Genomic DNA, 69,345 nt, shown 5'->3' with positions numbered 1-69,345 from the left:
GCTGTTGGTTACCCGGATAGCAAACCTCCGAACCCGGGCGATCTGTGAGCTGGGGCAGCCGCTGCTGCAGGCGGTGAGTGAGGGGGCTGGGGCTGGGGCTGGGGCTGGGGCTGGGCTGTTTTCTGGCGGGTGATGGTTCGGGCCAGGCATCGCCTCGAGGTAGCAATGCCGCTGGCCTCATTTGGCTGAATGTTTTGTTTGTGTTTGCTTTTTTTTATGGACTGTGTATGAAAAATCAATATAAAGGTGCTAATCATATTTGGTCCTGAATGTGAATCTGCCGCAAGTATAAACCAAGTAGCAAGCGGAGGGGAAGATGTTACTGAAAAACAGGTTTTCTCCTCAGCCAGGGGGCTATAACTAAAGCTCGGGCCTGAAAACCTCAACAGGCTTCCCGGTCCGAAGGCTGACCGGAGGGACGGGGCCGGGCGGGTGCCCGCAGCAGGCGCAGAAGCCCAGCCAGCGCCCCCGGGGCTGCGTGCCAGGGCTGCGTGCCAGGGCTGCGTGCCAGGGCTGCGTGCCGGGGTGCAGCTCCTCGGCGGGTGCCCGAGCGCAGGGGCACGCTGCTGCGGCTTCCAGCGCGATTTGCGTGCTGGCCTCCTGGTCCCCTCTGTCCTCGTCCTGTGGTTGACCTCCTGCTTGCAGCTTTACATAAAAACACAGTGTTTGCACAGGGGAGGTGAGAAACCTCGGCTCCCTGCCCCCCGTCCCCCAGGCCCTTCCGCGCAGGTATCCATCTTCTCCTTTGTTTGGTTGCCTTAATTGAGCTTGCTATTTATAGCTGATTATTGGAACCAGGTCGAACTCATCTCGGTGCGATTTCCATAAGGAGACAGGCAGTGAGTCACCGCGAGTCCCTCCCGCCCGTCCCTGGCGTTGTCCCCGCGCTCGGTGGCAGCGTGCAGGGCTGCGCGCGCCGGGGGGACGCGCGCGTGCCGGGCCCCGCCGTTTCTCTGTTTAGCACTCTTACTGCCTCTCATCCACCCAACAAGAATGCCTCTTAAACCTGAGGTTAGCCTTTGATTTACAGGTTTGTTCTGCAGAAAATATACATTAGCCTTTTGATCCCCAAAGCGGGCTTTTGAGAAGGATTGCAGTAAAGTCTTCAGGATGTGAATACTGAGCTGCGTAATTACGCTCCTGGTAACATAATGAATGGCTGCAGCCAGCAGTTCTTGCTGGGTCTCCGTGTACTTCAGCCGCCGTTTAACACAATCATTTTCTTTTGCTGGCTATAAATATGTTTGAATTCTCTGACCTCGTGAGCCAGCATTATTCTTGGAGGCAGAATTATTTCTTACTCTGTGGCTTGTAGGTTAGCTTTGGCCTTGAAGCTCCCCGGCCCCTGACAAGTGCGTGAAGCCCCATTTACAAAGCAAACGAGACCCCGGCAGCGGACCTTGGAGGGAGGCAGGGCAGCGGAGCAGCGCGCCCTTCTGACGCCAGCCCCCGCCGGCACCGTGGTTTGTGGGTGACAACTCGCACGCGATCGTGCCCACGGACATCGCTGCCGCGGCTGCGGTGCACCTGCGGGTGATCACGGTCCCAAGAGCCAGGAGGAGCCCGCGGTCCCACGCGCGGGACCCCTGATGCTACGTGGATGTTTGCAATCGCATTGCTGCGCCGCTGCTCGCACCTTCCTGCGCTCCCCGTGGCAGCGTGCGGCCTCTGTCTGTCTGTCTGGCAGCCACAGAGCAGCCTGAGAGTTGCTTCCCACAGACACACCTCGCCTGGGGCAGAGAACGACCCTGCCTCGCCTGCGCTGCCTGCTCCTGCCTACAGCCAGTACTGTGCTCTCCCTTCGTTCGCAGCAATTTGCTTGCATAAATAATTAAGACTATAGTCTCCTATGACTTGCTCCTCGTATTCACTGCTAATCCCAGCGTTTTGCCAAAAACCTGTTTCTTATTAATCGCTTCTGTTTTACAGTAGCTCTTAGCTGTACAGTCACTCGTTAGCAAACCCGTTCCGATGTTCTGCTGACGGTGACCTTGTCCCTACACCCCTCTCTGCCGCTTTTCCCTATGAAATCACCGCGCCGTAACAGTGCTAGAGTGGAAAGAATTTACTGCTTACATAATTTATCTAGATTCAGTACAGAAAGTCTTTTGAGGAGATTCATCAGCTAATAAAGAAAATTGATTCTGGAAGCCAAAGTCAATACGGGGTTAGAGAAATGCCACCGCCCGCTGCGGGCTCCCTTCCAGAAGCCTCTGCTGCCACATCTGGCTCGCGCTGCCACGCGCCTCCCGAGCACCGCCGCCTTTCCCAAACCGGATCGTATCTGGCTCCCCACCTGCCAACCCTTGGGCACCTCTTTTTTATTTGGTGTTTTTTTGGTTTGTTTGGTTTTTTTTTTTTTAAGCCCCGTGTTTCTGGTGAGAGCTGTAGCTCGACAAGGCACCGCTCAGCCTGCCATGGAAACGGAGAGCACGAGGGTGATGCTCATGGCAAAACGCGATGCCACGGGGCGATAAAACCTGAGCACAAAGGTGACGCAGCCCCGTCTCTGCCCGCTGTGCTCCTCGGGGTAGCTGCTCCGTCTCCAGTTTTGGAAGACGGCCCAGCACAAGCAGGGCCCTTCTGAGCTCAGTGACGAGGCCCCGCTCGCACAAAGCTGCCTCCTGGTACCGATTTTGCCTTTGGCAGGCGGGTGGGCTCCCGTCGCCCTTGCTCTGTTCTTGCCTGCGGAGGCTCGAGGCGAGCGCAATGTACAGGGCCGAGCAGGCGGTGGGAGCGACGCTGTAAATGCGGAGCGAGCGGCAGGGCAGGGCTGCGCCTTCCCCAGCCGGCTGCCTGGGCACCCTCTGCCCCGCAGGACAAGCCCTCTGCCCTACCCAACCGCCCTGCTCTGATTTTTACGAGATATTTTTCTTCTGTGCAATCTAGGAGACAAATACAACAAAATTTAAGAAATGGAAGCATCCAGAAAATTGCTCCAACTGGCCCTCAGAAAGGGAGGTGGGACATGATGCCATGGCTGCGGGCATGGAGGAGACTGGGCACCTTTTGTGGCAGCCGATGGAAGACGAAAAATAGCCAAAGGAAAGAAGGGAAAGAAAATTTGGCAAAACATTTGGCCATATGGCTGATTTGTACTTCATGTGTGTTTTTCCATATGTTGCATGTAGATGTGTTTGTTTACCCCCTCTGCACTTTGCATGCCAGTGATTCTTTCAAACCCATCAAAATTACCTTGTAAAAGACTGAGGAGCTTTAGGCACGCTTTCCTTCCCTCGCCTAGTCCTCAAAGCCATTTATCCAAGCCACCTTGATCACCTTGAAAAATTAAAGCCGTCTTTGCCCTGCCGTGGCTTTTGCGCTCCCCGAGCTCTCCCAGCAAGCCATGAAGCATGAGGTGTGCAGAGCTGCGAGCACTCGGTGGGCTTAGCCAGTTAATTTACTGCGAGCCAGATGACATTTGCTGGGCAGGGAACCACTCTCACTGTCTTCATTGCCTCTGCTGGAACCCGTGTACCTATCAATAATTCAGGTGCCCTTACAGCTACCACCAGCAGATCACTCCCTGCCTGCTTAATGGGAAACCACGTTTCAGTGCCCGGCTCAGGCAGCGATCCGCGGGCAAGGAGCCGGCTGGAACCCAAGGAGCTTCCCGGTGCCCCTCCTGCGGCACTGCCGGCCCGCGGCGCTCTGCCCCTCCGGCCGGGCAGGCAGCCGCTGCGCTGCGAGCGGGGAGCTCGGGCTCTGCTGCCCTCCGAAGCCAGGGACGTCAGACCTGAAGGCGAAGATGAGTGTAAAACTGGGAGCAGAGGGAAAAAATCCCAAGTTGTTGCGCTTATTGCAACTGAATTAATATCTCCGCGTGCCAAGCCTGCTCTCCGAGTGTGATTTAAGCTGAAAATTCAGAACCATTTCCTGGTACAAATCATTCGAGCGGGATGAAACAATCAATGGGAGATATAATCTGCGACTCGTCTCTGCAGCCAAAAACATCTCATCTGTGAACACAAACTCATTAGGAGGGTGATTAATGGGGTCTGAAGGCAGGCGTCGGGGGTAGCGAAGCTATCGGAGAGCTCTGCCCTCTGCTTAACCCGCGCAAGCAGTGCCGTGCCGAGCGGCAGCAGCCCTGCTCTCCCAAAGCCAAGGCCTCCAAGCTCGCTCGTGGAGCCAGCGGAGGGATGAGGAGCTCTGCACCGCGTTAGCTGCCTCGAAAGTGATGCAATGCTTTAGCTTTCCAACAGCTTTTTCTTTCCTTGCTGGAGGGAAGAAATTTTGCACTCGCTGGAGCTGAGGAGAACAGCCAGACCGCTCTGTTGGCAGGAAAAGAGACTCTGGGCTGGTAAAGGTAGAAACAACAACCAAAAACGGTCTCTGCAGAGCAGGACCCATTGTGGAAAGACACAAAAAGAGGAGAAATGTGATTGCAATTAAGAGATGACGGATGCAGGGGGCTCTGCCCAAGGCCAGTGCCCTCGCAGCGCCGGAGCAAGGAGCCAGAAGTTTCCCTGTACCTGGAGCGCAGCTGGTTTTCAGTGTGGGAGAAATTTGTATTCAGGAGGGACCTGATTTGGTTTCTCTTCTAAATTGCCTGCTTGATTAGATGTATCAAAAGTGCACTTTGAGGAACAAAGCTCCTCTTGCCGCTGTGACCTGACACCGGTGTAAGAAATGACCCAAAGCCTCTCGGTTTCCTCATCCAGCGCTGGTCCTTGCTCAGCAGCAGCCTGGGCTGCCTGCGGGCTGCCTCCCAGCAGCGCCTTCCGCTCCCCTCGGCCGCTGCGGAGCCTCACCCGGCGACGCCAGCACGCCTGCTTTCCCCCTGCTCCCGCCGGCGTGCGCTCCTGTTCCCTTCCCGCCTGCCCTAGGGGATCCCTGGTACAAACCCTCCCGGGATGCAGGAGGGGAAGGCGCTGCCCTGCTGCCTGCCCTGCTGCCTGCCCTGCTGCCTGCCCTGCTGCCTGCCCTGCTGCCTGCCCTGCTGCCTGCCCTGCTGCCTGCCCTGCCTGCAGAACCCTGGCTCCATCCTCTACCCGCTGCCCAGGGGCTTGGTGGGACACGGCAGCGCTGAGCTGCGGGAGCAGTCAGGAGTGCGAGGATGGGCAAGGTCAAGCAGGCTTAGAGAAGCAAGAAGGGGGGAAGATTTTAGGAATATGGCTCAAATAGTGAGGGAATTAATTCTGGAGATGCCACAGAAATGATGGCCCATAAAGTTAATGAGATATTGCTAAAGAAAGGGTAAACAATTAGGACTATTAGCTGCAAAGATAAACCAAGACCTATTGCCCTCAGAAACACTGAAACTAATTAAATTGAAAATTACAACATGGGAGTACAAAAACAAAAGCAAATAAATTGAGAGAAAGAATTAACTGGCTTAATATCATGATGATAATATTATCAGCAATGGGAAGCGGGGATTGTATGCTTAAAGCTGTTTATTCTCGCGCTTTTTCACTGGAAGCAGGTGGCGAGGGACTCGGGGCGGGCAGGAGGGGACCCGGGGCTGCGGGGGGTCTGCCAGGGTCCCGGCCCCAGCGCCGCGGCCCCTCGCGGAGGCGGCTGTGTCGGCCTGGTGCCCTCCCCGCTGCCGGCGCTGGTGCCGTCCCGCCGCGCCGGGCTGGAGGTCGGGCTCATCGGCCTGCAAACCTTCCAGTGCCCTCGCCAGCCGCGGCCTGGGAGAGACCTCCAGAAGAGTCATTAGCGCTCCAATAGTTGGTTCCATTTAAAGGGATTAGAGCCAAATTAACTTTGTGGTTTGCCACCCAGAAATAATCCTATTTTAAGTGGGCAGATTCTTCTGTAGCATCCAAGGAGACTGCGAATGGGCGATGTACTGCTCGAGTGAATTCTCAAGAGCGAAGGGGGCTCCTTGTCCTTCCTGGCGGGGACCTCTGGCAGGAACAAAGCTCCTCTGATCAGCGTTGATGAGGTTCGCAGCAGCTCCAGCCGGCATCCCAGCGTGGGTGACGAATCAAGGAAGAAAACCCGGGCGGAGAACAGTAAAAGGACGCTTTGGGCAGGAATTTGTGCACCATGGAGGGAAAGGAGACAAAATCAATCTGGCCGTTTGCAGAGCGCTTGCTCCCAAAGCCAGCCGCCCTGCCCCGCCGTGCCCCCGGCGCGCGCAGGCACGAGCTGTTTCTCCCAGCTGCCGGCCAGGAGTGCCAGCCGCGCTGACCGTCCCCTTCCCCGGTAATTGTGAGGGGATTAACTCACTCGACAGAAGATTGCAGAGCAGATTTCCACGTGTCTGAGATGCTCTTTGAGGACATCAATACAGTGGATGCAAAGGCAGCAATGGCCGCGGTTCGGCTTTGCATCGCTCGCAGCTCCCAACAGGGAGGAGGCTCTGCCATGGGCCCTGGGCTAAAACCTGGGGATTGCTCGGATCAGTGCAAGGCTCCAGCTGATAAAACAGGCATTTTACTCTTGTGGGTTTTGCTCCTTCTGGTGAAGTTATCTTTCCTGCTGCATTGCAAACCCTGCGTTCAGATACGCGCGGCTTCTCTAGGAAATAATGTTTCCTCCCTTTTCAGGTTTGAGAGATTTAACTCTGGGTTTAAAGCCGTATGTGGTGTTCCTAAGACCCTTACGTGCTTTTCAAGAGCAGAAATAGAGCCAAGCAAAAGGCATCCGATACACTGGGAATTAAGTGAAAGCCGAGAAGTTTGGGAAGGCAGGAGTCGTCTGCAAATTGGGGTCGAGTTTATCGCTTGGTTCCATCCAAACGCTGCTGTGGCTGGAGGTCGGCAAGCTGGGACAGCCCAGGCGCGGCAGCCTGCGGCGCTGTCAGCGGCAGAGCGGCGGGAGGGGAGGCAGCACGGCAGAGCCGCTGCCGCCGTGCAGCCGCGGACGAGCCGCTCCTGCCCCGTTGGGCTTGGTGCCCTCGCCTGCGAAGTCTGCGGTATTTGTGATCTGGTGATGGAGAGCAAAGTCTCTTTTTATGGTCGTTTCATTATGATGCTTAATTTCTTCTGCAGAAGCAATTACATTCTATGGGCGGAAAGCAATATCGGAGACGTATGATTGTTATTGCTATCCCACCAGCTCCTCGGCTGGCGGCTGCCTGCGCTCCCGCTGCCGCAGGAATAGCAATCAGGGCGCGGGAGCCAGCGGCTCGGCCTGCGCCAGGACAGATAAGAGGCTGCGAATGGGCAGATAACCCCATCCGCTGGACAAATATTTACCTGAGAGGGGGTGCGTATCAATCGGTGGATGGCTCTCCAAGGGCTGATCCAACACTTGGTGACCTCTGGGAACAAACAGAATTGATAACGCGCCCCAGGCTGGGCTCCTTTGTAGTCTGTTTTCGTCACCAAGTTCTCTAGTTATTCGGGAAACCATCAGCGACGTGTGTGGTTTGAGCTTTGGTTTTTATTTCTTACACTGTCTTCACCTAACAAAAGGAATTGACACCGATACATTTAACTTTCTATTCTACTAGAATAGAAACTATTCTAACAGGCTGAAACTATTCTAACAGGCTGAAAAAAGTCACTTCTTCACTGGTTAAAAAAATCTGGCAGAAAATATAAGTTTTTTTCTAGCCAGTGTGCCAATCTGTATAGGTATTGAGGGGGTCTAATCACAAAGCATCTGAACTAATTAGGTTCATTAGTTTGTTGTGAAAATCAGTCTACTTAACGATATTTCCCCTGCAATTAAAAGCAGTGTATCAAGGGTTGCAGTGTACCAAGGGTTACAGTGCATCGTGTGCTGGAAAAGCAACTGTGAAGGCAAAGAAAAGATTTGCCTGAGGATCTGCCAGGGCTCTGTGTCAGGATACCACCACAGGCGTATGGTGAGGGAGTGGGAAGGGTGCTGAGCACGTCCAGGACCACGCAGCATCCACGGGCGGGCACACGCCGCAGCGTGGCCCCAGTGAGGGCTGTTGGTCCCGGCCGCAGCTCCAGCACGAGAGGCCTTGGCAGGAGGCGGCTGAGAAAGCGGTGACCGCTGTCTGGATGGCACCGTCAGGGATCGTCCTGGCTTTGGTTTTCAAGGGTTGAAGGAAATGAACTGCGGCAATGGCAGGAGCCGGGTGGGACGGTGACGGCACCGCCGGGCGCCGCGCGGTGCGTGGGCTCGGCAGGACGGGGATGCTCGCGCCGGCCAGCGCCGCCCGGACGGGCAGCGGGGCAGCCTCAGAGCCGACGCATCGCAGCAGCTCGTTAGAGTGTAATGACATTTGTGGAGCCAAACGCCGATAGGAGCCGCGGACAAGGATCTCCAAGTACGTACGGCGTGATATATGCTGCCCATCAAGAGGCAGCCGGGGCTGAGGTGCACGCAGGGCTCTGCTTGCCATCCGGTTGTCTGCTTTTAATGGATATAAATGGTTACCTTTAGTGCTGAAAAAGCTGAATAGATACAAATATTACCAATACCTTAAGGGTGCGCTGGGCCTCATTATCCTCGGGTAATCGAGGTTATGTGGAGCTCTTCTCCTTTATCTGTCACTGTCTCTCTCAGCAATGTGCTGAAGCAGAAAATCTTGGAGGACGAATTGCCCGGGAAGCTGGAGAAGGGCTGGGACCCCGAAACCTCACCCGGCGGAGGGAGCGCCCGCGTCCTGCCTTGCTGCAGGGGCAGCCGAGGGACGGAGGGAGCCCTCCTGCACGCCCCATGCACAACTGCTTTCAATGAAAGCTCTGCAAGCAGTCCAGAGGGCAGTACTTAGTACGTTTTGTTTCTCTCGGACATTGCAAATGGCCAGCAAAAAGCAAGCGCCGTTCTTAAACAGATCCACAGTTCTTTCTGACTTTCTCGCCGAAACGCCGCAGTTTGCACCGCGTGCCCTGAGTCAGGATCGCACAGGGCAGCTGCTTTTCCTTCCCTGGGTAAACGTCTACCTACGTGCTACCCGTCGCTGCGTGCAAACGCTATTCTGGTGAGGTACAGAAATATCCCTTCGGTAAACAAAGCCAATACTACCGAGACTACCCCCGGCAGTGCATTTCTGGGGGTTTATCGGGCTGGCGAAGCCGGCTGTGCTGGGGAATCCCACAAGCCACATGCGGCTCTTCCCGCTTCTCGGTGGGAGTTATCTCGCAGCACCAGTTGTGTATTCTACAACTGAATCTATAATGCAACACTTGCAAGCACCAAATGCACGAGCATTCAAGCTGAGAATTTGCTTTCTGCAAGTATTCTTAGTAATGAAACTGAAGCCGTAAAATATTCCTGGAAAGTGCTTACAAAAGGCTTTCAGATATGTCAAATGATGTTTTTTGTGTTATCTCAAATTTGCTTTCCGTTTCGAAGGAATGCTCAGACTTTCAACTCCTCCCCTCCTTTTCCCCCTCCGCTTGCAGTGTGCGAGTTGGGTTTGTACGGAGGAGTAAGGCGGCGTGCTGTATGCATAATCACACAGCAGCGCATCCATGGATCTTCTTGCCAGAATCTCTCTGAAAATATTGAGCTGCAATTTTGCACTGAAACATTCAAGCGGATTTCTAAAGCTCCAACTCTATTTCAAAATAATATTTCGAATAGTTCCCCTTCCGTTGCTTCCCTGGCAGAGCCGGTGACCCGCCCACAGAGGCCAAACGCCGGTCCCCCAGCAGCGTGCGCCTGCGGGCCGGAGCCAGGACGCGGCTCCCCGGGCCCCCGCAGAGCCCCGTGCGCCCAGGGTGGAGGCTGCCTCTTCCCCCATCGCTTCCAGTTTGTTGCAGCGTTCATCGAAACCCGCTTCCCCGCAGAAAAGTGATGCCCTTGCGGAGTCAGCCCAAGCCCGGCTCCTCACCTCACTCTTTTACTATAGGTAGGAAAACCATTAATATGATGAAAATAACCTCAAATTGCTATTGCTGGATTATTTAATCTGGCCGGGCTCCCTTCCACTCTCAGCCACCATAAAAGAAGACAAATTGCCTGTCTGGTGTTTAAAGGTTTTGGACTATAGGAGAGCATTGATTTTGTGCATCTGAAAAGGTGACGCTCCCTGGGCTTGCCAGCGAGCGGGGGGTTTTGATGACGAAGCGTCCTTCGGTGCTGATCCTCCCCGCCGGTACCGCGCGTCTCTCTCCCGCTCGGCAGCGGGCGGCTGGCAGGCGTCGTGGATAACGGGGAGAGGTGGGACGAGGTGACGGGGAGGAAAGCAGCGGCTCCCTGGGCTCTCTGCTGTCGCCCACCCTCGCTGCCCACCCTGCCCAGCTCTGACCTGGGCTTGGCTCCGCGGGGCCCCTCCGTGCCCGCTGCTCCTGCCGGCAGCCCGTGAGTTGCCCCTCCATCTCCTCCCCGACCAGCCGAGCAGATGGAGCGCTTTGCCTCTCCCTGGGAAGCATTATTTCCAGTCCTTGACTCAAAGTGCTCCCAATTTCAGGCATTTATTGAGCCCGCAGGGCAGCCTGGTCCCCACGGTGCCACCTCCTGCTCTCCCAGCATCGCGGCCTTTCTCACACCAGTCCCACCACCACCAAAAACGGTGGGGACGTCTCCATCACCCCCCCGGCGAGCTGCTGGGGCCGCCAGCCCAGAGGAGAGCCGCAGTTCCCCTCAGGGACTTCTCCCGGCGCCAGGAGCCCCGGGCAGGGGGATGCGGGGCTGCGCACCCCGGCCGCCCCCGCTCGCCCGGCGGCGTGCCACAGGGTTAATGGTTTTCGGCTGCTGAGCCGAGCTCTGTGCCTAAACCAGGACAATTACACCCCCGGTCTAGTTTACACGCAGAATGAAACTAATTCCTTGTTCATGTTCCCTCCACAAATTCCCAGGAATAGCCCACGAAGGGGAAGCTACAAAGGAAAAAGTGATTAATTCTCGGTGGCACATTTAAACACCGTTTTTATTACAATTCATCCTTTTCACGCACTTTGCCCTTTTCTGATTCATTCTTGCTCTTTTGAGGTGGAACAAGGCTGATGTTTTGCAGCTCCTGTTGAGGAGTTTTTAACCCTTGATTTGCTGCCGTAGCTGCCTTGGTGAACGAGAGCCTTTCCCACTGCACCCGCAGAAGCGGGGATGCTCCGGGGATGCTCCCCGGGAGCGGCAGTGTGCTCTGCTCTCCCAGCACGGGACTTTGCTGCCCTGCAGGACCCAGCCCAGGCACGATGGGTGCAGTGGGGTGCCATGGGGTGCAGCCGGGCCAGGGCCATCCCTGGCCAAGCCACCAGCCCCTCGGCTCTGTGGCGCAGCGCCTGTGCTGCGGTCTTTTACACAGCGCAACAAAACCTGAAATGTACTGGAAATAATTCTACTATCAAATGCATTCAGTTCTGTTTGTTTGCTTTTAAATTAACATTGGGGATGAAATAATTCACTGAACTACAAAGAGATGCTTCGACTTGACAAGAATTGCAGGCAGGATTTCTTCCACTTTCAGTTATCACAGGGAAAAACATTTCAACATCTTGTCTGCTCAGCACAAGAAAAATAGTTTTGTACTCTACGCCTGGGAAACAAGTGGCTTATCAAAAAAATCTCAGGCATCAGAGGGCCGAGATGGCAGAGGCACCTTTTCTCTCCGCCGTGCGTAACTGGGAGCTGCTGTGGGGAAGGACAGGTCCCCGAAGCAGCGCAGGGCCACTCTTGTTAACCGCTGGCGTCCGTGATTAACGGGTCGGGTCCTGCGAGAGCCGGAGCAGAGGGAGCGGCCGCACTAACAGGGTGCTCAGAGCCAGCACCGCAGCCAGAGAAACGGGGGAAAAGGGAACATTTCTCAGCAAGTTTCCTGCAGAGAGAAGGGAGAAAATTGGCCCGGAGATGCAGGGAGCGGAGCAGGCAGCGGGCTCCGTGCCCCCGTCACCCCGTGCTCTGCGTGCGGGTCCCTCGGAGGTCGCTCACCCCTCCTCACCGCGCAGCGTCCTCAGCCCAAGCCAGAAAAGCTTCTCCCCTCCCTGCCTCCCGCCCGGATTAAACCCCTGCCAGCAGCCTGCCGCCGGGCTGTTGCAGGCACCCCCTGTATCCGGACGCGAGGCGCGCGTGTAGGGACGACGGCAGGGATTAGGAGCTGCCTTAGGTAATGATTAGGAGCCGCGGCGAAGCAAGCGCAGGTGGATAAGCCGGACTAGTCAAAGAGCACATAAGCCTAGAGTCATAATTAGGCATGGGGAGAGGAGCCATGACCTTGAAAGTATTAGAGAAGAGGACTTCTAATTAGCAGGTAAAAGGGCCATGCGCTGTTTAACCTGCTTCTAAAAGTCATTAACCTGCCCCGGGTGACTTTATTGCCAGGAGGATCTGGAGGACGGGCTGACAAGCTTTACCAAAGCTGACCGAGCGAGGAGAGAGGCCGGGCTGGAAAGGAGGGCACGCTCCTCCAACCGCCGGCCCCGGCCCCAAGTCCTCGGGGCTGCCCCTGCCGCCGGCCGGGACTGGGCACGAGGTTAACGGCGGATCAGAAACAGCTCCCGAGCATTCACTGGCAGCCTGCCGAGAGCGGGAGAGTCCGACAGCTCCATTTGCTGGTGCCCGCAGGACAGGCTCCTGCGCAGTAAATATTTCCAGGTGGATTAGGGCTGGAGAAGGCGTTTAACTCAGGGAAGAGACTGGTGAGCTTTTGCTTCTGGGAAAACCAGAGACAGAAAGATGGATGTCAAGGAAAGGCTCCTGGAGAACATCAGGCCACACGTCATAAATTTCCAAACCATTTTAGTGCACAAATCCCTTTAATTTTGGCACCTTGGGAGCAAACACGAAACAAAGCTTGGAGAGTTAAAAAAAAGCCAGAGAGGAGCCAAAAATTTCTCTTGGTTTCTTGCCCTTCAGGTCGGAAGCTCCCGCGGCTGGTTCTCCAGCCGTGCCGAGGGCTTCCAGGAGCGCCCCGGCTTGCAAAGGCGTTTCTCGCACGGTGCTGGCACGTCCTCTGCGGGTGGGCTCCGGGTGGGAAGCTGGCGCTTGGAGACTCATCAACACGGGTGAGAAGCCCAGGGATGTGGAAGTTCAAGCTTTAGGTTGGTTTTTATTTCTTTTTAATTGAGCTGGTTTGCTAATTCCAGTTTGAAAGCTTCTGACTTTTCTGGAGTCAACAAGGTTACCCGACGATCAAGCTCTCCGCTTCCACCAGGTCTCTTCCACACACTTAATGAAAACAAATGCCACCCAGGACAAAGGCCATCCTTCTTATTTGTCTTCTCGGGCCCCAAGAAGGGGCTTGCTTTAGACTTCTTTTTATATGTTATTTTAGCAAATGAAACAAATTATATCCTGACTGCTCCCAGATACATCTAATTCCCAGAGCGTAATGGAGCTGTTGCTGGTCTCTGGTCATTAATCGTGTTAGTGTCAGCCTGTGCGCCTGGTCCCGGGCGTGTGAAATACCAGCTACTCTACGGGGGCACAAAGTAAAAGCTCTTGCAAGCAGCTTCCCGCAGCAGGGCTCCGAAGGGCAGGCGCGGGGCTCGGCGGCCAGGTAACGGCAGCCGCTTTCCCCTGGCCTGCCCGTTGCCCGAACGCGTGCCCTCCGACGGAGGGAGTGGAGCTGCCGGCACGGCGGCGGCGGAGCTGCTGGAGGGGGGCGGGAGGGGAGGGTTTGTCCCTTTTATGAAGTTTGTGATCCTGGCTTTGTAATAAAACCCAGCGTTTCGGCCAGTGAAATGCAATCACCTTTTAAAAGCAGAGAATTAAAGCTTCCCAGACGGCTTACGGCAGACCCTGAGCAGGAGAAAAGCAGGGAGAAGCCAGACAGCGGGAGGGGATATTTGTGCAATAAGCCAGTCCTAAGACCGTGCAGGCAAGCAAATAAGAGTTGATGAGAATCAATTGGTTTGCAGCAGGACCTCGACTGCAGCAGCTCATATTTCCAGCGGCATCAAACTTCATTCACTCCTAAGGACCTCCAAACTTTAAGACCATTTTTTTCCTCTCAGTATTCAAGTGCTGGCACAGTCTCTGGCTTGCCAGCCCCACAGGTACCAGGGGGATGAATGAGTGCAGCATGAAACAAATTGGAAATAACAGCTTACTTTCATTGTGAGATAAAAGAAAGAAGGCAAGGGGAGAGTGCAGAAGTGCTTAAATAAAACTGCAGCTCAGGCTGGAAGTAACAGAAAGAGGCAGAGACATCTGAAGCAGGTAACTGCGGGGATGGGCGTCTCGGCTCCCCTCCGTGGCTGGCGCACGAATCCTGCGGCCGCTCGCCCGCCTGCAGCCTCATGCGCTCGGTCCACGCGCGAGCCCTCGTGCAAGGCGCGCACGTGCGCTCCACGGCGTATGAATTCGTCCCGTCCCGCAGAAGCGACTCTCGCAGTAACTCCCAAAGCCAACCCTCCGTCCCTGGGGCCCGGCCGCCCGTGCGCCGAGCAGGGCGCTGCCAGACCGCGGCCACGGCGCGGCTGCCGGCGCCTTCCCAGCTCCCAGCGAGCTTCCCAGCGAGCTTCCCAGCTCCCAGCTCATGCGCAAGCGGGCGGGCAGCCCTTCGAAGGCAGCGGTGGGGGAGCCCCGAGCCCCCAGCCCTGCCCCGGCTCTGCCGCTCTCCAGCCGCTCCCCTAGAAAACAACAGCAGGTGCGGCAGAAAAAAAATATTTAGTGCTTTGGTTGGGGCAGAGACCAAATATTTAGGTGTTTCTCCCAAATTTGTTACATTTGATGTGCTTCTAAGTGTGTTTACTTCCTCCCTGTGCTGAAAACAGTGACATATATCAAGCAGCAGGAGTAGAGAGAGGAGAAGGACGTCGGACGAGGCTAGCATGAGAACATGATGGTTTTTCTGCCTGTTTTGGAGACAGCGAGCAGGAGCTCACGGCTCCAAGGGGGCCTGCGGAGGGTGGGACACCGGCCGTCGCCTCCCTGTCCGCAGCACCCAGCCGGGTGCTGGTGGGCACGGGGGAAGGGGCCGGGAGCCTCGCAGGGGGAGGCCTCCGCACCGCTGGGCTCGGCACCGAGCGGGCGGCGGCTGGGGACGGAGCCAGGTCCCTTTGCCGGCGGCGGGCGCGGCGGTGTGCCGGGGGGGTTGCCCCCGCCGTGGGAGCGGGGCAGGGGCAGCCCGGCGGGCGCTGCCTTCGCCGGCACAGCGAGTTGCTCGGCAGGCTGCTGGCGAGAGGGTTTTACCCTTGAGCACTTGTTTTGCTTTTGCTCTCTGGAGCAAGACACCTGCTTTTCCCACAAACAAAGCCATAAATTGTCGGGCAAGCAGGTTTCAAGGGGAAGAAAAAGCGGAGCTGGGAAGACAGCGACAGGGAGTTGTGCGAGGAGGTGAATTACTTGAAATATGGCTGAAAACTTCCACGCCATAAATATATTTCTGATCACAGCTAATAAATCATCATAATTATTCTATAAATAAGGAAAGGCTGGCTGTATGGTACCTGACTTTTTTCTACGGGCCTCTGGAGCAAATTTGTTAGCATCTTAAAATAAACTATTTGCCTCGGATAGTTTGTTTGTACTCTCCAGGCTGAATTGTCTTCTCATCCATTTTTCATCACCTTTGGTTTGGTCGTTGGGAATCTTTCTGTGCTTTTTTCCCTGTCTGGCTCTGACAAAGAGATACTGGGGGGAGCGCATTGGAAAAACCACCAGAAAGCGCTTGCTTTTCTTCTGTGCCATGAGGGGCCTTGGCAGCAGAGATCCAAGGTTCCTTCCACCTCCCCCCGGGCTGGCTGAGGTCCGTGTTTGCCTCTCGGACGGGGAAGGGACAAGCTGGAGAAGGGAAAGTGCTGGATCCTGGTTCTCCTGCGGCGCATCCCAGCCTGCCTGCGCCCAAACCGGAGCCCTGCCTGTCCGCGCTCCCTTCGTGGTGATGAGGAGCACGGGATATCGGCCACAGCCGCAGAAGGGGTGAAGCACACAGGGTAATTCTGCTTTCGTCCTGGCCGCTGCGGGAAATCGCGTCTCGCTGCTGGGGGAGAGGGGACTCGGCGGGGTGCGAAACCTGCGCGGAGGCTCTTCCCTCGCCCTGTAAATGACAGATTTCACGACCGGTTTGCCTCGCTCCCTGCTCCCCAGCCAGTCGCTGCTTCTGCTGGAAGGAGCCCCTCCGGGAAGGAGGGAGTGCCGAGCGCCCCGTGATGCTGGTGCCAAGCAAGGAGCGGGTCCTGAGCCACGTGTCAAACACACAGAAAAACGCGGCAGGAACGAGGTTCCCATTCCCCGTTTGCTCCATCCATTACTGGGGGAGAGCAGAGCTCCTGACTGGTGCGAGCCACGGCAGGCGCACCCGTGCCGTGATGGAGAACAGCAGGGGAGCATCGCTGCCTCAGATGTCAAATCCTATTTGCTTCATTTCGGGTTTCTTCAGTGGGAAAATTATCAATCAACTCCACTTATATTTAAAGTGGCTGTTATGGAGAAGGCTTGTACACATGCAGAAACTCATTCCCGGAGCCCCCCGGCTGCAGGGCAGGAGCCGCAGGGTTTATGAGCTTAATTTGAGGACAGGAGTCCAGCAGCCTCACGTCACCCAGTGCGTGCCCGCAAACCTCTTTGTGTAAGAGAGTTTTATAGGCGATAAAGGCGGTATTGGTCTGCGATGAGACAAACCATCTTGCATCAGCTTTTATCCCGAGCAGGGGTGAAGGATGCCGAACGCCCTTGCAGCCGGGGGTGAGCCCCGTTCCCTGCAGAGCCGCGTTCAGGCCGGTCTCCAGCCCGGAGCTGAGCCCCCCGGTCTCCCCGGAGCTCCGTGCTGAGGAGGCCTCTCTTTAATGTCTTTTCCACAGGGCTATAAACTCGCAACACACCATTTTTTCCCTTTTATAGATCAGCGTTACTAATTTATTGGAAGTTTACTATTTGGAAATGTTCTCATATAAATTAATGGGAAGGTAATATTAAACCTCAGTCCCTGGGGGAGGAGAAAGCCAAACAAAAGGCACATTCCCTGTGCTGAAGGAAAGGCAGCCGTTAAATCATCCCCTGCGCTCCGCAGAGGCCGTCGCTCCGAGGGCAGCAGCAGCAGCAGCAGCGCGGAGGAGCCCCGGCGCTTCGGCTCCGGCTCTGCCAGGGCTCCTGCGGGCCCCGTACCGAGGAGCCAGCCCGGCTCTGATGCCCGGGCACGCAGCTCCGCATGCGTTGGTCCTACAGGACTTGCTCCTCTCCCGCTCCCGGGTCTGCACGATCTTCCTTCGTAACTTCGGTGGGGAAATACACCCTGACTGTACTTTCTGTAGCGCTTGTCAGGCGTGCAGACGTCTCAAGACACTTCACCGAGCATTAATTACACGCCAGAGGAAGAAGCGCCCTACTCAGACGGCTTCAGCTGCCGCTGCGCACCGGCAGCGTCCTGCAGGCCACGGCGCGCAGCACAAGTACATGCATTTGCGTCAATTAAGCGGCATAATAGATCTGCCTATTCCTTTGCTAAACACGGACAAGTCTGTATTGAGAAGAGGGGATAAGGAGCTGTTAGTGTGCGCGGAGGAGGAGGAGTGGTTTTTTCAGAGGCACGAGCCATTGTTTAAGGCTGCTCCTTCATCTCATGCGCGTCAGGAGCAAAAATTGAAGTTATCTGCCTCAAAACAAGCACCTCCCAGCATCTCCCACTTGGCGAGAGGTTTCCTGGCCCCGGGGCCGCAGCCCCCGTGTGCGAGCTCGGGCCGGGAGGAGGGAGAACTGCGGCGGCTGCGGGGCAGGGCTCCCTCGGCATCCCCGCAGCCGGGGAGGGCTTGAAGCGACGGAGCCGACGGGGAACGTTGTGTTAATTTACACGCGTCTCCTTTCATTTTATAAAACTATGGCCATTTATGAGAAAAGCTTATTGAGTTAAATCACTTCTCCCGCAGTAATATAAAAACGCCGCGGCTCAGGAATACTGACATGCATGAGAGTCGGGCGCACTTTTCTTGCTGAGCAGACGAGGAACGGGAATGATTATTTTGCATCACTTTACGAAGGAGACCTTACTGTAATGTACCTGCTGTGCACTGATAAATAGCACCAGCAGATAATAAGGGCCTTAGGCAAGGAGCAGGGAAGAAAAAAGGCTTTCCAGAATGTGAACACAAATGCTTCAAATGTGAACTAAATTGGCCTGATCATTCCTCAGATTTGCAAAATTAAACCGTGCCCAATTGTCAACATCGCTGAGGTTTATAAGACAAATATAGCCAAAGCAAAGGGAATCTATAACAGCCCTGCTAGAGACGCTTGTAGGGTTTAAGGAGCACATACCATTTATGAAACCAAGTGTTATAATTTCATTATCCTACGTGCCACCTCCCGGCAATGGAGAGCCGGAAAAGTTCACCAGCCGGGGATGTGCGGGAGATGACCACGCCGGCCCCAGAGCTGGAGAAAAGCCGCCCTCGGCATCGGGCCTCCGCCCGTAGGAAAACTTCTTTACGCAGGAACTGTAGGGCTGGACCTACCCGTAGCGTCCGCCGCCACCAAGGCGAAACCCCGTAATTCAGCGTGCAGGAGCGGCCGAGGAAGGAGCCTGCTGCAGACATGCCCGAGAGGAACGGAGGGACCTGCACGGGGAAACCACAGCGCCGGTAGCCCGCTCTTTCAAACTTTGCCAAGCGCCGGGTTTGCTAACGCCATATTTTCTGCTGGGGGCCATAGTTTTAAAGCAGCAGCTGCTCCGCACGATGTAGTTGCCGTGTGGCCAACAGGAACTGCAAGTTAGTGAAAGCAAAATTGCCTTTGCTATTGCCCTGGCTGCACCTCATTTACCTGGAGCTCAGGCTCCCGTGGTAGCGTGAACCCCCACTCCTGCAGAGGTTCGGAAAGAATACCCCTCTTGCTGCATTTCTCCTGCTGGATTTGTTTACCTTGTCCTATTTAGCAAAACAGGACTGGATTAGCTTTTCTTTCTCCGTGAGAAATGGTGCAAAGCATTGCACCCTGTACCGGTCCCTCTCCTTCGCAAGGCAGAGGAGATCTCTGCTTTAGTTTCACGTCTCCGGGTTGTTAATGTCTCCCAGCCGACAGCCACCGCGCGAAGGAGAGCCACCTTGCCTCACCTTGCAGCAGCTAGATGTGAAACCTGGGGAAACCATGGCAATGCTGAAGTCAGTGTCACCTCTCTAATGAAGCCAAGGATTTCTCAGCAGAGTTAACAAAGGCAGGTTGCCTCTCGAGCTGTTAAAAGCGCAGTTCCCAGTCTCCTGCAAGTGCTGTTTCTTAGGCGTTTGCTTTTGACCGCAGCTGGTGCCCGCGGGCTCTCCAGCCCCTGCCTGCCTGACCCCCCCGGCTCTGTAACAGAGGGGGCCAGGGCTCGGCGAGCCCGAGATGGAGCCAGCCAAGAGCTGCCTGTGTCTCCGTCAAAAGAAAAGGTACCCGAGCACGAAGCGTGGGGTGAGCAGGTGGATTCTGGGCGCCTGTGCTGAAGGCAATTAAGCTGCTCAGACACTCAGCTGTCCTCAGGGTCCTGCTTCAGAGTCAGGGCTTTGCAGCCCGGCCAGGAGGCCGGGGGATGCTCGCTAGGAAGCCAGTTAGGGAAAGGTGATTGATCTGAGCTCGTTCCTCCCAGCCGCGCTGGAACGGAGGCAGAGCCAGGGGAGCTCCATCTACACGGGACTGCGGCTGCGTTCAGGATACTTGTGCCTGGAGGTGTCTTGCCCGAGGAGCCGGCCCCCATCCTACCCCATTTAGAGGCAAGCTGAGAATCACGACATCCCACCCCACCCTAAGCGCTACCAGGGGCCCATAAATTTATTTCCTAAGCAAAAATTGGAATTGGAAGAGCACCTCAGGGCTGTTGCTAAAAATCAAGATGAAAACACCAAGCTTCCTGCTTAGCTCCAAGAACAAAGCGCTCCCCGGCGCTGTGCCCACACCAGCCCCTGGCCCGACCGCAGCCAAACAGCTGGCAGCGGCCTTGTGGGTGGCTTATAAGGGACCTGCAGGCAATAACAACGAGCACCTGAGCCTGGCAAACGCCGTGTCTGCCGGGGACGGAGGCTACAGGGGCTTTGGCAGGCTCTGGGGCTGCATTGGGGGTATGGGGAAGGTAGGCGTTTTTTCCTTCTTTCATTAATCTTTCAGGCTTTAGCTTAATTATGCTACTGGGCTGCTAAGTCAGGGCTTCATGCTTTCTAATTTTTTCTTTTGTCTTGCATACACATATGAGACAGATTTTGCTTCCACAAGGGATATTTATAGGACATATGTTACAGCTTGAAGAAGCTGATTAGCAATGTTTAGATTAAAAAAAGAAGAAATTGCATGAGAGCAGCCTAGCCACACAAATACTATGCGGGGTGCTAGCTTTGGGGCAGCGACTCGCCTGCCTTCCTCGCTGGTTCTCGGTCCTGGACAAGCCCAGCTGGGGGGGCACGGGGCCGGGAGTGCAAGGCAGGCTGTGCGGCGGGCCGGCATTAGTCAGCGAAGGCAGGATGCTCTGCCTCCTCTCCTCGGGGAAGGACTTTGGGGACAGAAGCGGCTAAAGAGCACGCTTCCCTGGAAAAGGGAGCTGTGGCGGGAAAGTTGGGTACCATCCCCGGGCAGGCAGCCCGTGCCGCAGGGAGGCCCTGCGAGGCTGGGGGGGCTTGCGGTGGCCCTTTCAGGCTTGGAGAATGGGCAGCAGGCAGATGTCCCCTGGGAAGTACTTCCCAGCTTTTCCACATCTTCTCAGCCCTCCCCTCCAGCTCCCCTGGCTCTTCCCTTCCAGCGGTCTGGCGAGCCGGAGCTACGCCTCACCGGATGGTTCCATCAGGACCATTAGAGGAGTTTGAGACCTTGGGGGATGCTTTCTTAAGTGAATACAAGTCCCTGAGTCCCCTAAAAGCAGCTCAGAGTATAAAATCTGTTAGGTCCTTTCCAGAATCCTATTCCCTGTCAGCACTGGTCTGAAAACCCAAAGTACAACGTTACAAGGAGGCAGAAATTGCATTATACTCCTCTCTCCTTCACAAGCTCTGAGTAACACTTCTGCTTTTTCCATATGAAAGGAAAATGGGTAATGACAACCTATTTCTATTGAAGAGACAATTTTCACTCCTCCTTGGCAAGTGTAGCCAGGGCAGTGTCTTTCTTTCCACTCAGAGGCAAATTAACAGATTTTGCCTCAAGAACATGATGGATGAAGTGCAGTGCAGCTGGCGACGTTCACCCGCCACGGTTAGCAGCACCCTTGGGGTGCCCATGCCTATTAAAGCTCATGGTGGGTGGGTGGGTGGGTGATAACGCAGGTGCTGTTGTAGGAAACCTGGGAAGCACGGTTCGGATCCCAGGGAAAAACCCTCTTTTCTTCCAGAATACAGTAGGTCTGTGGGAGCATCTGTGGCCCGCAGCGCGGCAGCCCGTTCCAGTCAGTGCTTACAGCTTTGCACCAGCGTCAGGAACTTTACTCTCTTGGAGAGATGACTCTGAGAAGAACAAGTTAGACAAATGAATTCGCTAATGACTTCCTTCCCTCCTACTTAAATGGTGGGATAATTCACAGTTCCTGCTCCTGCAGCGGGCTGCGCCATCGCCCGCCGCCCGCCCCGTGCTAGGCAGCCCCGGCAGCGCTGCTGAGTAAATGAGCCAGACAAAGGGGCCCGAGATTGCCGATTGGCATCAATCTGCCTTTTAAAAGGCCACTAAAAATGGTGCGCTGGCTATTTTAAGAAGGCGCAGAAGCGAGTGCCTCACGTGTCGCCTGGCCCAGCAGCGGGCAGGGAGCAGGCAGGGCTCTCCGGAGAGCAGCGGGGATGCGGCTCGGATGCCCAGACTCTGGCCAAGCATCTCCCTCCCCGTGAGGTTTGCGCTCCAAGCAGCTCAAACCAGCCCTGAACCCACGTTATGGCCCGTATAGAAAAGCTTTGTGTGCACGCTTGCTTTGGTACTGTTGAAAGCCTCGACTCCCCTTTGATATCTCTCTTTTTCTGGTTTAAAAATATACCGGGAGCTTCTGGCTGGTGACCTCTCACCGCAGGGCAGAGGCCAGAAGCTCCAGAAGAGGCTCGGGGCCAGAGGACGGCTGATGGCAAGGGCATGGGGCCTTCCAATGCTGCGGTTCGCTTGCCTTACTAATGTATATAGCGGTATAAGAGATGCTTATAGCCCAATAAACACAGGCCCAGTTCCCTGTTGACTTCTAGCCCCTTCCTCAAGCTCAGCCTGTGCTGCGGACCCCAGAGCTCCCCGGACGCGGTCCTGCCCCCCAGCCCAGGATGGGTCCCCCGCAATCCCCGCCTGGCTCCACGCGTTTGGCACAAATGGGGAAATAATATTTTTTTAAGTGGGGATGAGTGAAGAGGATTTGTTTCAGATACAAGATAGCTCTCATTAACGTTTGCTTGTTTGGGTTTATTTAAGCCTTAATTGATTGTCTTCTACTTAACTGCGTTCCAGTATCTCTCAGGCTCCAGAACAGACTCTTGCGAGACTGACAATTGCACGCTCTTCCCTTCTTCTCTCTGAAGATCTTTCATGTTAGTTAGCTGGGTTTAATGGATGATAAAGTCACTGGGCTTGCAATAAAGCCGAGCTTTCTCTTTCAAGTCACTACGCGCACAGCCTCCAGAAAGGCTGCGTCCAGGTGAGCGTTGTGCTTTGATATCTGTTTTTGCTGAAGCTGTTGTAATTTGCAGCTATGAACATCATGCGTAAAATCATGGTTTTGCATGTAATGAACATCCCTGGGTCTTGCGGCTCCCTCCCTCCAGGCTGCGGAGGGATGAGAACTCCGACTGGGCTGAGCTGTGCTCCAGTTTGTAACTGGGTTCATTAGGGGGAGATGGAGAGGGGACTGCCGCCGACCTTGCAGCGTCACCGAACGCACGCTGCCGGGCCTGCAAGTGGGGATTTCATCGGTGGCTCCGAGGGAACCGTGCCCAAACTGCCCCAGCAGCTCGGAAGCATACTTGGGAAAAAACAAAACTCAGCCTGGCCATTATGTAGGACACTTTTGTAGCCCTGGTCCTGCTTGGGCTCGGCTAGGAGAGGTCTGTCTCCCCGGCAGCTGCAATCGCCCAGGATAAGCTGTTCTTCAGGCCGACCCCCGAGATTTCACCCTTCCCAAAACAGGCTGCTTCCGACCGGGAATGCAACTCCAGATAACGTGGGGATTTGGATGCTGAACTACAGCACTTCTAGTGGCAGCCGGAGCTGATCCGCTGGGAGCACCCGTAGGGAGCGGGGACTTGCCAGGCGTCATGGGGCCAACGCTGACCTTTTGTCGGGCTGCCTTGCTTAAAGGAGGCTCCTTCTGTTTCTAGACTGAGGTTATACGGAGGCAGAAAAGAACCGCGGTGACTCAGAAAGGAGCGGAGAGAGACTTGTTTCTCCTTAAGCCTTGCTTTCTGCTGTGATTGTTTGGAACAAAGCGAGCCGTGGCTGTGAAGTGCCCCGTCCTCGCCGGCCCTGGGCAGAGCCGAGGCGCGCCGGAGGTTTGGGCCTGCGAGGGGGCCGCCCAGGCAGTTCTGGCTGCAAACTGCTGTCCTGTTTCTCACTCGTAGCCAGGAGCAGCTTTGAAGAATCTGTCCCCAAATTCATACAAAAACTTCTTTTATTGCAGCAACTGAACAGAAACCACCCAAAGCCGCTCATCTTTTCAAGTCAGATGCTTTTCTTTCAATACACTAGCTATAGGAATAATTTAGCTTCTTACTAGCAGCGCCCCTGGAAAGAGAGAAAACGTATCAGGCTCTGATGAAACACCTCTTAAAATAACCAAAGCCTTTCTCAACACGTTCGCTTGTCCTCTTTGTGCTCCATTGTCTTTAAACGAGCACAGAGGAAAAAAGGCACGAACTTTCAGCTGAAGGAAATTCGGTGGCGGCGGCGGCTGCTGCAAATCCGATTCGGGAGCGTGAGGAGGAGGCGGCTGGGGGGGAGCCGCCGCTCGCCCGCCGAAGATCCGCGCTCGCACTCCCTCGGCATTTTCCCTGCAGAACAGATGTGCGGGATCAGGAGTGGAAACTCCTTTCGCGTTGTGCTCGGGAGCGGGACGCCAGCGGGCACGGCTCGCCCGGCTGCCGCAGCCCCCGCCGCCCCGGGGAGCCCCCGCCGCGCCCCGGGGCGCGGAGTCAACGCGCGTCCCCTGCCCCGGGGCCCTTGAGGTCGCTGCCCGGGGCGCGGGGCCCCGGCCCCGCGGGGCGGGAACCAGGCGGGGACGCGCGGCCCCGAGCCGCTGCCGCGCCGGGCCCGGGCCGGGGCCGGAGCGCCGCTCAGGCAGAGCCCGTAGTTCGCCCTCCCGGGAGCCGCCGGCCGGGCGCAATTCGCGGGACCGAAGGGGAAGGAGCGGTTCGGTGCCTCGGTGCGCGGGCGAGGGGAAGCTGCCGGCCAAGCGCGGCGGGAACGGCCGCTCCCGGCGGGTCCGAGCGGGGCTGCGCCGGCGGGACCCTCCCGCCGCCTCCCGGGGGGCTCCAGCGCCCGGAGCCGCGCACGGCCCCGGCTCCGGCTCCGGCTCCGGCGGCGGGTCCGCCCCCGCCCCGCCGCGGCCGCGGAGCGGAGGGGCCGCGCTCCGCCCCCGCCTCCTCCCCGCGCAACTTCCCCGAGCCGCGGCCCCCCGCCCCCGCCCCGCGGGTGCGCGCACAGACGCGGGCGCGCCGAGCCGAGCCGAGCCGCGCCGAGCCCAGCCGCACCGCACCGCACCGCGCCCGCAGGGGCCCGGCCGCCCCGCGCCTCCCCCGCCGCGCATGGGGCGCGCAGCCTCCGCGGGCGCGCAGCTGCCCCGCCGGCGCTGAGGGGCCAGGGCAGCCGGAGCGCCGACCCCCGCCGCCCCCGGGCATGCCCGCCCCGCTGGGCGCCGCCTGCCCCGCCGCTGAGCGCCGCCGCGGGCGCGGGGCGGCGCGCCCGGATGGAGAGCTGAGGCGGTGAGCCCCGCCGGGCCGGGCCGGGCCGGGAGACGAGACGATGTGGATGCGACGGCTCCCGGGAAGCAGGTAGGGCCGGGGCGCGGCGGCCCCGCGGAGCCCCGCGGAGCGAGCGCCGGCTGCGCTTCTCGCCGCCGCCCGCCCGGCTGCGCTCGGGGAGCGGCTGGCGGAGTTCAGGGATGAAGTTACGGGCGCGGGGTGCGGGATGGAGAGCGAGGCGGTGCGGCCCGGCGGCGCTCGGGGAGGCGCGGCCGGTCCCGCTCCCGGTCCCGGGGCGGCGGGGCAGCCTCCCTCCCTCTGCCCCGGGGCGGCCCGCGGGCTGCGGCCCCTCGCCCGCCGTTCCCCGCGGGCTCCGGGAAGGGCCCCCTCGCCGCCCCCTCGGGGGAAGGGGCCGGGGGGCGGCCGGGGCGCGGGCGGCGGGCGGATGCGCTCGGGAGATGAATCGGGAATTGCAAAGCCGAGGCGACGGCGGCAAAGTGTTATGTAACCCGTTTTCATTACCGCTGCGAAGTCATCTCAGCCGAAAGCTCGTTATTTCCCTGGTGCCGGCTCGGAGAACGCCACTTACCCGGCCGCTGCCCGCGCCCTGCCCGCCGGCCCCCGAGCCGCAGCAATACCGGGGTTTCTGTGTTTCGAGCCTGTCTCGGTGGAATACGTTTAAAGCAGCGGCGTGTTAAACAAGTAAGATCGTAAGGAGAACTACGCTGCTGTGTGCTTCGTGCTCTGTTCCTCTCCCCCCCCGCCCAACCTGGTTTTGCATTTAAAAAGTGCTGGTTTTGAGCCGGCGAGCGGTTGGTGTGGGGCAGGGGTCTGGGGCAGGGGTCGCAGCCTGCCGCCTGCCCCCAGCCTCCCCTCTGCGCAGTGCGAGAGCGGCTCCGGCGCCTCGTCGCCTTCCCCGGCTGCGCGCAGGGTCTCGCTGCTGCGGGGAGGGCTCCCGGGGCGAGGGGTCCTGAGCAGGCAGCCCCGCTCCCGCAGCTCGCCCCGGGCCCTGCGGCCGCTCCCCGGGGAGCGGGACGTGGCGCCCCGGACGGCTGCGGGGTGAGCGGATGGACGCGGCCCCGCCGCCAGCCCTACGCCGCACAGCAACTAGGGGAGCCCATCAGCCCGCTCCGCACCCCGCGCCCCTGCGCGCCGGCAGAACATGGCTGCTGCTTTGGGGGCGCGGGAGGGGAGGCGGGCAGGGCCCCCCGAACGCCGCGGGCAGGCCGCGGGAGATGCGAAAGGCCTTTGTCCGTCGCCCTTCGGAGTCGCCGGCGGCTTTGTCCCTCTGCCTGAGCTTTGGCTGGAGTCCTGGAGGGTGGAACTTGAAGCGGGGTCCTGTCTGCGCCGAGGGGCTGGGGGAGGCCCGCGGCTTTTCTTTTACACCCGCGTGTGCCACGCACCCTGTTCCAGAGGCACGTGGCAGGCGGGCTCCTGATGGCCCCCGGCCGACGCACCCTGACGGCCCGGGCACGCGAGCACCTTCACGCTGCTGCCGGAGACGTCTGTCCGTCCGTCTGCCGAGGGAGCGCTGCTGCGTGGTGGGAAGGACGGAGTCTCCGGGGAGTCTGCGGTGATGTAGTGACCTTAGGAATTACTCCTAGGGAAAGCACCCGAGGTGTTTTTCAGGGTGCCTTGCGTTTGGATTTGTTCTGTGGCAGATGAAAAGCCCGGTGGAGCTGGAGGGCTGTTTCCCAGGGCTGGAGCCAGCAGAAGACTGTAATCTTGGAAACAGAGGACGCCCTCTGCTTCTTTATTTTTGTGAAGAGTTTAGCAATGGAAACGGGAGCCTTCCGGTCGCTTCTCTCCTCGATTTGCCTTGCCGGTTTCTTTGCTGCGTATCCCGGATCCTCAGCGCCAGGCTGTCCTCTGTGCCGCCTCGGCAGCTTCCAGTCCCTCCGTGTTTTATTTTTAATAAGAGATAACTTTCCTGCTAACCTTGCCTGCTTCTCTCTAACTCTAATTGCTTCTGGCTTTATTTCTGACATTTCCCATGTCATTTCCCCTCATTTTCTTGAAGACTGCTAGAAATATAGCTCCAAGAGAAGCAGTAGACCTTTCCAGCGCCCGTTTCACCCCGCACAGTCTCTGCCTGGAGCTGCTGCCTGCCGCGGGGACGTGGTACCTTATTGCTCCTTTAAAGTCGGATTCCTTTCGCCCCGCGGCAGCAGTAGCTGCGTGACCTTGCAGGCGAGCCTGCTCCGAAGCCGAGGAGGGCAAGACCTGCAAACCTGCATCACTCGGAATTCTTCTGCCCTTGCTTTCGTGAAGGGGAGCTTGCTGCTCCCCCGGTTCTGAGCGCTGCGAGGAGCTGGGCCGGGCGTGCAGCGTTACCCCGCAAAGCCCCTGCGCGGTCCCGGGGATGCTCCAGACCCCCTCTGCCCTTGGCGGCACGGCGGGCGCGGGCGCTGCAGGGCGAAGGTCTGTTATTTGGGGGACGGCAGCTACTCCTGAGCGTGCACCGACATACGTGTGCGTGCGTGCGGCTGCGTCAGTGCCGGCGCCTGCCTGTAAGGGCACGACAGCTTTCTGCAGCGTGCCATCTGCCTGGCTTCTCGCTGTGGCTGAGGACTTCCCTTCCATAGCTACAAATACAGTATTTTAAACAATATGCCACGATTTTACAGCGTTTAGCTCCAGAGTGATTTGCAGTGTGCGTAAAAATACTCTTCGCGATTTCTTCCCAATTGTATAAAACAACTCATTAAAAGCATACATCCCTGCACATTGGCACTGAGGAAACTTTATGGGCCTTGTAGTTACTGCCAAAGCAAACATTTTCCATGAATTTCACTCATCAAGTTCGCGCTGTCAAATGTAGATTCAGCCGCTCGTCGAAGATGCAAGCCTTGCAGTCTGGAAAGTAATGAGAGCAGTAAGCAGTGGGAGTTAATGGCCTCCACTGAGGAGTCCTTACTCATCCCGCATCCACGCAGGGGCTGAGCTGGCTGCTCCCCGGTGAATTGATTGCCACAGAAATTCATCTAGTGTCACCGGCTATGATACTTAACAGCCACAATAATGCTTGAATAAACTGCGCTTTTATGCAGCGGTTCGTACCTCCTAACTGGCAGCAATTTCACAGATGAGGCAAAGGGAGAGGCGCTGGTCTTTAGCAGCCTCTTCCCCAGAGCATGAATAATTGTTGTAATAACGCCGGAGCCGTCGCCGCCGCGTTGCCTTTGTGGCGTCTCCGGCGGGGTGACGGATGGGAGCTGCCGCTCGCGCTGGATGCTTCGGGGGCCGCCGCACGTCACCCGCCGTCCTGCCTGCCCGCGGGCCGCAGGGCGTGCGAGCTGCCGGCCCGGCTGCTCCGGGCGCTGGAGCGCGCAGCTTGGTTTGCTTTACGTAACAGTCATCTGCTGAAAACAAGGAGTCGCTGATTTTCCTTCGAAACGCAGCCTGTACAGGGGACCAGAGCGAGGTAGAGACCAGCTCTCCAGGTGGCCCGATAACCTCGTTCCTACCTCTCCTCACCCAAGTCTGCTCCACGAGGTCTCCCAGCACGGCTTATTTACGTTCGTATCTATACGTATGTCTGCAGGGTGGCGGTGAGCGCCGTGAGCGGCTTCGCACAGCAGCTCCGTAGGGTGTGAATAATCCATATGACTTCCGACAGGTCTGAGGTTCATTATGGAAATGTATGCATGCTTAAGCCTTTAAATATAGCTAATAGGAGAAGGACTGGGAGGAAAGATTATGGGAATCAATATGCTGAGCCGGAGGAGCGGGAGCTGGGGCTGCTCCGCTCTGGGCCGCGGTATCCGTTATCCTCGTTCAGGGCTGGTGGGGAGGGAGTGGGAGACAGCAATCCGGGCCCGACGCCGTTTGGGTTGGAGACCAAAACTCTTCCAGCAGGGTAACTCCTGGAAGCCAAGAGCCTTGGGTGGGCTCAGCGGGGAGGATGGGGCGGCCGCGTCGGCGCTTTCGCCCCCGCGTTGAAAACAAAGGGGTTTTCCTCCCTTCGTTCCTTCCCCCGCCGCATGGTACCGCTGGGAGGGGGCTCCCGGCCGAGCCCGGCGCCCACCGCCGCTGTTCTGGGGGCGGCCCTCGAAGTTGCCGCTTGGCCCTTCTTCACCTTGAGTACACGGTTTTCATCTGAGTGAATTTTTTCACTGGAATAATGTAAAACTCTGGACCTGAACGGCCTCCTTAAAAATGGAATTCGAGTTGATACGAATATTTCCTATGGCTCTTCTTACCAGGACCTGCACCTACAGACTTTGATAGCTTACATAATTTCCTGTGATGGAGATGTACTTCATCTAATTTCACTTTGAAATGCATTGATTAAATCAGAACTGCTGGGAGATTTAAACTGAGTCTCTGTGGCCTGAACTTAACTGGGGGAGGTTTACCTGCCTTCATCCTTCAACATTAATTTGGTTTTATGAGGATTCCTTGTGAAATGAGGTTTTGTCTGCCGCTGAATTGCTACTGCTTTCTGGCTTTATCGGTTCCTTTCTTTGGCCTCAGCGGCTCTGCGAGTCGAAGCTGTGCTAAAGCCGCCTTTCAGCGCGGCGTTGGGTGCCTTTGCGTGGAGCCGCGCCGGGGGACGCAGCGGCGGCCGGTGGGCATTTCTGGCCAGGCTTCGTCTCTCGCCGGTGCCTCCTGCGCGCGTTGCCCACGCTGGAGGCGCAGCGCCCGCGCCGCTCGTGGTGCGGGCGGCAGGGCTGGGCGATGCTGCGGCGAAGCTCTCGCCCGGGGCCGGGGCTGCTGGGTCTGACGCTCCTGGGGCAAGATGGAGACCTGCAGCGGTAACCCCACGTGCAGGAGGATGTGTCCGCTCGTCAGTGCCGAGTGATTCAGCCTTTCTGGTACCAAGCAACAGCGATAAAAGGAAAAGAAATCCGGCTTGGCTGGTCATGGATGAGCAGTTGCATGGAAATAAGCAGGGACAGGGTCAGCGAGCACCGGGGGCAGGAGGCCCAAGCACCCGCCGGGGACTCGCCCGAGGTCCTGCCCGGCAGAGCAGCGGGTTGTGAATCCCCGGCAAGGCCTCTGAGCCTGCGTCCAGTTTTCTGTCCGAGACAACTGACCGCCTTCGGGCCAGCGCCCCACTGAAACTGGGTGGCAGAGACTTCCCCAGCCCTGTGCCAGCCCTGCACCCTCCACCTTCATTGGCTGTCCTGGAGAAATTAGATGGATTTAAAAAAAAAAAGGAAAAAAAAATGAAGCTTATCATTCATAAAGTGTTCATTTTCAACTCTGCTCTGCAAAATGTCTCATTGTGACTTGGAAATGATGTGTGGGCAGGAGGTATACTTTAATATGCCATCATTTTTGCTTAAATTTGCTCTGAAGGTCTTTCTCAGCAGCTCTGTTTTGCTGGGAGCGTTGTTGCATCCCCAGCGGCGCTGTGTCCGTTCTGCCGGTGGCTGCTGGCGCGTCCCGACAAGCGATGCTGCCGGTGCGCTCCAGCGGCGCCCAGCTCGCCCGGTGCTGCACGGTGCTGCGGGGAGCCAAAGCCGTTCCCCGGCGCCGCGTTTCGCGGGAAGCCCTGGCTGGAGCGGGTAACGAAAGCAGCTCGCCGGTTCCTAGCGAAGAAGATGGCTGGCAGGGAGGCGAGGCAGAGCCTCAGCTGCGAATCTGCTCCTAGCCCCGGGCCAGGCTGGCTGTGGGACGAGGCTTGGCTCTTGCAAAGTGGCGAGGAGGGAGCGGCGAAGCCTTCCTCTGCCTGGCTGGGGTGTGAGTGCTGCAAACTCCGCTGGCTTCCAAACAAAGGCTGAGTAAAAGCCTCTTCAAGAACAGCGCGTAGTCGGGGAGCGGTGACGTGCTTCCTGCAAGAGAAATACAAGTCTGGACCCTTGAGGGGGAAAAACTGGAGCTTGCCGGAGCGCGCGTGCCCTAACGGGAGAGAAGTGAGGGGATGGGGACGGGGACGTGCTGCTGCGGGGACCCGTGGCAGGGGGGTGGCTGTGTGCCTCGGGACACTGGCAGAGGACACACGCCGTGCGAGTGACTACGCTGTTCCGTGCGGGAAGGCGGTTTTGGGGAGTTTAGCTACGACCTCGCAGGGATCGGTCACTCCCATCCGGACGGGGCTCTGGCCATGCCTCCCTTTCTGCAGCATCCCGGGATGTTCAGGAGAATCTGCTTGTGATACGCGCTCCAGCCGTGGTTTATGGCCCTATAAATAGGAAATGTGGCTGCGTAATGCTGGCTTAGTAACTGCGTAAAGCTTTTCTGGCTCGGTGTGGGAGGGCTGAGGGCTCGTTGCTCAGCAGACAGCGTTTGAGGCTCCGTTAAGAGCAAGCGGCGCTGATTGATGTTGCCACTTGACTGCGTGTCATTCAGGTTAAAGACGTGGCAAGGTCGGGGGGGAGCCCGGGCTCCCCCCCCGGGGTTTACCTGCCTGGCGAGCCGAGCCGGCCGCACGCGCGGCTTCCTCGGGGACGCGTTCCTCTAATTGCCGGAGTCCCGTGCGTGACCCCGGCCCTGCGCCCGCTGCTTGCGATAGCATCTCCGCCTCCGTCTGCAGGACTCGAGTAATGAAGCGTCAGTTAATTGACATGGATTAGGACATCCACTTAAGTACCCACCGAAACGTGGGTGATTAATGCCGGGCGCCGAGGCCACGTGGCTGCGCTTCCCGCCGGGAGCGTGGCCGGGCTCTGCCTCTCCCCGGCAGAAGCCGACGCTCGGCTGGGCCCGCAGCGGCTGGGCGTTACACAGGCAAAGCATTGCCATTTCAGATGCTGGCAAGCCCTATTTTAGAAAGAGCTCCCGAGAAGAATAAACCCATTTTCTACAAGTAGTTGCCTTTCATGGGTTTTCTTATTAAGTTTTCTTTGGGAAGGATGAGGATAAGTTACCCATCTTCTTGTTTCTTGGCTTTGTAAGAGGCTCGCTACTCCTTTAGCGTCCTCAGACGTGAAATATTCAGGACTTACTCTGGGTTCCCGTCAGAGTGACATATTCTCTGGCAAAATCAATTTTGCTAATTTTGATGCATGAGGATGGAAACGTTTCTTACGGGCAGTTCCCTGGGGATGTTCTGCTCAGGCATCCGGTGGGAGGGGATACGATTCCACGTTCTTCCCTTTCATCCTTCCGGAGGTCCGGACCTGCGCGGTGCGAGGATGCGGGCACGTGGACCCGGCGTGGGGGGCGTTTGCAAGAAGCCGAGATACGGTGGGAGATGCAATAAATTGCAGGGGTTTGTGAAGAGCAGCGAGGGGTGTGGGAGGTCTCCTGTCGCCACCGCGCTGCCTGGCAGGGACCTCCATCTCCCCTTTGGAGATAACGCTCTGAGAAGTTTAATCGCTCCCGCAAAGGGGATTTTTTTTTTAATGAGATGCAAAGCACAGCGATATCTGACTCACTGGCAATTAGGCTCCGGAGGGTGTGTGCCCACAAACAGCACAGTGTTTTCTAGGCGCTCAGAGCGCCTCTGGTGACTCATGTTCACCTTGATCCGGCAGGATTTCGCTCCCGCGGCTGCCGGAGCGGGAGAGCCTGCGAGCTGCCCAGATGCTGTACGTGTGGTGAGGTGGCCGTGGCAGGGAGAACTGCGCTTCTCCGTGGAAAAGAAATTGTTCGGTGCTAAAAGGAGATTTAAACCTCTGTACGAAAGGATCAAGAGTCTTTGCCCCGGATTTCATTCTCTCTGCCTTCGCTTTCTATGTTGGTTTGGCTTTTTCTCCGTCTCTTTGGGCCGTTCGCTTTTCTCCATGACGCGTGTCGGGCTGTGCGCCTTCTCCAGCCTTGGGACGTCCCCGCTGCGGGGCTGTCCAGAGCCCCCGCACCTGGCTTGGGAGCGGGACCGCGGCAGCCGGGAGCTCCCCGGCACCGCGCCGGAGCCTCGGCCGGGCGGCGCGATGCCCTGCGCTGGGCTCCCCTCCCTCGCGCCCCAGCTCTCGTGCCTTGGCTTTCTCCAAGCTTTCCTACTGATGTTTCACACCTTCAAAGAGTGCTCTGCTGCTTCTGGTGGGTTTTTTTATTGTATTTCTTGCTCCATAAAAGCCATCTGTCTATCTGTCTGCTTTTAGAGGCTTTATTTCTCTCATCTTCTCCATTTATGTAAGAGTTACTGGATCTTTTGAAATTCTTTACGCTTTCCCTGTGTTCGTTCCCGTGGATGGGCGCTGAGGTTTTAGGGCAGGCTGTGCATCCCTGGGCTGCCGGGGACTTCCCAGGAGAAAGCCAGCTTTGGATCTCGGTTACTGTGGTGTGGATCAAGAGCAGCTCTTCTAGGAGACCACGGTGCTGGAGTTAAGACCCGAGTCGGTCAGATTTCCCGGGAGACCGCGCGGCCCCGTGCCAACATCCATCCCTCACTGCGGGAAGGGGATGGCTGCGCCCCGTGCCGGTCATCCCGGCGTTTCCAGCAGGGTCAGTGCTTGTCTTCGCTGCTGGGAAAGTGGAGCTCTTTGGGAGACCATCATTAAAAATCCCATTGGAAGATACTTTCTCCTCGGGTGTTTTCCGCAGCGGTATTTCCCGTTGATGTGGATATCTCAGCAGGCAGAGCGGTGGACTCCGATGTGCGGCTCCTGCGAAGCTGTATTGTGTTACAACAATGCAATGGGCCTATTTTAATTATTTTGTTTTAAAGCTCATTAAGCTGCTACTTCATACCTACTGAGCTAACTTATCTTATTTTTTAGATCAAAGCGTTTCCTGCATACGTTGTAATGACATGCTTGAGCACATTAATTTAGAAAATAAGATAAGCACTCAGTTTATTTACCAGTGAAGCGGTGGTGTTAAAGGGCGGAGTAAGCAGTAGCTTGTACCATCGTCTTCCTCCCTGTAGGTCCCCTCAGAGCCGGAGGGCTGGGTTGAAATAGTTGCTGTCTCTTGAAATCACCGCACCTTCGCGGAGATGGGCTTCAGAGGAGGAAAACCCCTCGTAAGGCTCTTGCTCCAGCCTGGGAGCAGGCAGGATTCTCGCAGTCCTGGTGTTCGTCCGCTCAGCTCCTGGCGGGGAGAGCCCCTCTCCTGCCGTCCCGTCCCGCAGCGCTCGGGCTTTGCATCCTGCTCTTACACCCCGCCACGGTAGTTTGGTCGGCGAAGGAGGCCTGATCATCCTGCAGAAACCCGGCTTTGGCCACAAATTGATGGTAGAGCGGTTGGATCTGTGGCAAAGGAAAAAACTTCATGAGCAAAGCAGGGAAATGAGCAACTCCTTCGTTTCTGGCTATAGGGGAAGCGTGCCTTCCTCTCTGAGCCCATGGCTGCATCGGGGAGCTACTAAACCGAACCGCTGTCTTTATTTATTCTGTACAGCATTAGGGATGATTTCTAAGCTCCTGAGTTTAGTGCTCTCATACATGTGTCGCAGTCCCTTCCCTTCAGCAGCACTGGCTTTTAAATATATTTGGTAAAAGGGGGAGGTGTTCCCCGCTCTCGCGGTGGCGATGGGAGAGGGCAGCGCGGTCCCGCACGCCCGGGGACCTGCCGGGTAGCTGTTGGCAAGTAAAGACCAGGAACCGATGCTGTGGGGCAAGCCTTGCCACGTCTCCCTGCCCTGCAGCCTTCAGACCGGCCGTGTGGCGGCTCCCCGTGAGTCTTCAGGGGGTGTCCCCTTCCGAAAGGCTTCTCTTGCTTTTTCAGCCCCTCTCCTGCTTATTTTCATCGCAGCACTGACCAGAAGTACCTTCTGCTCCCCATCTTGCCGTGCTGGTGTCTTGCTCTCGCTCCGATGGAGCGGCGATGCAGCCCCACGGTACCGGCTCCATCTTCGATCCAATTGACGTGAGATGTGCTGCTGTGAAGGCATGCTTCGGTTCCTACCAGGGCTGGGTCTGCTACACAGGAACGCACGAGGAGGTTTCGATAGAAGCTAAAATAAGGGGGAAACCCCCTAATTTCCTTACGTTTATGGGATTATTGTAATATCACCCAGAATGGAGCTCCAGGCTGTGACTCTTCAACAAGATTTTTAGTGGATTTGGAAATCTAAGAGAAACTTCCCAGCAAGTTGTGCCTGAACTGAAGCTCTTGCTACTGCCTGATCCCCGGCGCTGGTGCAAAATTCCAGGGAGACGAGTGAAATGAGTCGGCGACAGGTGCGGGTTTGGGCTGGAAAGCCAGCGCGTACAAACCCCCTTTATCCGGCGGGACAAAAGCCGAGTGTTAGTTCCGACGGTTTGATGAAATGCCCCACTGTCGGGCCCTGCCGCGCTAAATGCACGCAGTGTTTGCCGGCTGGGTCGGCCGGGCGCTGGCAGCGTGCAGAGTGGCGGCGGGGGAAGCGGCGGCCGCACCGTGGCTGCCGGGGGGATGCTCCAACGGTACCCCGGGCTGCGGGGGCCGAGCCTGCCGCTGAGCCATCCCGCCCTGGCAAGTGCTCGGGGTGCTTCGTTGCCCGGCCGGGGCGGGAGGCGGCGTGAGCACCGTCCCCTGCCCGCAGCACGCGGGCGGGCAGCTCGGGGCGGCTTGCCCGGGCCCTGCCTGCGACGTCTGGCAGATGAAGCGGCAGCCCGCTGGGTCTCGCTGGGGGAGCTAGGCCACGCACGGAGCTCCTTCTGCCGGAGCAGCAGCGCGTGAATCACCGAGCTCCGGTTTTGCACAGAAATTTGCTGAAGCCGTTTGTCTGAAGGCACACGCCGACTTCTGGGCTTCCTGCCCCCGGCGCTTTTCAAATCCTATCTGAAATAATCCCGCAAGACCAGGGAGAACACTACAGCAGATGTTGCATCCGTTTTAGAGCAAGTCGAATTAGGCTGGCAAGCTTGGACGACGTTCACCAGCTCGCTGTGTTAGCTGAGCTTGCGCTCATCCTCAGGCCGGCTGCGGGCACTGAGCACCCCTTAGTCCTGTCGGCGTCCACTGAAATGTTTAAAAATGGGAAATGGACTTAAAACCCAGGGTTGGAGTTTAGCTCAGCTCCAGCAGCAACCAGGCGCGTGGCCGCCATGGAGCAAACCTGCTTTTGCCTTTGCAGCAATGCCACGTGCGCCCGCTTTCTCCATTTTCTCCTTTTCCCTCTTTCCTGCGTTGCTCTGCAAGACCGTGCTGCTTCTCGCGGCGGGGGCGTGGGACGCGCTGTGGGGTCCCGCGCGGGCCCCGGGCTGCTGCGCTTGGGGCTTTGCCCTTTCTCTGCCTCCTGCAAAGGACGGGACCCGAAGGAGAGAGCAGCCGGGGCCGCGGCACTGCTGCGCCAGATCTGCTCTCTGACAGCCTTGGCAGGGTTTGCGCCTACCGCATCAGCATATTGGCGGTACCGCTGGGTATTAATTACGCCTCCCGCACTCGCGGCTATTCAAATGTTAAAATTGTTTATTTGCAGCTGGGCGAGCTCAAGACAGAGGCAGAAAAGCCACGCGTGAGCGGCAAACTCCGCCGCGGCCGCCCTGCTGCTCCCCTCTCCTCCCCGGGACACGGCTCCCCACGCGCGGGCAGGGACGGATCTGGCCGCCTCTGTCTTGGCATTTCTGTCCTGGGGGGGACGTGCTGCTCCCCAGCCCCAGCCGGCCTCTTTCCACCCCGTTTTCCCGGGGCAACGGGCGCCGTCTGCCTGGCCACGAAAGCGTGGTGGTGAGGATTCAGCCTATTTCACCCTCTGCTGATTTCCCTCCGTGATAAATCCCATCCCCTCCGCCCCGGGAAGTGGCGTCGGTTTAATTACTTGTGGGGAGAAGGGGGAGAGCAGAGGAACTGAGGACTTGTTTTAAATATCGCTTTTATTAGTAGGTAATCCTGAAGCTCAGTTCTGTAATATAGATAGGTAGTGATGTGGCACATTTAATTCACCTAGGTGCTACTGTGTGTCAGTGCCTTAATTCCCAGTCCTGGCTTTAAAGAGCTTGGCAGCCATATTTTCTCGAAATTTATAATCAACTTGAAAGAAGTCGTGGCTGCAGACGGTGCAGTGAGTAGTAAGTTCCCAGTTGCTGCTGGGTCTGGGTTCAGAGCACCTTGTCCCAGAACAAAACACCTTTTGGGAGAGAGGTGCTTGGGTGGGCAGTGCCCGCGGTCCCGCGCCTCCGCTGCCGGTGCCCGGGGGAGCGGGGCGGGATGCAGTGGGTGCTGTGCTGGGCGCCCTGCTGGGGTGGTCCACGGGGTCTCCTGCTGGTCCCGTGGCATAACTCACCACGTGCCTCTGGGCACCTGCCCGTGCCGCCCTCGCACGGGAATGCGCTGCTTCCTTCCTCCCAGCCCCGGCAAGGGTCCTGTGCCGGCCGGAGTGAAACGGTGATGCTGTATTTCCATGGCGATGGCTGGTAGTGTCACAAGGAAGGACAGTCGCTGCACTGCAGGGATCGTCACACACAAAAGCGGGGCTGGAGAGGAGAGCAGCTGCGGCAGGCGCCGGGTCTGCAGTCCCCACCTCGGCGAGGACACGCGACTGTGGGCCAAGTATCTGCCACCGCCGCAACTTTCCCCTCTGCCTCTTGCTCCAGCGTGAAAGTCACCCGCCGAGGTGCAGCGGCCTCATTCGTGCTCCAGCCAGCGAGTCCCTGCAAACGCTCTCACGACGTGTCATGCTCCGAATGCCTTTGTAGGACACACAGCCATGCTGCCAAGGATGCTTTTCCTAGAGCGTGGCACCCGCTTTCCTGCTGCGTCCTGCCTGGGATGAGCGAACATCACCCCGTCCCTCCGGCCGCCGCTCCCGCTCGCACCCCAGGTGTTCACCAGGATGTTTTTGTCTCTGTCTCGCTCGGTGTTGGAGGTCTGAAATGCGCGGAGTTTGTAAATCATCCCAACAAGGACATAACCTTGATTCCCTGTGCAATACCAATAGATTACCTAACAGGAGGCATGAAATGGAAGAATGGCTCCATTTGTATAATTCTGCATTAAAAATCAGCCTATTCTGCATTTAATGCTGCCTGTGAAGTGTCTCCGCAGTCAGGGGAGAAAGGGGCCGGTGCTGGAGCGCAAACAAGCACCTTATGAAAGGGACGCAAATAGGCCGCTCTCGCCGGCGCTGCCCTGCTGTTCACACTCGAGTGAGCCTTTGGAGGCTTCGGGGAAATGGGTTGTGCGCAAACGGCTCGCAAGCTGCTGACGGTTTGTGTTTTGCAGTTTGTCAGAGCCACTCGGTGCCCATGATCCCAGTTAATCGCGCGGACAGATTACCGAACTCGGGGATTTCTGGGCACGCAGCAGTTGCCTGATTTTGCAGCCGCTGGATTAACCCGCGTCCTGCCCGCAGCATCGGGCTCGCTGGCGGTGCCACCATCCTTCAGGGGTCCCTGGGACCGGGGCAGAGGCGTTTCCCTCCCGCTCCGTGCACCCCCTCTTGTGCATCGGCCGTGCTGGATGTGCTGGCTTCCCCTCCTGCATGCGTGCAGGCGGCAGCGGCCGATTTCCAAGGCAGCATCCCGGAGCAGCTCTGGGCTTCGCAGCCTTCAGAGCTGCGTGAATTAAAACCCCAGGCATTGCAGCGAGGTGGCAGCTTCTCTGGAAGCTCTGGCTCTGGCTGGGGCATGGCGGAGTGGGCGTGAGAAGTAGCCTGGCAGGAGGGTGAGGTGGCAGCGAGCCGAGGACCGGCACTGGGGTGCAGCCAGCCCTGGGCTCGGGGGGTCTCGCTCCCATCGTGCTCCCACAGCTGCCTCTGCCCTGGGGGTGCTCGTGCCCACTGCCTCTGTGGACAGAAATGCAAAATAACATGTGTGGAGGGTGGCAGAAGAGGCGTTGTGCTCCGTTTGTCCTAACTGCTCTCATCTTTGGTCTGTGCATTGTTTTTCCGATGGATTTCTGTCCAACTTCCATACTGTACCGCTCCGCCAGTGCACGCAGCTCCGTCATTTCAAAAGCACTAAGCAACCCTCAGTGCTCCCAATTGATTTGGAAACATTGCGTAGTTGACGCAAGCAGCGCTCCGCGCCTGCGTAGCCCATGCACGTGCTTCAGAGCCACAGCGGCGTTGCAGGAGCCATGGCTGCAAAGCGGCAGCCCTGGGCGATGGGCCCAGCTGGTGCCCGAGGGGCAGCGGATTGGGGTTTGTGGCCGGGATGTGCGTTGAGGGGTGCCTGGGGCTGCTTTTCCCAAGCCACTGCTTCACCTGTTTATAAGGTAATCCCAGGACGGAGATTATCTTGCCTCTTCAGCTCTGCAGCAATCCCAGACCGCTAATTACCAAAGCATTTCTCTTGCTTGTGCATGCTCCTCAAAACGCTTGGGGGCTTCTGGCTGTACGTGAAGCTTCATCGGGGTGGGAGGGATTCGGTTGTCCCGGCTTTCCTGGTGGAGAAGGAGCTGAAGGCGCACGGGGCCGGTGGCAAGAGCTGCATTGCTGCTGCCCGCGGGGGCGGTGAGGCCGGAGGAGCCGGGCTGCGTCACCGCGCCAGCCCCGGCCACGAAGGCGCCCTGGCAGCCTCTTCCCGACCAGCGAAGCTCGCGTCCTCTCGCCTCCTTGAAATTTATCTCTCTCTTAAGCACCAACTTTCCTCCTCTTTAAAGCAAACAGCTGCAATTGAAAGGATTCAGGAAGGAATTTTCATACTGGGGAGCTAGTGTGCCGCGTGCGGTGGGAAGGCTGCGACGGCTCCGTATGAAACACCTTCAGCCCTCGTAACTCCATCACCTTTAAAACAGAGATTGGCTCGGTTGGGCTCAGCAAAGCAACCCTGGAGCGCTTAATGTGCATGATCCCTGTAATTATCTGAGTAGTTTCCTTGAGATCTGCTCTTGTACTTCTCGCGAAGCGCAGGTAAATATTTGTAGCGGTTTCCCTTACTGTGTGAGGATCCGGCCGCCTCTCCATCCATTAAGCTGCAGGAGCGGATTTGTGGTTCGCGGGAGCAAAGGCTTCGGGTGAGGAGGGCGAAGAAGGGATTTCATCTTCTCAAATATCTCCGCTGCTCGTTTCTTTTTTTAACCCAATTTCAGACTTTTGTTGAATTTTTCCTTGACTTTGAGAAGTATTTTGGGAGAACGTTCCCATTCACCTCCAAGATGGGAAAAGAAAGAACATGAAAATTGCCCGCACTCCCCATCTCTCTTGGCAATGGAAGAAAAGTTGTGTGTGTGTTTATGGGGGGAGTCGTGAATAATCAAAATCCTGATTTCCAGAGGGTTCAGCGAGCAGCGTGACTGCAGCCCTGCCTGGGGCATCCCTCTAACCCACCACGTAACCCCGGCTGGGGCTGTGTCTGTGCCCCCGAACCGAGGCAGACGGGTGCTACGTGCGCGGCTGACCGATTTATCCCCTTCCCTAGGACAGGACCCGCTCTGCGTGCGGCTGGGGAGTTACCCCATGCACGGAGAGCAGCGAAGGTTCCTCTTGCATCCGCTTCCCGGCCGGTGGGATGCAGCTCGTGCAGTTGCAGGGGGGTTTGTGCCATTTGCTCTCTCAGCAAAGCTCAGGTGTCCCCCCAGCCTCCGAGCAGCGTGAGTCGCTGCCTGCGCCTCCCGAGAGGGGAGCGGGCGCGCTCCTGCCCGGTGTGGCGATGGGGAGGCAGAGGCACGGGGACTCCCCGGGGGTGGTGTGTCGGGAGCGGCGGGCTTTCGTGGGACAGCCCAGGGTTTTTTGGGGCAAACAGAAGGTGGCAGGGCCTCCAGGCTGGACATGTCGCCACTCCCTGGGCTGCCCTTGGGACACGTCTCTTTCGCTGCCAGCTTTGGCGGGGTGCTTCAGTGGGGCCGGGGGAGCAGGAGGGGTGGCAGGGGAGGGAAGGGTGGTCCTGCGGTGGAGCCGGGGGCCCCTGGCCACCACCGGCTCCGCCACGCGCTGCCACATCCCTGCCGCCGCCGAGCACATCGCGCTGCGTTGCCTAGACAACGGCAACTCCTACACACTGCTATTTATTCTGAAGGACACTTGCTCTTATCTGTTGTTGCAAAGCCCTCAAAAGATTGCATGCCATGCAAAATTCCTCTGAGGTAACCGGACTCGCTGCTGCTGTCCCAGAAGTCATCTCCTGGGGCCATGCCAGCCAGCGGGGTGGCCGGGAGGATGCTCCTTGGGTGACAGTCCCTTGGCTGGCATCACTTGAAGGGATGCAGGTGGGAGGGTGACCCACGCCGTCCTTGGGGCGGGACGGGATGCTACCGGGGGCTCTGCCTGCCTTGTGCTGCCCCGTATTGAGCTGTGGGTGTCCCCCACTGTGTCCCTCCCCTTCACCAGAGGCTTTGGCCTGGGAAGCGACGCCAGGAGCAAGGGACACCCCTGCCTATGGGCGTCAGCCGGCGCTGCCTGGCCGTGCTTGGGCACAGCGTTTCTGGCGTGCTGGCACGAAGGCGGGGGTTGCACGTTGCGTTTTGCTCCATGTCTGCCCGCCGCTGCAGGGGAGCAGGCAGTGATGCTCAGGCAGGTCCCGCGCAGGAGCAAACCCCCGTGAGCTCAGGGCTGCCATCGCTGCAGCTTGAGAATGTCACAAGCAGGCAGGAGGAAATGGGAAGAGGGGAAAAATCTGTTTTTCCTGTGAGCTGCCAATCCCAAGTACTGAGGACTGGCATTTTGTCTTTCAGAAGCTTCCACACGGCAGCTGGGATTTAGCGAGCACCGAGTTTGGCCTGGGTGCATCTTCCCTCGCCTCATTCAGCAGCTGTTAATAAAAGCGCCTCGGGCACCGCTTCTCGCGGAGGGCTGCTCGGGCAGGGAGGAGCTCTGGGCGTGTGCACGGGTGGTGCGAGAGGTGGTACCCGGGGTACCGAGCGTGGCGCCAGGGGGGTGCCCGGCACCTCTCCTTCCTTGCAGGGAGACGTTGCAGGTGGCGTTAGGGAGTCAGGCAGAGGCTGAAATCGAGCCTGATGTGCTGCTGGAGTGAATATGAGCATTGCGAAGGTGAATCTGTGTTTAATGCTCTCGCTGGAAGCCTGAGCTCCTGGCTCCTCGCCGGTGGAGACGGGGTGTTGCCTGTGGCACCACTGATGCACGGCACGCGGGGGATGCTCTTCGTGCTGCCCCCCGCAGCACTGCCACCGCTCTGCTGGCCTCTAAAAAAAACCCCACCAACAACATGTTTTGGGTGGTTTGTTTTTTTTGAAGCCTTGAAATCCTTCCTCCCCCAGCCTGAACTATTTTGGTTTATGTTGTCTGTTTCTGGCTCTTCCCTTTCTCCTTCTGCGCTCTTTCCCTGCGTCGCCTTATTCCTCCCCAAAATAAATGCTGTTACGCTTTGAAAAAATACCCAATTAGGAAAAAAAAAAAGAGATCCTCTGAGCAGAAAAAGACTGCGCCTGAGAGTATCCAGGTCAGCTCCTTTAGCTTCATTTGCTCACGCATGGAGGGAGTGTACAAATGCTTCTGTCAACCAGATGCACATTTTGTAGTGCTACCAAGGACTTTACGGGGCGCAGCGCTGCGGAGGATTAGTCTATTTAGCCATATAAAGCTCTCATTAACTCCTGCTGAGTTCGACAAAAGTCTTTCTTGTGTAAAAGCTGAATAAAATGGAGTAAAGATTTTTGGGCTTTGGCCTAATGATTTTTTTTGGGGGGAGTGGGGGGTGGGGAATACAACAACAAAAAAATCGTGTATCAGGCATTTTCTATACCATGAAACACCATGCTTCATGTGGGGTAACATCTTAGGGGAAGGTGCGGTGCTGCTGAGGAAGGGAGAAGGCTTTGATGTGACCTGACCTGATGGTGGCACGTTACATCAAAGCAAAATTTTAAATAATGAGCCTGCCGACAGTTCAGCATGATTTCCAGCTATTTGGTGGAAGAGAGAGCAGTGAAAGGGGCTGCTCATCCTTCCCCGCTAGGTTAGGTGTTCGCTGCAGAAGCGCCCGGTGCGTCCCCGCGGTTGCATTCGGCGCTGGGTGCTGTGCTCTGCAGGAGGGGATGCTCCTGCTGCGGCGTGGGCAACCTCCTCGATAGGAGAAGGGTTACACGTGCAAACGCAAGAGTGCGAGTAGTCTTCACTTCAGCTCATTGAGGGACTAATACCGCCGCCCTCTGCGGGCTCGCTCCTCGTACCTTGGCTTGGAAAGCTGGGGAGCAGGGGCCGGGCTCCCCAGTACCCCTGAGACTCAGAGACCCTGGAGCAAAGGCTCTCGCTGCTGGCGCTCCACTTGTGCCATCTGCTTAGATAGCTCGTCTAAAACGGCTGAGTTTGGGCAACGCAGACGCTGGCCGCTTCCTCAGGGCATTTTGCAGTAAAACCCATCCTGGAGTCATTCACGGCATTCACAGATCCACTGAAAAGCAGCCGAGTCGCGCTTTCGGATGGGGGTCCTTGATCTGCCTTGTTCGTGGTGGTGGGTTTGGTGGTGGGAGGAGGGTGGGGTGCAGGGTGCCCTGCCGTGCTGTTTCGGGGGGTGCTGGCTGGGGCACCGGGAGAGGACGATGGCACCGCTCTCCGGTGCTGCCAGGGGTGTTTCGGGTGGCCGGGCCTGGGGAGCCGAAGCGTGCCGTGCCGGGAGGGAGCACTGGGTTGCTCCCCTGCCTTTCTAACGCAATCACTGTCTGTTCGCAGGTCAAGTTGCCCGCTTGGAAGCCATGCTTGGATTTTAATAGCCATGTTCCACCTAGCCATGGACCTCGCTAGCTGCCAGCCCCCAGCCAGCGGCGCCGGGGGGAGGCTCTCGCCGCGGCCGGCGCTCCGGCACAGACTGTCCCGCAGTTCGCTGTGGGGCGCGGGGAGCGGGGAGGAGCTGCGGCGCCCCGGCCCCCCCTGGACCTGCGCCCCCGCGCCCCCCCTGCAGAGACCCCGCTCCCGCCGGCCGCCCCCCGCCGCCCCGCTGCCCGCCGGCCGCCCCCCACACCGGCCCCGCTCCCGGAGGGGCCGGCGGCACCTGCGTGGCCGCGGCTTCGCCTCGCAGGACGGGCGGCCCACGGCGCTGCGGGAGGTCATCGTCTGGGGCCCCACGGACAAGGAGGACTTCCTGGAGAGCAGCACGCTTCCCGGCGCCTTTGCTACCACCACCGCCACCACCACCGCCGCGACCACCACCACCACCACCACTGCTGCCACCGCTGCTGCCACGCCACCTCGTGCGCCCCCCAGCACCCCGGCTCCCACGCCTGGCGGGGACGTGCCCCGCAGCAGCCCCGGCCGCACCAGCACTGCCGAGCCGGCTGCCGGCCACAGCAGCGGCGGCAAGGATGCTCGCCCGCCCCGCGGGCTGGGAGACAGCACAGGTAGGGTCTGCCAGGGGGCCAGGGGCGGCGGCGGCGGGTAAATTGGGAGGGCTGGGGGGTCCTGGGGCAGGGGGGTCACTGCGGCACGAGCTTCCCCAGCGGCAGCGCCAGCCGGGACGGAGATAAGTGCGTGATGTTCAAGAAGAGCACTCGGGAGGCAAGCGACAGCTCTGATTCATCGCTTTTAGCTGAGGTGTTTTCCAGCACCGTGCTGTGTTTTTCCCATTAGCGGTATCCATCCACAGCCAATCTCCCATAATTGTATTTAGCGCCGCGCTCAGGCACGGCGATGCGTTCCCCCAGTGCTATCTGCTGCGTGGACATGGATGGGAAAGCGGCTTCCCATTTGTCTCAAATTATATTTGTTATTGCCAGTATTAAACTGTGGGATACCACTGTATAGTTTACAGAATTTATTCACTGTGCATTGACTGCTTTTAGCCCACAGTGATTTTCTAGTTGAATCAAAAAAGAATTTTATGGCCTAATCTTAATCCCAATTAATTTATCTAGCCTGCCCTGCTTGGCAGAAAGAGACAAGGCAACCATAATGTTGTTCCTGACTTAAAGGAGTTATTTATAGCGGTAAAAAAACTCCCAACCTACACACCTTTTAAAAAAACACTGGGATCCGCTGGATAAATTAGCGAGGGAGTATCGATAACGAGTGCCGGTGCTCGCTGCGTGACACGCATGATGAGGTCCTCAGCGTTATCTCCCCGGACCTGCCGTGGTTGGTGCCTCTGGCCTCGCTGGCATCGGCCGGTCCCGTAGGCTCGTTGCCGTCAGCCGGCCGCGGCAGCCCGTCCGCCTGCCCCGTTGACGGCACGTGGGAGGATGCCCGGGCGTGTGCCGTGGCTTAGTGGAGTCGGCCGCCTCGTTTAGGCGAGGACGAGCTGCCGGCAGATCGGCAGAGAGCTGCAGCCCCGAGCCTCCGTGGCCCCGCAGCCTCCTCGGGGGCCGACGGCTTTAATCTGCTGGCTCTTAGCTCTCATTAGGGGCTTCTTCCAGCATTGGAGTTTTTTGCTAATTAACTTCTTTTCGCTGAGTGGTGAATGTGATAAACTCCTTCCCAGGGCTAAAGGACCTTTTTGATCTCAGCCCGTCCACCCTGAATTGAAAAGTGCCTGAGCTCCGGATCCGCTTTGCCTTCCGCCGCCGGGGCTGAGCGCCCAGGAGGGCGGTGGGGAGCTCCCGGCGGGGAGCGCCGAGCCCCTGCCGCGCCTGGGGCTGAGCGTGTCGGGAGCCCGCGGCCAACACCGTCTCGAAGCAGCGGCCGTGCCGTCGCCGGCTTTGCTGGCACCGCGCCTGTGCGAGGCCGTGCGCTTGTCGAGCCCGGCTCCTCTCGGTTACATAAGCTTTAGCGGCTGGAAGTGTTTGTTCTCTGCTGGGAAAAACATATGGCTACAAATTAGGATTAGGTAACTCGTCTGTACTTTTTACTTGCCTCAGCGAGCATTGAAAATCCCCGCCCCGCCGTCCTGTAAGGCGCCGCACGTGGCGATAGGAGCCCGAGGTGGGCGGGCGGGCAGGGAGGGATGCTGCTCTCACAGCTTGTGGTCCCTCAGCTTTCGCTGGCGGCAGCCCTGGGGGTCGGGGTGGTCCCGCGTGCAGCACCCAAGGGAGCTGGGGCCACGCCGGGAGCCGTCACAGCCGCGCCAGGGCTCCCACAGCCGAGCGGACCCGCGCTCCCGTCGGATCAGGTGCTGCTGTCGTGCTAGCGAAGGCGCCACGTTCCCCATGCCCCTCCTGCGCCGTGCCCATGCTTCCCCCCGTGCGTTGCCGGAAAGGGACTGGCTACCGGGCGCCTGGTGATGCTGGGGGCCTGGGGGGCGCGGGGTGGGGGCACTTCAGCGAAGGCAGCCACGCTTGCTTAGATGAGCGGTTAAAGCAATCCTGCTCACTTAGATCTTCCTCTCGCCCTGCGCCTCCCTGCTGAAGAAGTGAGAGGAAAAAAGCGAGAAACAATGTCTCCGTGACTCACTAGCAGCAAAAACAAGCTTAAAAAAAATTCCCCTGGAAGAGCAAATACTCTGCTTGTAGGTAGGAGAGAAGGCAGAGGCGTGATTCCTCGCGCTGTCCGGGGTGAGAGGGGGCCGGTGCGTGCCGGCGCGCGGGGGTGCGGTGGGTGACCCGCGGCTCAGGTGCTCTGTCCCGCTGCCACCCTGCCCGCCCGGCGCCTGGCGGAGCGCTGCTGGCGCTCAGATGGGGACGCAATGTGTTCACCCAGGCGTAGTTTATGCTTATGCTTTTCAAAACAGTGCTTCCTTTTTCGGGGGCTGTCATAATCGTTTTACGGTGGAGCACAGAAAGAGAGAAACAATTAAAATTCCAGCGTGCTGGAAGAGGCGAGGGCTGTACGGAGCCTTCCCTGGGGCGGCTGCGGGGCTGCTCTCCGGGCGGGCCGGGCTGCTCCGCCAAGGCAGAGCGTCCTCCTGTACTACGGGCTCAGCCGAAAAACAGAAGAAAAGAGAAGAATGAATCGGAGACTGTCAGAGCGAAGGCATGAATTGCGCTCGCTGGGTTGTCTGAGGCTCTTCTTTCAGTGTTATTAGAATAAAGCCGTCTTTAATTAAACCTTTAAGTGCTTTATAAGGCAGAAGACTTTATGTGCCGTCTGCTGCTCTTAACGGTGATTTGATGGCCGGTACACGACGAGTTTGGCATCGTGCTGTGCAGGCAGCGTGCTCGTGAAGGAGCCGGTGCTAAGGGGCACCCCGTCCCCGGGGCAGGGGCGGGGGCCGGGTTTGCCGGCCGGGAGTGCTGCGGGTGCTGGTGTGGGCACCCGCCGTGCCGGCAGCCGGAGCTGAGCTCCTGGCGTGCCCCTGCCCGCCCTCCGCTCCCTCCCCACTGCTGGCCAGGAGCGTATCGGGAATAAATAATAACAGAGAGACATTCGCTTCCCTGCTGGGAGCTGACCCTGCCTTCAAAAAGAGGGTGCAGGAGAGGGGGCGCTGGATGCAAGGAGATAGCGGATGCAAAAGGCTTCAAAGGAATTAATTAAAGATAAAATGTGTTTAAAAGAAGACCTTGGGCGGTTAGGATGGAGCCGCTGCTTTGATGCGCCGTGCAAAGGCGTGGGGAGCCATTGCAGCCGGGGGCCGGAGAGGAGGCGAGGGGGCTGGACAGCATCTCCTGGGCCGGCACCCGCCGGCCGCCTTCCCGGGGCATGCCGAAGGATCCTTTGTAAGGCCGTGCATCGGCTGCACGGGAAGGTGGTTTTCCTTAAGGATGGAGGATGGTGGCTGAAGCAAGAAATGAGCGTGGCCGTAAGCTGAGCTCTCTCTGGCGAGGGAGAAGGGACTCGCTTTCTCCCAGGGATTAGCAGATGTCGTGTGTGCCTTCACCCACGTGTGTCTAAATGAGCCAGAAACTCTCCTCTGCTGCTCTCAGAGATATTTATTGCTCGGTGATATTTGCTGTAACACCTGGGAAGATAAGTCTCAGTGTCTTTAGCATAAGCCTCTAGGATCTTCGTTCTTGGCAAGAATATTTCGCAGCAGCAGCAGCAGGATATTCTCCTTTCATCAGTCCAACCCAGAACACCAGGAGGTTTCCAGGAACCTTGGTTTTTTTGCTGAAGAGCTGCGTTTTCACTTCAGGATGACTAATGCTCACTGGGCTGGGCTTCGGAGCTGATCGCCCTGATTTACCAGGTGGAAAACCAAGGGGCTTTGCCTGCACAAACTCTGCTTTGAAGGCAAGAGGGGTGTTAAGAGGAGCGGCCCCAAGGCGATTTCCCAGCACAGCGGGTCAGGCAGCGGGTGAACCGGCTTTACACCGGAACAAGCTTTTCCAAGAAGACTCCTGCCATATCTCACCTCCTGTATCTAACCCTCGTGGTTTTTGTAAATTATTTTTCTTACAAGCTATTAAACAGCGGTAGGGTTGGTGTTAGGGCAAAGTCTGACTGATCCCCCCTGGGAAAGGCCATTTGTGGCTGTGATTGCAGCAGAACGGCCATGCAGCACTCCCGATTGAATTTTTCTGTCCCAAAGCAGTTTTATTGGCTAGATGAGGCTTTCGGGGATCAGATGGGTTTTCTGATGGCTGGGGGAGCTGTAATGCCTCCTGAGTCCAGCTGGTTTTCCCCAGCCTCTCTGCGATGCTCGGGAGGAGGCAGAGGCATCCCGGTGCCCGTGGCGTGCAAGAACAGAGGAAGGAGACTGGCGGCAGGGAGGAGGACGGGATGCCGAGCCCCGTGAGAAGATCCCGCTTCGGAGAGAGCCCCTCCTTGGGCAGCCGCTGGCACCGATGTCCCCGCATCCAAAGGCAGCTGGGGACGATGCCCAGAGCAGGCAGCCGGCCAGCTGCTGGGCTCGTGTGCCTGATGGACTGGTGTGGAGCGGGTCCTCTCGGGTGGTTGCCATCTCGCGTTGCCCGCTCCGCTCCCCGCAGATGCGGTACCTGATGCTCAGCTGCTGCAGACCGGGGAGGCTCTGTGGAGCCCATCAGCCCGGCCATTCCCCGTTCCTGGCTTGCGCGGCTCTTCCAGCTGCGTTCTGCGCGCCGGGGCGCAGGCAGGGAGCCAGGCCCAGCGCCACGGACGGTGGCTACGCCACCCGAGAGGGACCCTTCGCTGTCCGGCCCTTGCGGGCAGCAGGTGCTGGCGTGCCCGTCAGGCTCGGGGGCGCGGCGTGACCGGCTGCCCGATGCGCTGCCGCACCGAGCCGAGCGCGGGGCAGGGCGGAGGCGGTGGTGACAGCGCCAGTTGTTGGCTTCTGCATGGGCTGTGATGCTTACCATGGAAATTGCTTAGAAGGTTATTTTGGCCGGGACCAATTGCCATGGCACCGATTCCATCTGCGTCTCCATCATTTCCCTCTCTGTAAGCTCTTCAGCTGCTCCCAGGAGCCAGTTTCTTATCAGTGCTCGTTACTGGGAGCCCATTCGGGATGGTCGCGCCTTGGCTAGATGCGATGCTTGGATTGAGGAGCGAGAGGGAGAGGCGTTAGGGCCCGACCGTGCACATGGAAATCCTGCTGCAGTCAAGGTCGCGTCTCTCCGGCTCACCCCTGCGATGCCGGACGGGCCCTCCCTGCTCCCCGCCACGTGCCGGCAGACCTAGCCCTGGTTTATTTGGGAGATTTACCCTCTTTCAGCATTTCGACTCGCATTGGGAGTTGCGGGAAGGCTGAGGCAGAGGGGGGAGAAAGAAGCAAGGAAGCAATCTGCGCGGGACGCGTGCGGGAAGGGGCTTAGGTGCTTCGTTGCAGCCCCCCTGGCTGGGGTGCAGCAGGCGTTGGGAGCATCTGTTGTTTTTCTGCCACTAATGGTAACTCAAGATTATGCTTTGCAAAATGAATCGGAGCTGTTTTTTCCTTTTTTAATTTTATGCAGCTTAGAGGCCTTGACAAGGGTCTTCAAAGAGTTGCGGCTCATAGCTGTTTTTATTGGGAAAATGAAAAATACGGTCTCCCTAACCAGAGCTGTTGAAATGAAGGCCTTGGGGGATAGAGGTTCTCTTTGTTTTTAATTAAGAGCTTATATCTCCTGTTCGCTGCCATCGCGCACTTCTGCAGTAGCAAGACATTAGTCTCGAATGGATTTTCTCATGGAATTAATTCTGTTGATGCAGAGCTGTCCAGGAGCCGTTTCAAAAGGTGGCCAGAAAGGCCAAAACTCAGCGCTTTCATCTCGGTGGCAAATATATGGCCTTTAAAATAACATATAAAAAAAGCCCTGGCCTTTGCTTGCTTTGAGAAGATTGGGTTTTTGCCAAGATGTGGGGAATTTGGAGCTGCATTTTGTGGGTTGATGCATGGCTGCTGCCCGAGCGGCCGGGCTGGGGCTGCTGCCCGCGGCGCTGCTGAGGCCGGGTCTCCCACCGCCGGAGGGGACGAAACGTCCCCGGCGAGAGTGGAGAGTGCTCGGACAGCGTGAGAGTGGAAAAACCCAGCGATATTTCAGCATTTCCAAGGGTTCAAAGAGCGCCTTTGAAGAGCTTTCCCTCCTGGCAGGCGACACATTAAATTCTGCTGCAGTAGCAGAAGCGCAGGGGTTTGGACACGCTTTCAATTCCATTAAATACTTCTCCTGTAATTACCCTCGAGTTAAATGGTCACTGCGTCAAATTACCTAGTAAAAGCCTTGTAAGAGGGAACCGCTCGCAGCCCCCTCACCGAGATGAGGCATTTACAGGTGCCGTGGCCGCGCCGGACGGGGCGGCAGCTCGCCGGGCGTCCCTCCCCGATCCTGCGCCCCAGCCCCTGCCCTTCCTGCAGCTTGCTTCTTCGCCCGTTGTTAACGTGTAATTGAATGTCCGCCGGGTTTTGTAACTCGGTCGGATCGGAGCTTTGCCATTTGAAATGTTTGCCACGGAGACGAGCAAAGAAAACCGAGCCGCCGTAATTCCTGCTTCCAGGTGCTTTCCTGCAGCCTGCCCCGCATTCTGGGGGGCAGCCTCTCGCTCTGAGTTACGCGCGCGCCAGAAGGCTTCTCGCACCAGAGGAGGAGGGTAATTTTGCTTTATGAGCTATTGATTTTATCCTCCAAGTCCCTTTCCTCCAGACAGATTGGGCTCCTAGGGCCGTGTTTAAAATAACGCTTCGCTCTTGGCAGCCATCTCTCTCTTTCATCTCGCCTCGCGCCCCGGGTGGTGTCCCTTAGGGGACGTTGCCCTCTCCCAGGATGCCCCATCCATTAACACCTTCTCTTGCAGATTGGATATTTCTGTTCGATTTTGCTCGGTACGGTTCTATATATTTCTTTGAAGCCCTAGAGGAAAGGATCTGATGTATTTGTAAAGTAAGAATAAAGACCTATTAGTCTTTCTTCCCAGGGAATCATCCCAGTTACCCGTCAGGTCCCTTTCCCTCTTTCCATCGCTGCCGTGATTAACGTTGTTGGGAAAAACATTTCCCGTCCCCTTGAAATCCCCCCAGGCTCTAGTGCAGAATTAATATGCGATGCAAAGGAACTTTCTTCTATGCCGGTACATATGGCAACTTATGTATGTGACGGAGTCTAAAATTATCCAGCCCTTCTTAAAATCCATGTGTCCTGCTCCGAAGAGCTGCCATCCTTCCCAGTGCTCAGCCACCTGCAATCTGTTCTGCCTGTGCCTTTCTCATTATGTAAGTGCAAGGATTAATTGCATCGTTAGGTTCTCCCCTGTCCCTGCCGCCTCTGCCTCGGCTCCCATCTTTGCAGAAGGTCTTGTTTCTGACGCCGCTTCTGTTTTCAGAGGAATCGGGCACTGGGCTGTTTTTATTTTATTTTTAGTCTTTCCTTTTATCTTTTTCGGCGGTGTCCCACTGGGAGCTGCTCCAAGATTGCCGCGAAGGATGGGGCCGGGCTGGCTGCGCCGGGCTGCCGCCGGGGTGGGCGTCGCTCCTGACCCGGCACGCGCGGGAGCACCAGGGCGGGCGCGAGCTGGGGGCTGGGAGCTGCCGGCTGCGCTCCTTGGGTCTGTCAGGACACGGCTCCCGTCGCGACTGTCCTCCAGGGACCCAAGTGCAGGGCCAGAAGCCTTTCTCCACGCTTCGCCTGCAGCCAGTGGGGTGCTGGCGGGAGGTGGGGAGCCCTGTGGCGTTTTCCCCATGAATTCCCTCGGGGAAGGAAAGCCAGAGGCAGAGCGGCCGAGGAGCACATAATTTGGCCCTGGGTCCCGAGTCACTCGTGGGAGGTGGCCGATCTCCCCAGCTGGGTGGAGGACGGTTCCACCAGCCCATGCAGCTCCGGGCTCGGTGGTTGCCGAGCGGTCCTGCCCACCCGCCGCAGTGTCCCCATGGGTGTTGGCTTTCGGTTCAGAGCCCCTGCAGCCTGCAGAGCCATGAACGGTTCTGCCAGGCCCTGCCAGGTCTCCTCCTCGAGGGCACGAAGCCCAGCGGCTGCTCCCCGGCGTCAGACCCCTCCGGAGCTGGAGCTGGTGCGGAGGCGGTGGGTCCGGGTCCTGGAGCTGGTGCGGAGGCGGTGGGTCCGGGTCCTCCCGTCCTCTGCCACCACCATCCCCAGCCGTCGCGTTTCCTTCCCCTGACCGGCTCTTTGTTCTGGCAGCTGCTCGTGCCAGCCGTTCTCCGGAGGAGCCTTGTCACAGCGCGTTTGAACCAATTGAAGTGTAATTGGGAGTAAACGGAGGAAATGGGTCATTTGCAAAATAGGTGCTTGAGTTGAGGGAGAAAAATAACCCTGACGCATCCCATCCCACTGCGCTCCGCTTCACCAGGGCGCAGGGGCTGGCGAGCAGCCATCCGTCTGTCCGTCTGATGGCTCCCTGGGCAGGGAGCGTGTGGCTTGCAGCCCTGGGGAGCAGAGGAAGAACCCCGAAGTACGCGGGGTTTGCAGCATTCTGCACCTCCCTGCGTTTTGGTGGGCTCTTGTCTTCCACTGGCTTGGCACTGGGACCGTACCATGATCCAAAGAGCTGGCATTTTGGAAGCGTTGGCCTTCGGGAAGTCATTTCTCCTCGGTCCTGCCTCTAGAAGAGCCCTTCGCCAGCGATGTCCGTGGCGTGGCTGACATCTGCCACCGCCTTCTGCTCCAGACCACGTCCCGTTCTTAAACCCAGGAGACCCCTGCTCTTTTCTCCAGCTCTTCTCCCAGATCTCCATAGCGTATCTGCTGGCAAAGCGGAATAAGCGCTAGAAGATGCCGGGTGCGTGCTTCCTTCCAGAAACCCTTCTGCTTTTATTTTGGAGGTGAGTGCTTTTGCTCTGCCAGATGACAGAGCTCTGTGGTCGCCAGGGCGGGTGCCAGGCCATCGCTCCCCTCCCTTCCCACCAGTCCTTCCCAAGCAGCTCCCTCCCCGGCAGCCCGGTGTCGGTCGCTGGCTGCTGCCCGCCCTGCCAGCACAGAGCTCCGGGGCTGGGAGCAAAGCCTTCTCCGCGAGCCCTCGCTACCCGAGTGCTTGGCACTGGGCATGTTTCGGTGAATCAGACTCGCCAAAGGTGACCTTGGTTTTATTACATTAAACTGTCAAGACTCACATTTCTGAGCGTTTGATTTACGCCGGGGATGCATCCTGGCAGCAAAGTCTGCAGCGCTTCCTAAAAAGGTGCACTGCTAGCTGGCCTTGTTGCTCAAAATCTGGGATTTTATGGGTCTCTGCATCCCAAGTGAGGATCCGCACCTCCTTCCCGGGGCGGCCAGCAGCGAAGCCTGGGTCCTGCGCTGTGGACAAGGAGGAGCGGATGGTGGATCTTCAGCAAGGATGCTGAGGAGGCGAGGAGTGGTGCTGAGGCACGCGTGCCCGTGGGCAGGGCTAAGGAAGCGCCGGGGAGCCCCTCGAGCCGTGGCGCGGTGCGCATTGCGCTCCCAAAAGCTGGGAGGCTGCTGGGCTGCGTGCTGGAGGCAGCCTTCGGAAGGTGGCTTGTGTCTCTTCGTGCGCCCGCACAAAGCGGCTTCCGTCTCCCCTCGGGAGCCCTCGTGGGTCGCGACAGCCTTGCGCAGCTTTTCTCCCGCTCTTCCCCAGGCGAGAAGCATTTTCCATCGTGTTTCGGGGGGGTTAGGGGTTCTTTGAGGTGCGTGGGCTGGGGAGGTGTCGAAGGCTGCAGGACCTGGGAGGCGGCAGCTTTGCCCTGGGAGGCAGGCTAAGCTCGAGCAGCTTCTCTGCCTCGATGAGTTTTGTCAGCAGCGTGGGCGTTCAGGCAGGGACCCAAAACCCCCAGGGCGCAGGGATGAGCAGGGGGAGACAAGATAACAAATTTCAAGGGAGTCAAAACTCCTGTCCTTCGAGAGAAGGCAGCAGAGCAGCAAGTGTGGTCCGTGGTTTAAAGTACCACTGATAAATCTCGTCTGGCCTAATTACCCAGCCTGGTGCTTGGGCTGCTGCTCAGACTCGCGCAAGCCTGCCGTGGGAGCGGGGTGCGCTGTGCCGAAAGCTGGGGAGCCATGGCGTGGCCCCAAATCCGCTGCTCAGGAGCGTGGGAGAGCCCTGGGCGGCATTCCCGTGGGAGCGTGGGGATGCTCTGCGCAGAGTCCCCGCGGAGAGCTGCGCTCCGGGCTGCAGCGGGGGCTCGCCGCCCCCGACGTGGCTCTCCCAGGAGGGCTTTCCGCCCTCCGAGGAGGGGGTGCGCCTGGCGCACGCCGCTCTTGCCAGGGAAGGGATGTGCGTGCGTACGGCTGCCGGCACTGGAAGAGCCACCCTCCTGCCACCTCCTTCCCTGCGGGCGTCCCTGGCTCCGGCCGAGCCGTGGCCCTGCGCAGAAACCGTCCTTGCCTGCGGGCAGCCGGCCGGGAGCCCGCGCGCTCTTGTGTGGGAGGAAGCAGCGATTTCCTTGCCACCCGCACAAGCTGGGAGCGCTACGCATGTATTGCACAGATGCACATATATATATATATATATAAAAAAACCTGCTTGTTTACCCGTCATGCTAACACTTATTTATTTATTAAAAATACCATCCATCAGGAGCTGCAACATCTGTTTGTGAAAAATAGCACATCCTTGGGCTGCAGCCAGGAAAATCATTTCATTACGAAATTGCAACTGTAAAGCAGCACAAAATCACAAACATACTGTACATTGAGATGCTTTTGTTTCCAAACTGCTCATTAGGAATGATACACGAGCCAAAATTATACCCTGTGTAAGGTGAATTAGGAGAAAATGAGCCCATCCGACCTTCTAAGTGAGCAGCAGTTAGTGCGGTAATTATTATCTCTGGTTAATCCTGCACCCGCTGCAAGGCTGCGCTCAAGTTTCCCTTTCCGTCCCGGAGGGGATACGTCTTCACATCTCTTCCGTTCTTCGTGCCTAATTCGGGCTGACAAGGAACATACTTGAGAGGATAGGAAATGAGAAGCCTGGCTTAAAGATTATTTTATGTAAGGCAGGAGAGAGGATTGCGTCGCCGCTGCCGGGGGCTGCGTACGGCCCCGCGCCGGGGAGGGCTCGGGAGGAGGCGGCGGGGGGGTCTGTGCGTGGCGGGGGGCTTCGCTCGCCGCTGCCCGGGATCCCCCTTGGCTCCCATCCCCACTCTCTCTCGTTTCTTTTCTCTGCAGGTCTGGCGGTTCATCAGATAATCACTATTACCGTGTCCCTCATCATGGTCATAGCCGCTCTGATAACAACTCTTGTCTTAAAAAATTGGTAAGGTCCCTCCTGGGTCTTTTTGGCTTGGGGACGCGGCGTGGGGACAGGGACAGGGTGGGGACAGGGTGGGGACAGGGGTGCCTTTCCAGCTGCGAGTGCTAAAGCCCGTGGCATCCGCCGGGATGGCTTCGGAAGGGCGTTGCAGGAGAAAATCGGTTTTTTATACTGAAAGGAGGTTGAAGCACCTGGGTTCATCTTTCACTGCATGGTGGGTGGCTTTGGGGACCAGCACGTGGCCAGGGTCGGGTGGCCGAGCCCCACGTGGGACACGTGCCCATCGCTGCTCCGGGGTGGCCTCGCTGCAACGTGATGCCACCTGGTGAGGTCAGAGTGGTGCGCTCGGCCGCAGCGGGTGTCCCCGCGAGGGTGCCAGGACCTGCCCTGCGCTGGGTGGCATCTCCGCTGCCGCCTCGCTTAAGCAGCTTTGCTGCTGCTCCTTAGCACGCCAGCCTGGCTCAGCAAGCAACAATTGCATTTTCTGACCTTCGGAAGGGCACCTTCTGAGCCCCTCGGATGCTGCCGGTTTGAAGCGTGCCCCATGCCCCGGAGCACTCGTGCGCTCCTCCAGCTTAATTTGCTCCCGTTTATTCTCTCGGCATGGCTGGGCGTATGGCAAAATAGGTTAGCTTTTCGCTTCAGGCGCTCATGGCTTTACCTATTTTCCCAGGGAAACTGGCCTACTTTGAGGTCAGCGTTGCTGGTGTAACGGTAGGGCTGCAGCTCTGCGCCGGCGGGAGAGCTGCCGCACGGCCGCCTCCTGCCCGCTCTGCCCGCCCGAGCTCTCCGCGGGTGCTGCGGCAGATCGATTCCTGCGCCCAGGGGGAAATTAGAAAACCAGGTTGATGAAGAAGCCTGCTCCCTCCCCAGGATTAGAGGAAAACCTGTTTGCAGGGCTGCGGAGGCATCCTCATCTCAGCAGAGCTCTAACGGAGAGTTGCAGGTGGCCGAAAGTGCCAAGTTACTTGCCCCGCAGATGAGTTTGCTTTGCTGGGAGTGGGCCCGCAGGGAGGCACCAGGAGTGCAGCTGGTGACGCTCGGTTTGTGTCTCAGACAGGATTTACTTTAGTAAAGTTCCCTAGTCATAGCAGTATTTCAACGAAAGAGCGTGGAAAATACTTTCTAAACCACTTCTGGGATTTTTCTCTACTAGTGGTCATAAGCAGCACATGTCATTGATCTGGCCGACCACAGCTTGGCAGAACAGCTCGAATAACCTAATGCTGAAGCCAAAAAGGGAAAAAAAAAATAAATACAGTGATCAGTGCAGAATAGAAATTGTTTACAGTAAGTGAAATTGGGAAATCACTGGAGAATACGTGCAGGCGAGCGCAGTCAGCAGTCAAACGTGTCCCAGGCAGAAAAGCAGCACCCCGATGAGTTTGCTCAGCTCTAACGTTTGCCACACTGCTTTGGTTTTTCACGCCGTGTTTCACCTCCAGCGCTGCTCGTGCAGGCGAGGGCCGGCTGCGCGCTGGCTGCGGGCTCCGCGGCAGAGCTGACCCAGATCCCACGCTCGGTCCCCGGCCCCAAACGGGACGTGGTCTCTGCCCCCGTCCTTCGGCTGGCGCTTGTCCCCCTCGGGCAGGGGGCTGTGCGCCACGCGAGTGTCCTTGTGGTTACTCCTTCTGCAAAGGTGCCGTGGCGGAGCTGGCGGTTGTTTCAGTGGCTGTCTCTTTGGGTCGCATCAGCTGGTGCAGAGCAGGCTGTGCCCCGCTGCTGGCAGACGCTGCCGCCCTGGCCGGGGCCGCTGCCGGGGCCGCCTCGTGCTCCTGGCCCCGCAGGTCTCCCTCCGCAGGCAGCGCGGGCAGCGCCAGCATCCCCAGCTCCTGCTGCCCTCAGAGTTGCAAACTTCCAAAACTCCAGTATTACGATAGGCACTGTCAATCCTTTTTGGAAAAAAGTGACATCTTAATTAAATCAGCATCTAGACCTTTAAATAGGAAGAGCCTGATCTGGGGCGGGTTCCTGCTAGCTGGCGTTCTCCTTGTTTCGCACGTACCGAACCAGAAGCGTTGCTCGGCCACGAGATCCTGTGGGAGCCTCCGGAGGCGGTGGAGTCCCCGGGGAGCAGGGCTGCCCCGCCGGCCGTCCCTCGGCCGGGGGGAGCGTGTCTGCCATCTCAGACCAGATTCTGAGCTCAATAAGTTAAAACCTTTTGGTGCCTCCCAAATGGAAAGGTTTTAACATCATTGTCCTCACCTGTGTCTTTTCACTTACAAAAAGGCTTTCATTTCCTGCAGGTACAAACGTATGACTCGCTAAGTAATTCCTCTGGTGGTAAAAAGCTTGTATCTAAAATTTAAATTTGATCCTTTAAAAAAAAAAAGGGCAAGCCAAGTAACTGCTTGATTGTGGCTGATCTTTCCAAAGTGCCTGAATTCTAATCTAATATTGAGCGATGTGTAATTAACGGCCGATAACGCGCGTTCCCCTGACGAGCGTCAGCGATGCGCGGTGCGTCGTGTCCCTTCTTCTCTCCCCCGCCGCCCCAGCTGCGCGCAGAGCGGGCGTCCGCGGCGCAACAGCCACCAGCGCAAGCTGGACCAGCAGGAGGAGAGCTGCCAGAACCTGACCGACTTCGCCCCCGCCCGCGTGCCCAGCACCCTCGACATCTTCACCGCCTACAACGAGACGCTGCAGTGCTCCCATGAGTGCGTCCGGACCCCCGTGCCCGTCTACGCGGAGGAGGCGTTGCGCTCGCCCGGGGATTATAAAACAACCTTCAATGGAAACAGGTGAGGCGGCCGGCACGGTTTCCCTGCGGGTTGGGGAGCACCGTCCCTCCCCGGGGGTCCGCTGCCCCCTCTCTTCCCCGGGGACAGGCCCCGGGAGCACGTGGCGGAGCTGCCCTCCTCCAGCTCTCCAAGCCGCCGCGATGCTCGCCCGCCCCGTAGCTCAGCATGGGCACGGCCGCTGGACCTCTCAGCCCCCCGATGAGGATGGGCAGTCGGCTCAACAAGCCCTGGCAGTGTTCTGCACCGCACGTTTTTCGGTTCCCGGCTGCTGCCGCCAGCACATAAGTGCTGCTGGATCCATCTTCCAGCGTTCGTGCTGTCCCCTAAGCGGCATCGAAAGAGCTGCTGAGTTGCGAATGAGCGGGGTGATTAATGGAGAAGCGGGCGGCGAGAGCCAAATGAACCATTTGTCTGGCGTGAAATAATGATGCATTAACAAGGGGACTTAGCAGCAGCTGGCGGCGTGGTGTAAAAGATGCGAGCCCTCGCTCTGCGTGCCCCTTGCCTGCGCGGGGAGGGAGGTGGACGGGAGGGCTGGGTGAGTGACCTCTCCCCGCGCCCGGGCTGGCTCCCAGGGCCCTTGCACTGGGCGCTGCTGCGGTTTCAGCATGCGGGAAATGCATGTTTCCCATCAAAGCTAGAGGAAAAATCAGGAGGAGCGTTTTGAGGGGGAAAATGAGCAACTAGCCCTCCACGCAGCCTGGCTGGACCGTGGCGTGCGTGCCACCGCAGCTGATGTCCACCTGCATGAAGGACAGAAGCCAGCAGCTTAATAGACATCTTTTTAACCATCATCGTCTGTGTGCCTGCGGGGGTTTGCTAGTTCACATTTTTCGGGTTTCCTCAGATCTTGGAAGGCAGAGAATTGGCAGGGATTGTCAAACCATTTCGTTGAACGTACCTGTGCGTTGATGTTGATGTGAACCCCAGCTGAGTGATGCGGGGGTGTCCTTGTTCTGCCTGGAAGGGGTTCGTTGCTTTTCTGCCATCAGGTGATGCTTTCTGGGACCTCTTGGCCTCGGTGCCTTTCCAGGCAGCCTGGCGGACCCCCGGATCCCCGCTGGCTGGGGATGAGAGCCGGGGAGGTGGCAGGTAGGAGATGCCCTGCTGCCATTTGGGGTCGGACGTCCCCAGAGCAATTGGCTGCCTTGAAAGGTGCTCATGCACAGGGGTAAAGCTCAATATTGCAGTCCATCTTTTTCTTCTTTCTCCTCTTTGCAGCACCCTGGTTTCCAAGGCCAATAAGCCCATTCAAAGCATTACTTTAGCGATATTTTTTTTTTCCTCTAAAAAAGCTGATTTTTGCAGCAGGCCACCTTGGCTTGCTCCTTGTGTGTTATATGCCAGCACGTGCAAGCCCCTTTTTCTGCTCGCTGCAGACCCTCTTCTTCTGACCGGCATCTTATTCCCGTGGCCTTTGTGTCTGAGAAATGGTTTGAAATCTCCTGCTGACTGGCCGAAGCCTGTTTGACTTCTGGGGGCAGGGCAGACGCCATCGGGCTGTTTCCTGGTACGTACCGCGCTCCCCCGCGTCCATCCCGTGTCCGCCACCCCGTGCCCGTCGTCCCCTGCCCGCGGGCAGCCGCTCTCTTCCCTGCCTGGTGCCATCCTCCCGCTCGCGCTTCGTGTGGGACGTCGGACCCGAGCAGGGTGGCTCGCCCGGCTGGGATGGCCGGACACAACTCCCGCCATGGGTGGGACATTGGGTACCAAATGGCTTTTCCACAGAGGTGAATTACAGACGGGCATGAGCTAAGCGTCAGGGTCTGGGATGGATGTGGACTTGAGAGCGAAGGGTCCCTGGGGCAGCCTTGAACTTCAGCCTGATCTTGTGGTTCCAGCCCACCTCTAAAACCTCAACAAGCGATAGTAATTTCTGTGCTGTGAAATGGCCTGATCTGTAATTAACCTCCTGTTGCATGATGGACAGCCCGTCTCATTCAAGGGTCACGCATCCGACATGCACGCTCCATCAGTAACCGAAAACTCATTTGATGATGTTTGCTGTCATCAACACTTCCATGCTCCTGCTGCAAGGGTGCCGGGGTCCTCCTCTTCTGCCTCCTCCTCCTCCTCCTCCTCCTCCCGTGCCCCCCTTTGCTCTGCGGGAAGCCAAGCCTGCAAGCCCATGGACGCGGTCCTCAGCAGCCGGCTTCATGCCTCGGATACTGCTGCAACCAAAGGAGTACAACAACGTTGTGCTGGTTTCAACAGTACATTGTCTGGGGATTTTTTTCCTTTTTGAGTTGGCTTGAGCCGTTTCCGCCTCCTTGTGTTGCTTTTGGAGGTGGCACGGCCCATAGCAGTGGCAGGAAAAGCAATTAGGGTTCGTGGTGTGCCGGCTCACCGTGGGGCAGCGGTGCCCGTTCAAGCCACGCGCTCAGGTGAATTAACTGGTCTGTCTCAAGTCCCTGCTGTAATGAATCATATATTCAGTGTAAATGAAATTTCCAGCCTTCCCTGACTGCAGCTTACTTGGAATAGCCTGTTTAACATTATGCTCAGCTATTGAACACAGAAATATAATTAGATTAGAATGGAAGGGAATAAAAAGTTAATGGTCTCGACTGTGCTCGGGGCTGGCCAGGCCGGGTGAGGTGTGCACCCACCTGCCTGCGCGGCGGAGGGCAGAAAGCAGAAAGCGAGGGTTCAGCCTCTGCCCGCTGGCATCTGCCCGCAGGGTCCGGCTGACACCACCCCGCGGCTCGGCCCCCTGAGAGCCTCTCCTGCCTGGAGGGGCTCTACGATGAAATTTAAAAGGCTCTCACTCCTCATCTGTCCATGTTCTCTCATTACTTCTCTGACTCTCTGCTGTCTCGGGGGGACAAAGTGTGAAGGTACCTGGCCGAGAGCTGGTGTCAGTGAGCAAGGGCGGCTGGAGGATGAACAGAGAGGTTCTGCAGGGTCGTGCTCAACAGCACGGGCGGGCACTAGCTTCAGAAAGCAAACGGCAATAATCCACTGTACCTTTTCCACCGCGGGCTTTGTGGTTTGTGAGGTCTGTCCATTGGCTTAAAATTATTGAAAAAAAAAAAAACCAAAACCAAACCCAACACAAAACCCAAGCCAGTCACACTTGGATGCCATCAGCAGCTCTCGTGCCTGAAGTAGAGGGAAGGAGAATGAGCAGCTCTGAGCTGGTGCCTGCTATGGGAAGCCTGGGCAATTCCCACCGCTCCTGCCTGAGGTCCTGTGAAACTCTGCAGCAAAGACCGTGCCCTGGTCATCTCCCTAGATTTCTTTAAATAGTCCAAAGGCGGTCCATTATGCCTTATTAAATCCTTGAAATTCTCATTGACCTGTTTTCATGGAATCCATAAAATGCGTATTGACGCGCTCTGGAAAAATCTATCCGAGTCATACCTGGAGCATTAGCTCTGTAATAGTGTTTCAATTATTTATACAGTTCTGGAAGCTGCTGTTTGGTTTCATTAATGTTAACAAAATGAGATTAATCCAAAAACTGTTCTCTGCATGTGTACACGTGCATATGTGTGTTTGTGCTGGGATATTTCTGGAATACACATGCGTAAGTGGTCCGTCACGGTAAAAACCAGGCGATGGCCATAGATCCCTGCCATATGTGGGGAGTCCTGTAGAGAACGTCACCGCGGGACAGGTAACAGGAGAAGTTGTCTTGGTCCCAAAATGGGGTCAACCCAAATCCTGTAGAAGTTCAAAAAAGGTCGCTTAATGTTTTTTCCACACCGTGCTGTCTCCCACGCACGTTTGCCTACATCTTCTGCCGGGGCGCGGTTGTTAGAGTGAGGAGCTGCCGGGGTCATGGCGCGTACGTCTTCGAGAGGGCTTTGCTCAGCGCGGCAGTGCTGCACGGCTGCCCCTGCCGCCCGGTGTTTGCCCGCAGCCCGCGGCGGCCGGTGTGGCTCCCCGGAGCTTCCCAGGAGCCTGCGGTGGAAAGGTGCATCACAACCCCATGCAAACAGCATTTTGCATGAATGCATCTGTGCCAGTTGGGACATCCCACAGACGGAATGAATATTTCAAGTGTCGCATGTCACTGTGTAAGGTAAAACCTCCCGAGAGCAGATGGCGTTGCGATGAGCTCCCTGGTAGGCTGTCCCCTGTCGTCGTGGTTGCCTTGTACTGGCACCGGGCAGATGCTGCCGAGCGCAGGAGGAGCGGTGGGACTCGGGATGCCTTTCCAGCTCTCGTTTCTAGAGGAGAGGCTGGGGGAGAAGGAGATGCAGCTGCTTCGGGCTGCACCTCTTCTGGAGGGATGGCCGTTTTCCCAGCTGGCTTTTACAGGAGCCGCAGCGTAGCCCGAAGGTGACAGTTGATGTTGACCCGCTGCATCTCGGCAGCGGTGGAAGGATGCTCCAGAGCACGCGGAGCTCCCTGGCCGGAGGGGTTACGCGCGGCTTTCTCTCGGCGTGCGCGGGGGACAGCGGGCGGCCCGAGGGGGCACCCCGGCAGCGGGGGCGAGCGGAGGCTGGGGGGCTCTCCCCACTCTGCAGGCACACAGCCACACACCGGGAGGGGTCGGGCGCTGCACTGGTCTCTGCGCTGGGAACCCCTGTCCTCAGAAAGGCTCAAAGCACTTTTGAAGTTTTAATTGATGGCACTCCACAGCTCTTAGCTGTCTAATAAGCAAATTAGCGCTACTGAACGTGTAGAGTCAGAGTTGGAGGCATAAGACGGACGATGTGGCCAGAGAGGGATGGCAGGGCAGAGAGGGCGTGCGGACATTCCAGCTCGATGAGCACCGGGAGGCTGGTTGGAGTTTAATGTGGAGTGTATGTATTACAGTCCATCAGCGCCGTGTGAGTGCCGAACGTCGGGCTGCCTGACTGGCAGTCTGGCATTTGACGATGCTGGTGGCATCGTAAGGCTGGGCCGAGCGGTCGCAGGGAGCAGATGTAAGGGACAGCGCCGCAGAACAGTCTCCAGCCTGGAGAGCTGCAGGCAGCGCTGAGGTTGTGTCAGGGAACCTGGCGAAACGCATCTCCTTACACGGCAAGCAGATGTTGAAGTTATTTCCTGGGGTCGGATCCATCCCGTGCCAACAGGAGCGACGGGGAGGGTTCCCGTGCCGCCGGCGCGGTCCCTGCCGGGGCGCTGGCCCTCCCGGGAGCGGGCGACGTCGCCCGTGGTGAGCAGCTGTTGCAGCTTTCCAGCAGATTGGCGCCGCGGCCGGCGGGCCCCGCCGGAGCGCTGGCCTGCGGGCAGGTGTCACCGCCGGGCAGCAGGCAGCCCGCCAGCTGCTCCTGCACAGAGGGGGCCTGCAGCGGCCCAAGGCTGCTTTAGGTGAAGGGTGAAGCAGCCAACGAAAGCCTTTGTGCCAGGCAGCTCGCTGGAGGATTCTCTGCACGGGGGTACGAGAAGCAAAACTACCCGTGCCCCGATCACGGCAGATGACGGAGGAGACGCGGTGCCAAGGCAGAGGCGGGAACAGCCGCCGTTTCGCAACCCAGAAGGTGAATTTGCTGAAAACTCGAGTGGCTTTGGCCAGCCACCGCAGCAAGCTGTGGATGTGTCGGTTTGATTTCATACTGGCTTTGGGGCTTTCTGAAATGAAGTTTGAGATTTCGCATTGTTCTTGTCCTTAATCCCACTCTCTTTGGCTGAAAAACCCCATGGAATGAGATTATACAAAAATCTGTAAGGTTGATCAAGCACTGACCTACTTTGCACAAAGAGGCTATTTGGAATACAATATAAATTTTACATCCTGCAATGCATGCGTTAAGTAGTATTCATCCAGAACACGTAAATATTCGGCACCGCTGTTAGGGAAGTGGCGGTTGGAGACCTGAAAATCATACTGGTACGGTAACATTGATCTGACCCTAGCTTTTGCACAAGGCAGTTACAATTTACAGTATTGTATGGTAATTCTGTGCTTTGAACATGGCGAGCAGCTGCTGTGATGGCCCCGTTCTGCCTAACAACAGCAAATGTTTTGTATTAACATTAACAGATAATGAGTCATCACAAAAAATCCAGGCTTGTCTTCGGAGGAGTAGCAGCAGTCCCAGCACAGCCCCGGTGCAGGAGATTAAGGGCTCTGTAAAATCTGTCTTGCTAATTAAGACTTCGGTGCTGTTCTTGGAGATGGTATATATTGAGCATCTTGCTTAAAAATAAGGTTGAAGAAAGAACCCTTGAACAAAAAGCATGCTGCATTTCTAGATGCTAATAACCAGCTAGTCAGAGGTCACGGCGTAGATTCAGGCATATCTGTCACGAGCACTCGATAGGCAGCACGTTGCATATGCTGTATATATATCTGCTGCGTATAAAGCCCGCACGTGGGCAGCTGTCTCAGGCCCGCTTAGCTGTATTGCAGCACGTATCGCTATAGGTAAAGTCACAAACACGTAAAGCGAGTGGCCGCACGCTAATGATGGGGAGTAATTGTCTTTGCATAAAGGTTTAAAGATTAAGTAGGGAGAGATATTTCAGAAGGCAGCAAATAAATAGCTTAAGAAGAACTTCAATAGGATCTCTGGTTTTGATGCTTAACCAATTCTCTATTGATTTCTTTAGGGCATTTAACTTTAGAAAATCTTGTTAGTACTCATCATCGTCTTCTCATCTGCCAGAGCACTCGCTGCTCTTAGCCCAAGTATGAAAAGCGCCAGAATGCAAGGATGCTCAGAAATGAGTCACGCTTTGCAGAACGCCCTGAGAAGATACGAGGGTGCAGTAAGGCAGGCCAAAGCCTCCGACTCACTCCCACTGCTCGCCAAAAGCATCCCTGTCCCGACGCCTGCGTCTCCGTTCGCGCTGCCCTGCGCAACGCGGCTGAAAACCGGCTGGGCGAGGCTGGGGCTCCTCCAGGGAGGCAGAAGTAGTGGTCCCAGTCCCAAATGCAGACTGGCAGCTGGGGAGGGGGAGGTCACTGGCATCCCCCTTCCTCCGTGCCCCGCTCCCCCGGGACGCTCGCCCGCTGCCGTCGGTGTTTGCTCCCCGAGCCCTGCTGTGCCGCTGCTGGGAGGAGGGGGAAGCCCCTGGGCTCCTGGGGGGCATCAAAGCAGCGATGTGAGTCATGATGTGTTTCCCTGTCGTGACTTAATCTTTGTTTTTCTTCTCGTCCTTTACAGGATTCCATTGGTGAACCTGTAAAAAATATAAAAAAATAATGGGTTACCTGTACCTACCATTTCTGTTTACCAGTAGGAGACTCAAAGAGCAGCGTTCTATGGGCCAAATATATTTTTATAAAAATGAACACGCCTATAGGGAACTGCGTTTTTCAAAGAGTGTGTTTTTGGAGAAGAGAAAGAAAAATGGGTGAGCAAAGAATCCCGTGGAGGAAGAGGAACCGGCGAGGGACCGAGAGGGAAGGACTGAGCGCCTGGAGCCCGGACGCGGACTGTGACTCTGAACCTGTGCCAATAATACCATTATGTGCCATGTACCGATGCAAAGACTTCGCGAGAAGCCGAAGCCAAGTCGATAACGCCTAGAAACGTTGTGGAGGACAAGTGGGGTGTCTCTTCTGGTGGGGTCATTCATTCCGGTCCATACGCATACATACGTACGATATATGTAGAGAGAAAATATATATATATACACACACAAACACTTTTTGTACTGTAGCAATTTTTGAAGATCTTAAATACTCATTTTTAAAGAAGATGTCATGGGCTAAAAGTCTCATTTCTTTAACACGCATAATACAAACTAGGTGAACCGATGTTTTCTACTTTGGCAGCTTGCCTTTCAAACCTATATGTGTATATATAGATAGACATATATACATATATATACGTGTGTGTGTGTGTATGTATAAACATATATATGTATGTATACATATATATATATATATAGTTTTGGTTCTTTTTGGAAACGCGTTTCCAGCGGTGGTGACGTGACTGGACCGCAGCAGCGGGCGGTGGGGGATGGCCGGGGCTGGTGCCGGTGTGCACCGCGCTGCCGGCGCGGCAGGCTGCCGGCGGGGAGCAGGGGAGAGGCTTCCCAAAAAGCAGGAGGAGTGCGGCTGCGCTGCCCCGTGGTTCCTCCAGCTCTGGAAGGGATGGCGGAGCGCTCCGGAGGCTGGTCTGGAAGAAAGGGAGAACGGAAACCTGCTGGGATTATAGCTCGAAGGATGCGTCCAGGCCGAATTCACAAAGTGCATTCCTGCTGTAGGAGGTCAGAGGAAGCGTAACGCCGCGGCGAGAGGAGCGGGCAGCAGAGGAGCTCCCCTCCTGCCCGCCGGCTGCTGCAGGGCTCCTGGCTGCCCCGGCGCTCGCGGGGCGCCCGGCCGTTGCAAAGCCCGATGCCACGTGCGCGGGGTGCATCCTGCTGCCCGCGGACCCCGTGTCGGAGGCGGTGCTCGTGCACCGTTGTGTTCCCAAAAGCAGGGCAGCGGGTTGCAGTGCGGGGCAGGGCGAGCGGGAAGCGAGCAGGGAGCTCGCAGCAGACAGGTCCCCCAGCTCCTGGCAGCTTGCAGCAGCTCGAGGCGGTGGTGGAGGGTATTTCCAGACTTTTGTAGCCCAATATGTCATCAAGGTAGATGGGAAGAAGCCCGAAAGCCTGCGTCCGCCCTTTGTTTTGCAGAGCTGTGGTCCCTGCTGTATTAGGCGTGATGCCTCAGGGCCAGCCGGGGACGGGTTTTAGGTGTGAACTTTTAAAGGATGGGCCTCTCTTGGCACAAGAGACGAATTCCAGGAGTGGGATGTGGGGTTTTTTTTGGAAAATGGCTTCTAAATTGAGCATGACACCAAAGCTTGCTCAGCCCCTTGTGAGAAACAAGAACAGAGCAAGCCAATTGCCTCCTGACCCAGCCCAAGGCCAGTGAGCTCCGGGGAGCCTCGTCCTTTGCTCTCATGGTCTTGGCTGGGTCTGCCATGGCAGGAGAAGATGCAGCCCGCTCTCCACAATCATGGGGATCATTTAATAGCATTAAAAAGGTAATTTTGCCCACCGGTTTGCCAGGGAAGCTCTGCAAGCCCTCCTCTCCCAGTCTTTCCAGGGAGTTGGGTGCTGCTGTCAGTGCAGCAGTCCATGCCGTGCTGTGCCCCTCCAAACTGGCGTGGCTGGGAGAGCCAGGCAGGAGGGGGGATGGCGGCAGCGGGCTGGGGTCTCCCAGCTTGCCCGGGGTCTCACCATGCTTTGCTTCTGCTCTTTAACACACGCCCTGCTCCAAGCCTGGGCCGGCCCGCGTAGATCGTGCCAAGGCAAAGCTTGCAGAGGGCTCCTGGGCGACTGCGCCGTGCGGCTTTGTGCGAGGGTCTGCATGCGTCGCACGCTGAGAGGGGTCTCGGTTGGGTTGCTTCGACGTGGCGTGGGTGGGAATGACAGCAGTGTTCAGACCAAAGTCCTCCAGTTCTTTTTGTAAACTGCCCTTCGTAAATATTAGCAATTTTTTAGAATTGTCCAGATACACGTTTCTACTCATCCACTAATTATTCAGCTCCATTTCTTTATTATAATGAGCGTGCAGTTGAAAAAAAGAAAAAAAAGTAGAAACTTCTGGTATTGCGCATAGCCACATGTGCAGTCTCTTGTTTCCGTACCCTTTTCTGTCCTCTCCTGATGGAATTGCACAGCCTGGTTTATTTTTCCCAAATTTTTGGAAGCTGCCCTGGGAAGAAGTCTTCCTTGCCGGACCTGATGATTACCTGCGGACTTGAACCAAACATCTCCAAAGGCATTGGCAACGTTCCCTGTGACTCCGTTGAGCCTCGAGCATCACCTTGGGCGAGTTCTGCACCGGGGTCGCTGCCGACCGGCAGCCGGAGAGCAGAAGGGGGGTTCCTGTTGCTCCCGGCCAGGTTTTAGTCCACGGCCGAACCCGTACCTTCTGCGGAGGTGGTTTCTCGTGAGCACTGAGCTGGGTGGGCACAGGCGCCAGCAGAGATGTGCGGCCCCGGGCTGGGTGTTGGTGTTGCCGGGTGTTTAACAGGGGTGGGTCGCCTTAGACTTCTGCAGCGGAGTGAGATCTGCTCTTCTTTTTGTGTTTCATGAGAGCAAACCTTTCCCTGATGGGGCTGGGCACTGGGCGGAGGGGTGTCTCCTGGGCGGCTCTGGTGGCCGGCTCTCCAGGGCGTGGGGTGGGACGCCTCCCCGGGACGCCTCCGGTGCAGGGACGGATGGTGTCTCGCTAGAGGAGCGACCCCCCGAAGCTTTAGCCTTCCCTGGGAAACGCGGGGTGTGTTTGCGCTCGGGGTGTCCTGGGGGTCTGCCCCGAGCGGGGGAGGCCCGGCGGTGCTGCGCGGGGTCCTGGCAGTCTCACGTGCGCGCTGAGGGGCGTTGGGCTGCAGCGGGGTGCAATTCAACGCGTAACGTGTTACCGTGTCTGGATTACAAATGCCCCCGCTCAGTGGGTGCGCAGGGCAGCGCCCGGGTGCTGCTCCCCCCGGGGCTCTGCTAGAGCAGCCCAAGCCCGTGCAAGGAGCGCGGATTCGGAGCAACTCCTCCAGGGCAATCCGTCATCTCGGTATACTGGGGCTTCTGTGTTTTACTGTTGTAAATGGTGCAGCCCCTGCAAATTACCCTTGCTGGCCCGGTATTTGAATTCTTCTTTGTTTGACTTCGCTGGCATCAATCCACTCCAGCTCGGGAGCCGCCTCTGTTGTGCTTCACCCATTGATCTTCCTATTTATTTGTAGGTGCTGGCTGCACCCAGTAGTTCTTGTGGGTATTCCAGTGTAATCTCGATAGCAATTTGACATCGTAAAATATATCTTAACTCCGTCATTCCCGAGCATTTGAAGCATTGTTCTGTATTTCTGCATGTATGGAACCCGCTGCCTGAAGGGGAGGCGTCAGGCAGAGCTGGGGGCTGGCAGGGCGGCGCGGGCAGCGCCGGTGCCAGTGATGGTGGTGGAGATGGAAATGGGGATGGAGAGGTGCCCTGCCCCGAGCCCGGCACCCGGCTCCTGGGAAATTCCCTGCGGAGCTGGGGGCAAGGAGGGGAAGCGTGTGTGTGTGTGTGTCTGTGTGTGTCAGGGAGAGAGAATGAAGGCAAATAACTTTGACCCCAGACGACGGGAGCAGGTTTCTGACAGCAGGACTTGCGTGAGCTTTCCACATAGTCTGCAGAAGGACACGTCCTGGTCGCCGAGAGATGAGCGGTGAACCAGGGAACAAAGTAGATGCACAATCTTCCCTTATTTATAAGGACCAACAGCACTTGCACTTTATCAGAGAACCCCTCCCGTCCCTACGCATGCCAAGCACACCAACAAGGGATAACTGCCAGGGGAAGGAAAGGAGGGAAGGGCTGGGGCTGCAAACGCGGTGATTTACGAGGCAGGATCCTAGCATCCCAGTGTCTTTCGTAGTAAAGAGAAATGAACTGCGGTTATTTCATTCCCTACCATTGATGAAAGCCAAAAAAAAAAAAGAAAACATGAAGTCCTATTTTAGTGGAATAGGCCGATTGAGCAGATCTTTTACACCGGGGAAAAAGCAGGCAAGCGTGGTGTTTGCAGACGCGTTCCCTCGGGAGCTTTGCCACGTTACGGCTGCATCGTCTCGCCCCGAGGTCTTTTGGCTGCCGCAGCCACAGGCGATGGCTCTAGATGGGCTCCTTCCGTCGCTGCCCTTCGCTGAACACAAAGCTTCATCCTGAGCTGGCGGGAATTGTGCCAGGCTTCGCTGGCTGGAGCCAGCCCAAAGCTTGTTCAGCAATAACGGGGTGGGGTTGCCAGCGCTCGTGCCAGCAGGTATTTTGAATCGGCTGGAGCCGCTCGCCCGAGCGGCGGGGTCTGGCTCCTGTGTGGGGACAGAAGGGACTTGGGCACGTTTGGAGAATTAGGGATTTTTCTGTTGTCGTTCAGCAGCCGAGCCCATTCTCCAGCCTGATAGCGTTGTGCAGGTAGCAGGAAATGTTCACCGTGAAATACAGCCCCGTGCGCTGGACGGCATCATCTGCATTGCGACGGATTGAGCAATGGCTTGTGAGCAGCGAGGTGGTGGATGTCCCCTGTGAGCGTCCCCGCTGTGCCCGGGGCGGCCACCGCGCTGCGGTGCCGTGCCAGGGAGCTGCGGGCACGCGTGTGCGGGGACTCGACGGATGGACGGTAAATCCAGGAGAGCAACCGCAGCGGGCGCG

General features: G+C 57.5%; 1 protein-coding gene across 1 annotated transcript; it reads left to right on the top strand.

The window, feature by feature from the left end:
- Window positions 1-24,624: 24,624 nt before the first annotated feature.
- Window positions 24,625-58,772, top strand: AJAP1 (adherens junctions associated protein 1; the record flags this gene model as incomplete). The annotated part of the gene is made up of 5 exons (XM_082328881.1): window positions 24,625-24,653; window positions 42,886-43,550; window positions 54,495-54,582; window positions 57,078-57,320; window positions 58,700-58,772. The coding sequence occupies 5 exons, from the start codon at window positions 24,625-24,627 to the stop codon at window positions 58,770-58,772; spliced, it is 1,098 nt and encodes a 365-aa protein (XP_082185007.1).
- Window positions 58,773-69,345: the final 10,573 nt, after the last annotated feature.

This window comes from Platalea leucorodia (assembly GCF_965183815.1).
Source record: "Platalea leucorodia genome assembly, chromosome: 17".
Taxonomy (NCBI): domain Eukaryota; kingdom Metazoa; phylum Chordata; class Aves; order Pelecaniformes; family Threskiornithidae; genus Platalea; species Platalea leucorodia.
This window is presented reverse-complemented; position numbering and strand designations above follow the sequence as displayed.